Source organism: Pteropus medius, unplaced genomic scaffold (assembly GCF_902729225.1).
Source record: "Pteropus medius unplaced genomic scaffold, Ma_sr-lr_union100, whole genome shotgun sequence".
NCBI classification, from domain to species: Eukaryota; Metazoa; Chordata; class Mammalia; order Chiroptera; family Pteropodidae; genus Pteropus; species Pteropus medius.
The window spans coordinates 24539-95844 of record NW_024343125.1 but is presented as its reverse complement, the minus strand read 5'-3'; the positions used below and the strand labels follow the sequence as shown (position 1 = coordinate 95844).

General features: G+C 39.3%; 3 protein-coding genes, 1 long non-coding RNA gene and 2 pseudogenes across 7 annotated transcripts; 3 read left to right on the top strand and 3 right to left on the bottom strand.

Annotated features, from left to right (window-relative positions):
- Nucleotides 1-2965: 2965 nt before the first annotated feature.
- On the top strand, nucleotides 2966-4534 carry LOC120606062 (uncharacterized). Its single transcript, XR_005653820.1, has 3 exons — nucleotides 2966-3426; nucleotides 3878-3975; nucleotides 4210-4534. It is a non-coding gene; the product is annotated as an uncharacterized LOC120606062 (long non-coding RNA).
- A 1233-nt stretch (nucleotides 4535-5767) lies between these two features.
- On the top strand, nucleotides 5768-5886 carry LOC120606072 (uncharacterized; annotated as a pseudogene).
- A 20296-nt stretch (nucleotides 5887-26182) lies between these two features.
- Nucleotides 26183-26302, bottom strand: LOC120606076 (uncharacterized; annotated as a pseudogene).
- Nucleotides 26303-26859: 557 nt separating this feature from the next.
- LOC120606070 (uncharacterized) lies at nucleotides 26860-33136 on the bottom strand. Of its 3 annotated transcripts, XR_005653822.1 has the most exons (3): nucleotides 31800-33136; nucleotides 27199-27372; nucleotides 26860-27023 (listed from the first exon to the last, which is right to left on the bottom strand). XR_005653822.1 is itself a non-coding variant. In XM_039867192.1 (2 exons), the coding sequence occupies exons 1-2, from the start codon at nucleotides 32769-32771 to the stop codon at nucleotides 28948-28950; spliced, it is 1080 nt and encodes a 359-aa protein (XP_039723126.1). In that variant the 5' UTR covers nucleotides 32772-33136; the 3' UTR covers nucleotides 28336-28947. The 3 variants fall into 3 exon arrangements, 2 of the variants coding, with proteins under 2 accessions (XP_039723126.1, XP_039723127.1); XM_039867192.1 differs by lacking the exons at nucleotides 26860-27023; nucleotides 27199-27372 and adding an exon at nucleotides 28336-29055; XM_039867193.1 differs by lacking the exons at nucleotides 26860-27023; nucleotides 27199-27372 and adding an exon at nucleotides 30509-30548.
- Nucleotides 33137-33891: 755 nt separating this feature from the next.
- ZNF317 (zinc finger protein 317) lies at nucleotides 33892-50894 on the top strand. 2 transcript variants are annotated; one of them, XM_039867191.1, is made up of 8 exons: nucleotides 33892-34091; nucleotides 36051-36265; nucleotides 41275-41395; nucleotides 41975-42114; nucleotides 42583-42709; nucleotides 43093-43188; nucleotides 43670-43752; nucleotides 44235-50894. In XM_039867191.1, the coding sequence occupies exons 3-8, from the start codon at nucleotides 41365-41367 to the stop codon at nucleotides 45552-45554; spliced, it is 1797 nt and encodes a 598-aa protein (XP_039723125.1). In that variant the 5' UTR covers nucleotides 33892-34091; nucleotides 36051-36265; nucleotides 41275-41364; the 3' UTR covers nucleotides 45555-50894. The 2 variants fall into 2 exon arrangements, with proteins under 2 accessions (XP_039723125.1, XP_039723124.1); XM_039867190.1 differs by lacking the exon at nucleotides 36051-36265.
- A 7880-nt stretch (nucleotides 50895-58774) lies between these two features.
- On the bottom strand, nucleotides 58775-59713 carry LOC120606068 (olfactory receptor 7D4-like). Its single transcript, XM_039867189.1, has one exon. It carries the CDS (start codon nucleotides 59711-59713, stop codon nucleotides 58775-58777), a length of 939 nt encoding a protein of 312 aa, XP_039723123.1.
- Between the last annotated feature and the right edge of the window lie 11593 nt (nucleotides 59714-71306).

The window sequence follows — 71306 nt, the reverse complement described above, 5'->3', positions numbered from 1 at the left end:
TTAAATTCTGCTGTCTTGTGTTATACTACCTGTCATTTATCAACTAACTTAACTCTGAGCTCAGTTTGATATCTACAGAATGGGTAGAGTGATATTAAACACTTAATAGTGATATTGGGAATATATCCCATATATTGGGCTATATGACATAATTTAATATGTGTGTGTTAAGCACTAGTAAAATTTAATAATTATCAGGTGTTAAAATCAATTCTATCTCAATAAAGCTAGAGGAAAAATGATAATTATCAGGTGCCCAACCGATGTGTTAGTAAACTTGTAATGACTACTCATTTGCTTCAACATTAATATATTGATTAAATCATTTATCATTTTGAGGCAGAATAGTTAGCTTAGGATTCCCCCTTTCCTCCAGGATGTGTTTTTGCAATTTTCTCTCAGTCCCTTACTCAGTCCTCTCTCTGTTTTGATTTTAAGCATGAGACTCCAGCAGGAGAAACAAGCCAGGCCAAGAGACAAGATAGATGGCTTTGGGTCACTTCCTCCCCTTCTGGTGGCATGTGAAAAAAGCCAAGACCATCATTCAGACAGCTTGGGGCAGACTGTCTCTCTGAGCTGCCTGCGCTTTTCTCTTAAGTGTGTACTTCTGCTTTAATAAACTTATGCTTCTCAGCTTGCTGTTTGTTGTTACCAGAGAGTGGGGATCCTCTCCCGGCGCGTTGTCCAGGTTCTTGATGTCTCAAACAAAGAATTGAGCAAGACACCGAAATACAGCAGAAAAGAAAAGCTTTATTAGAAGGGAAAGTCCACTTCCAGACGTGGAAGTGAGCTCGAGCAAGAGAAGAGTGGCTCAAAAGGCCTGGTAACAAACCCTTCGGGGTTTTTATTCCTTTCTGCTGTGGGTGGTTACTTTTCTTAGAGGGGTGGGCTTCCTTAATTGACAACTAAGATCGACAGGACTCAGTGATTCATCGTTTTGCTTTCTGCTCATGTTTGTTCCCAGAATTCAATCTGTTATAGTGATATTAATGAACTTCTGGGCATATGCATCATATTATAATGATGGTATAATGAGGCTCAAGTGAGTTGAAGGTCCTTGGAGTCTTCATTGCACAGGTGAGAGTGACTGGCTTAAACTGGTACCTAATTTTCTGCCTACTGGTTTCTTTGTGAGTTAAAAAAAATGCCTTCTGGCTTGCTTAATTGTGGGCGGATTAGGGCGGACCCCTTCTAGGATGGGATGACTCCAGTGTCTTTGCAGGCAGACCTGGAACCCCTTAACTTTCCTGCCTCTTTTCTAAGAATCATAAACCTCCTTATTATTAGTATGGATGTTGAGGGACAGGAGGTCTCTTTTTTTGTATCTGCTTCCTGCTGAGAATGGCCGTAGTCCCTGCCTACAGGGGTTTCACGGAGCTTTTTCCCTTTTTACCTCAGTCAGGGTGGGGTCTTGGGTTTCCTGCTGAAGTGCCACTTCAGTCCCTAGTCAAGAAAGAGAAGATACAAACTTATTATTTAAACCATATATCTATTAATTTCTATTATTGATTTGCCTATTAAGTGAGTAAAGGAAAATAGGCTTGGTTAATATATTTCTTAACGAGTGAAAAAGACCTTTGGCCTAAAGTTCCCTCCCTCCTCAGACTCTGAGGGCCCTGTCTGACTTAACATCATTTCTGCTAACAATGGGCTGATGATCCTTATCAATAGCCAGAGGCTATGAGTCGCCAGGGCAATTATCAGGATTTGAGGGAGAGAGCCTTTTTCCAAAGAAAGGAGGGAAGAAAACTTAACTAGATTTACTAAAAAGATTAACTCTGCAAGAGATGTCCCATTTCATTTCCTGCTAAAAGATTAAGAATTTCGCAAGTGATGTCCTGTCTCACAGGAACCATCTCAAGGTGACCCTGGGCAATAAAAACCTTTCAGACCTTGGTTGGCATCGTGGGGACTGGGGCATAACCAATGTGCATACTGAAGGAAGGGCACTAGAAAGTGAGTGTAAACGAGTAAAAAAGCCCTGGGAAGCTGGAGAGAGGTGGACCCCCTAAGCCCTCTCCCCTCACTGCAAGCCTCTCAAATGAGAGAGCTGCTTCCTCTGGGGAGGCCTAAGCACTTGCTGACTCCAGTCCCAGAGAAATCCATCACAATCATGAAAGCAGACCTTCAGGTCACCCTCGACAGGGCAGGAGGAAAAGTAAATTTTTACTGGCTACTGAAGCTGCCTACTCTGTCCTGATGTTGTGACCGGAATAACCAGACTCAACCTGAGTGCTTTGATTATAGAGGCAGTTTATTAGCCGGCGGCTGTCCTTCCAAAGGAGCAGCCCCGAAATTCCAAGATACAAGGTTTTTAAGCCCTAAATCCTATTCCTCATTCTGTCTTAAACACAAAGGTCCATCTTTCTCCTATTCACTACCTGTCAACCCACTGGTCAGGTGTGCAAGCGGGGAGTACAGAAACAGAAAGCTTGTTGTTAGAATGTTATGTTCCTATGGGTGATTGCCTATGTTCCCATGGGCAATAGCCAGTGTTCCCATGGGCGATGGCCAAACAGTAATTTTCAGCTTATATAAAATTGATTATTTTTCATGCCACGCAAGCAAGCAGGGTTACACAGGCTAAAACTGGCAGTTAGTGTATGAGCTCATTGTTACAAGTTTCATGATTAACAGAATGCGGTTAGGGGTTCCAGAAACTAGGCCTAAGGTATAGACTTCCTTTGTCCAGTTTCGGGTTTTAATTATCCTTTAACCCTTTCACATTTCAGCAGGCTATCACACTGACTCATCCCATTGAGTCCTCTTTCATTTTCCAGATCAAGCAAATGTATAGAGACTTACAGATTCAATATCATCTACATATGGCCAGAAGGCCATAAGCCTCTGGGACGGTAAAGGGCCAACTATACTCTAAAGAGGATCCTGGCCTGGCCAAATTATGCCAGGAGACCTCTGAGACCCAGCTCTGGCTTCTCTTATAGCTCCCCTAAGGCACAGAGGAGCTCCTAAATCGACTTAAAATTAAGTCCTTTTGATATGCTATGTGAGAGGCCCTTCCTATCTTCCAACATATATTTTGACTCGGAGGTCCAGGATCAACTAAAATATATTATCAATCTGGGACAACTCCAGAAATAGGAGAACCTGATCCTTCCCTTCGCAATACCTCTGAGCATCTCGCAACCATGCCTCCTGGTGATTGGGTTCTCCTTAAAACCTGGAAAAAAGGCTCTAGGGAAGGCCAATTAACCCAAAATGGAAAGGACCATATCAGGTTCTCCTTTCTACACCCATAGCAATAAAACTACAGAGTCTATAGTCTTGGGTTCATTTATCAAGAATAAAACCCTTCTCCCATAAGCTGTTACAGGAACACTAAGAAGACAACTATACCTGTGAACCTCTAGAGGACCTAAGACTGCTCTTCAAAAAGCAGAAGCAGAGGGACCCTCTGCAGGATAAGTGAATAACTGACCAAAGGGCTGTCAAAAAGTCCTGTTCCTTCTATTCCTGCTTGGGTTTCTTTTGGGCCCTTATACTTCGTTTTACCTGTGCCCTGCTCCCAAGCACTCCTCTCAGGAACTACCTAAATTTCCGTCAGACTCTGAACTCCAGCCTATCTCCTCCATAATATCTACCACATTTGGCTGCTGCTACCTGGTCAGTTTTAACCTCTTTTCTGGACTGTGTTCATGACCAAGTAACTCTATCACTATGATCTTAATCCTCTTAATTCTAATCTATACTCAGCCCTCCAAGGAGAATGGGAATCCATGCTTTCTTAAGCTTTTCTAATGTCATAGAAAAAGAAAATGGTCTAAGTGCTGGATCTGTTACCTGCTCCCCCAACCTCACCCCCTTGGCCTATGTTTTACTCCATTATTAATTTTCTTGTTAAATTTGTCTCTTCCAGATTACAACAGTTCCACATAAAGATGCTGCAGGGATTTAAGCCAATTCCGTCAATGGAGACTGTCCTGGAGGGAAATCTGGAGCCTTTAGATCAGGCAGGTAGAGATTTTTGGTCCCAGGGTAGGTAGGGACAATGTCCCGTTTCAGCCTGAAGTGGCTACAGAAGCCTGACCTCCAGTCCCTCAATACCCCGTATCATTATGGTCCAAAAATCTTTCAGGGGAGATTAATGAGGCAGGAAAGTTAGCACAAGGGAGACCTGCCAAATCCAGGATATGGCTCTGGAACGTCTCCATTGTCCTTACTCAATTCTCTCCCTGTTTTGATTTCAAGCGTGAGACTCCAGCAGGAGAAACAAACCAAGGCCGGGAAACAAGATAGGTGGCCTTGGCCACCTCCTCCTCTCCAGGTGGCATGGGAAATAAACCAAGACCAGAAGGCAAGCTGGATAGCTTAGTACACGCCCACCCCCAAGAAAACAAAAGCCCATGATTCAGACAGCTCAAGGAAGACTCTCCCTCTGAGCTGCCTACACTTTTAAGTGTGTACTTTTGCTTTAATAAACTTGTGTTTTCCAGCTTGCTGTTTGTCATGTCCTTTAATTCTTTCTCACAGCCTAAGACAAACATGTTCACCAGAGCTCCAGGGTTGAAACCAGAGGACAAACTGATGCACAACAGGGCAGATTTCCCTGAGTGGCAGGGAGACCAAGCCCTGACTGAGAGGAGAAGAGGGTCCTTTGGCGGAGAGTGAAGAAAGAATTCAACACACACACACCAAAGTTAGAGTTAAAAGGAAAGTTTATTAGAAGAGATAACACTCCACAGACAGAGTGTGGTGTCCTCTCAGAGACAGAGAGTGAGAGGGACCAAGAGACTCTTGGAAGAATGAGTAGAACCCAGTGTTCAGAGGGAATTCAGTTTATATATCATTCTTTAGTTCCTGTGAGTTACTGTTTAAAAGACTTTGTCAACCCGTTTCCTTTGATACGGACATACAGTGAGGAAGGGGAAGAGTATGTAGAGTGAAAAGGTAAGAATATGTAGAGTGAAAGGCCTGCTGGCAGTTCCCAGCCTTTAATCTATAGGTTCCCCATGGTTTTAGCCACAGGGAATGTCTCCGTTGGTTCCTGTTTCTCCTTCACAGGTGTGGGGAATGGGTTGTTAGCAGTCCCAGCAGAAATCTTCCTTTGTTCTGAAGGTGTCCTCCTGGCCTGGCTGCAGAGCTGATCAGCACATTGCAGTCTCTGAATGTGGCTTGATTAACATTTTATTTCTCTTGCCTCCTCCCTACATTAAAACGAATCTGTAGGCTTGTGCTGCCTGCCCCACTCAGTCAAAAATTGACTCAGGAGTTGGACTAAATAGAATAAGCATTTATTGGAGAATTGCAATTCCTGGAGATACAGGTGAGCTAGCTAGTGCTTGAAGGCCTGGCTCCCTGAGTAGCTTGGAAGCACAGATTAGATAGGGAAATATCAGTTGTTGTGGAAACAAAGGGAGTTGGTGTTCTAGGTATTGCTGAGTGAACCATTAAAAGGGGATGAGGTAATTGATCGTTCTGGAATCAGCCATGGTATCATCCAGTCTGGTCCCATGACCTGGTGGTTCCCTGGCTGGTAGGGTTGTAGTTTTGCCTCAATGGGCCTTGGAGCTGAAACACATCTAAAGCAAGATGTCATCCCTAGTCTAAAGTCCAGTAGAGACCTACTGTCCTCATGATTATAGATAGACCTGAGGCTTGGTTAATCTTATGTCCTATGGCTTAATGATTGAAGGAGCAGGAGTCCAGAGGAATAGGGTGGGGAAAAGGCATGTGAGTCACAATGCCATTATCTGGGCAAAAGCAGCTTGAATCAGAGAAAAAAAATATATATATTAAATAAATTAAGGCCTATGGCCATGCTACCCTGAACAAGCCTGATCCCATCTGATCTGGGAAGTTAAGCAGGGTCAGTCCTGGTTAGTACTTGGATGGGAGACCACCTAGGAAGACCAGGTGCTGTAGGCATAAAAAAATTAAAAAAAAGGGATTGCGAGCTGACAAGTTTCTTGTAATCTGTGAGGTCAACCAAGGATTGCCTCGCCTAAAAAAATAAAATAAAATTAAGTTTGTGTGCAGTTACAAGCTATAGGGTAAGAAGAGGTGAGGCTGGGAACACACGAGGCCCATAATATGGGAGTCCTTGTAATGTAGGGAGGAGGCAAGAGAATTAAAATATTAATCAAACCAAAATCAGACTGCAATGTGCTTATCAGCCCTGTAGCCAGGCCAGGAGGACACCTTCAGAACAAAGGAAGATTTCTGCTGGATTACCAACAACCCATTCCCACACCTGTGGAGGAGAAACAGGAACCAAGAGTCATTCCCTGTGGCTAAAACCATGGGGAACCTATAGATTAAAGGCTGGGAACTGCCAGCAGGCCTTTCTCTCTACATATTCTTACCTTTTCAGGCTGCTACATATCCTTCCCCTTCCCCACTATATGTCCATATCAAAGGAAACGGGTTGACAAAGTCTTTTAAACAGTAACTCACAGGAACTAAAGAATGATATATAAACTGAATTCCCCCGAAGGCTCGGTCCTTCCTCTCCACTATCTTTCCAAACGTCTCTTGGTCACTCTCACTTTCTGCTTCTGAGAGGAGACCACACTCTGCAGAGTGTCACCCCTTTTCTAATAAACTTTCCTTTTGACTCTAACTTTGGTGTGTGTGTTGAATTCTTTCTAAACTCTCTGCCAAAGGACCCTCTTCTCTCGGCACAGACCTTAGTCTTCCTTCCCCGCCCCCTCGCCCCCTGGAGAAATTTGCTTTGTCTTGCATCACTGTATCAGGTCCTTCTTCAGGGTCAGCGTTCTTTTTTGGAGTCCCTCACTGCCGAGCTCCCTGGCATCAATTCCACCTCCCCTTTGAGTCATCTTCATCTTTCTCTTAATTTTGTTCTCATTTCTGCTGGAATCTCTACAGAGAAATATATTTGAAGAAAGTCAATTGGGATTTTTAATTTAATCTATGAGTTACACAGAAGTGCATTTTTTTATTTTTCAATTAGAGTTGAGAGTCAATATTATTTTATATTGGTTTCAGGTGTACAGCAGCATAGTGGTTAGACATTTATCTAATTTATGAAGTGATTCCCCCTGATTAGTCTAGTGCTCACCTAGCACATATACAATTATTACAATATATGTTGTATTTCACATCTCTGTGACTATTCTGTAACTGCCAATTTGTACTTCTTAATCTCTTTGTTGTTTTCACCCTTCCATCTGGCAAGTATCAGGTTTGTTCCCTGAATCTATGAGTCTGTTCTTCTTTTGTTTATTTTGTTCCTTAGATTCCACATAGAAGTGAAATCTTATGGTATTCGTCTTTCTCTGTCCGACTTATTTCACTTAGCATAATACCCTCTAGGTCCATCTATGTTGTTGCAAATGGTAAGATTTCATTTTTTTTTTTGATGGCTGAGTAATATTCCATTGTATATATGAACCATATCTTGACTATTGTAAATAGTGCTGCAGTGAATATAGGGTTTCATGTATCTTTTCAAATTAGCGTTTTGGCTTTCTTTGGATAAATACCCAGAAGTGGACTTGCTGGGTCATACTGTAGTTCTATTTTTAATTTTTTGAGGAAACTCCGAACTGTTTTCCATAACGACTTTACCAATTTTCAATCCCACCAAGAGTGCATGAGGGTTCCCTCTTCTCCACATTCTCAGCAACACTCGTTTTTTTTTTTAATTTATTGATGATAGCCATCCTGACAAGTGTGAGGTGATATCTCACTGTGGTTTTAATTTGCATTTCTCTGATGACTAGTGACGTTGAGCATCTTTTCATTTGTCTATTGGCCTTTTGTATGTCCTCTTTGGAGAAATGCCTATTCAGTTCCTTTGCCCATTTATTAATTGAATTGTTTGGGTTTTTTTGGTGTTGAGTTTTATGTGTTCTTTATAAAATTTTGATATTATTAAACTTGTATCAGATGTATCATTGGCAAATATAGAAGTGCATCTCTTAATGTCCAAATATATGGAGGATTTCTTTTTCTTTTTTCTTTTTTTGATTGAGGATGGAGGATTTCTTTTCATGCTTTTGTTATTGGTTTCTAGTATAGTTGTGTTGGGACCATAGAACATACTCTGTATGATTTTAATTCTTTGAAATTTATTGTGACATGCCTTATGCAGCACTTGAGGTCAAACTTAGTCTGTGCTGAAAAATAAATATGTATTCTGATAAATGTGTAATTTTATAAATTGAGTGCATTTCTATGTATGTTCAATAGATCAAGTTTATAAACCATGTTTAAATCTTATTTATTTTGATTAATGTTTTTTGTCTCTTTGCTATATCAATTACAAAATGACATAGTTAAAATCACCCAGAGTGAGACTGAATTTGTCTATTTCTACTTATAATTCAATCAGTGGACCATTGAGTAGAAATTCAGGATTCTTATGTCTTCCTGGTATCTTGAATCTTTTACGGTTATGAAGTTACCTTTGTTATCTCTGGGTGTGTTTTGCAATTAAAATCTACCTTGATAGTAATGCACTGTAGTTACACAAGCCTTTTCTGGGCCTTCCAGGTGATGGGAAACCTGGCTTCAGTCCATTCAGTCATTTGGTTGCTTCTAGTTCTTTATTCCTAAGAGACATTCCTCTGGGGTGCCAGTCCAAAGAGGGGAGTCCCTAACTCTCACCCTTCACAACTGAGCCTGCAGACATCTAAAGCTTATTTTGGTCTCTTAGCTGCCTCTTCTAGACCATCTCAAGGAAAAAAAAAACCAGCCCTAGTGTTTGGCTCTCCTCTCTGGACCCCAATGTCTCCTAGTCTCCATGTAGTGATTTTTTTTCCTTAGCATTCCCAGTATTTTCCCCCAGCTTTATTGAAGCATAACTGACATATAACACAGTGTAAGTTTAAGATACACAGCAAGTTGATTTGACATGCGTATTGGAAAATGATTACCACCATAGCATTACCTAACACCTCCACACATCGCATAATTACCAATTTTTTGTGTGTGGTAACATTACTGAACTCAAGGGATTTGTTTTGCCTGCACGCATCAAAGCCAAAAGAGACACAGGCATTTGCAGCGAAGTCAGTAGAGGTTTATTTAAGGAAATGGCACCAAGCCCAGAGACGCAGGTGAGCTAGCCCTCAAAGACCTGGCTCCTCATGGCCTCTAGGGGATAGGTTGTATAAGGGAAAACTCATTAGCTAAGGAGTTGGGGTCATGAGTTCTACTGGTTGGTCAGGGCTAGGGGAGGAGGCAGTTGATCATTGCATCAAATCCTGTTGTCAGTCATGGCATCATTCCGTCTGGTTTCAAGGGGATGCTGGTAGGGTCTTCTACCTACATAGATGTGGTGCTGCAAGATGTTATCTTTAGTTTGATCAAAACTCTGCTTCTGTGGTCAACAGACCAGAGCCTTTGTTCCTAAGACTCTTTGGGACTGACCTAAGGGCTTAATGATTAAGGGAGTGGTGGTGCAGTATGCAAAAGGATAAGGGGAAAAAAAAAAACAAGTGAGCCCGGAGGCCAGTTTGAAACAGAGAAGAGAAAAAATCATTTTAAATAAGTGTAGATTTGTGTGGGTACAGTAACAACACTTAAGATCTACTCTCAACAACTTCTAAGTACACAATACAATATTGTTAACTATAGTCACCATGCTGTACATCAGATCGTCAGAAGTTATTCATCTTCTAACTGGAAGTTTGTACCTTTGACCAACATCTCCCCATTTCCCCCACCCCTAGCCCCTGGCAACCAGCATTCTTCCTCTCTGTTTCTACGGGTTTTTGGCTTTTTTAGATTTCGCTGCAGTGATTTCTCACTAGCATTTAGGTCTTTGGTGCTTTAAGATACATTTCTTTAATGTACATTACATGCAGACTTTTTGTTTTCTTCAGCTGAAGGGTTGGTCATAATTTCCCAACCTACAATTACTGGCAGTAGAAGTTCTGAATACAGATTGCTAAATCAATGCTTTCTTAGGTTTAAAGCTATTTCTGTATCAACTAAGCCAGCTTCAAAGAGGGAACAGTCTTTTTAAGCAGAAGTACCTATTTCCTGAGGTGTGTTTTGGGTGATCTCTGACAGTGGGGTGGGGAGAATGCTGGCATGAATGTGGGGCTGGTTTTTGTCTCAGTGGCACAGTCTAAGATATTTGGTCTTTGTCCTGACACAGAACTCCTAAAACTCTTGAAATCTCCTGAGTAATAAGCATTTTTGGTATGTTAATGAGATAACTCTTGGTTAAGTGGCTGGTTGCCAGAAGGAACATGCTGTAATCAGCATGTTGAAACTTTCAGCCCAAACCTCGACCTCCTAGGAGGGGCCAGTGACCCATGATCAAATAAATTGTGCTTGCAAAAGGAAGCCTCTATAAAAACCTAAAATAATGGGGTGCAGAGAGCTTCTGGGGTGGTGAACAAGAATGCGTCTATATGCCTAGAGGGCAGTGCACCCCAAACTCCATGGGACAGAAGCTCCTGTGTTCAGAACCCTTCTGAACACTGCTCTGTGTATTTCTTCATCTGGTCGAATCCCTTAATATTCTTTGTAATAAAGCAATAATCTAGTAAGTAACCTGTTTTCCTGAGTTTGATGAGCTGCTCTAGCAAATTAATCCAACCAAGGAGGGGGTCAAGGGAAGCTCTAATTTATAGCTGATCAGTCAGAAGCATAGGTGACAACCCCGACTTGCTTTGGCATCTGAGATGGGAGTGCGGGGCAGCCTTGTGGGATTGAGCCCATAACCTGTGGGACTGAGCCCATAACCTGTGGGGTCTGATGCTATCTCTGGATAGGTGGTGTCAGAACTGAGTTGAATTGTAGGACACCCAGCTGGTGTCCAGAGAATCTGATCATTGTTTAGTGTGGGGGAAATCCCCCTCCACACACACACATTAGCAGCCAGGAGTGTCAGAAGCTAAGTATTGAGTATAGTGTGAGACTAAAGGAGACACGCAGGTGAAGTGAGTTTTTCTTTAGTCCCACATAACCTGAAATATTTACTATATAGCCTATTATGGAAGAATTTTGCTTTCCACCCTATTCTGGTTCTCAGCTAACATCTGTGGCTGTTCCTTCCCTGAGTTTTTATAACTAAAATTTGACAAACTTTATATAAAAATTCTATAAGCTGAGCAGCAGTATTTCAAATAATAGGTTACAAACAAATGAATAATGATCAATTATACCAAGAGAACATCAAGATACATTTAAAAATCCTTTGAGCCTGCTTGTTTTCTGCACCTAAGAAGAAATTTAGATTTTTAGACATTTTGTCCAGCCTCTAAAGCCTTGCTAATTTCTCAAAGGAAAGGCAGGCAGCAATTTTACCATCCCTTACCTCCCCACCTCAGCACTGTTCACATTTGGAGCAAGTTAACTCGTGGGAAACTGTCCTTTACATTTGAGATGTTTGGCTGCATTCCCAGATTCCACCACTGGATGTTGACAGCACCCCACCAAAACCCAACTGTGACACCAAAAATTATCTTCCAGCACTGCCAAATGTTCCCCATTGAGAGCCAAGTGCTCAAAAAATAATAATAAAATAAAAATTTTAATTGAAGATGGATGAAGAGTCTTAGGCATTCATACACATGATTCAAATATGAATACATAAAGCAAGGTAACAATATTAAACTTGACCCGTGCTGCTGGAAAACTGTGTTCCGGAAATGACTTTACTACAAAGAGCCCTCCTTCCCCATATGACGTAGATAAGACTCATTGATGACCCACTTGTTTACCTGTCTCATTCTTTTGTTTCATAAATGAGTAAGTGAACTGTTTGTTCCTTTCCCAGACACAGAAATAAACATTTCTTATTAAGCTAACAGACTCCCCTGGTTACAGTAAAAATCCAAAATGTACAATCCCTCCACCTATAACTTGGCCATAAATAAAAATTTGCCCAATTTTTTATCCATCCCTATAACTTGCCCAATTTTTATTCATCCCTATAAAAGTCTAAAGCAAAATGACCCTGCACTCTGACCTTCAGATGTGGGCTGTTTTTCCTATCACAATTGCCTGAATAAAATAAAATCAATCGTCTTACTTGCTCAGTTTTTGTTCCTTGCCTTTGACTAAATAAATAAATAGCATACAGATGAAGTGAAAGAGTGAGTAAGCTCAGCTGAAAAAAAAACACAAACTTCCAGTTCAAAGATGAACAACTTTGGGGATGCAATGTACAGCATGGTGATTATAGCTAACAATACTGTGTCTTGTATTTGAATGTTGCTGAGAGGGACCTGAATATTCTCACCAGGAACAAATAAATGGTAACGTGACAGGGTGGAGGTGGTACCTAATACTATCATGGTGTCAAAGAAAAACATTCAAAATGGCATCACTTGTACTAAAGCTGGTGACACCAAATCTAGATTTAATACTGGATCTAAACACCACTGAGGTCACCTGTCACATAGGCCCTCTCTACCCCTCCATAGAAAGAGCAGACAATTTGCATGCTAAAAACTTTTGCCATTCTCCTACCCCTAAAAAAGTCCTGGTCTAAAAATAATATTTGTTGTTGTTGTTAATAGCTCCCTTGCCCTACGATTCTTACAAGAACTTTCCATTTTGTTCAACCCCTTAGAACATCTTTCTAGTTCTTAGATGGGATGCTGCCTGATTCATGAATCACTTAGTAAAGCCAATTAGATCTTCAAATTTACTCAGTCGAATTTTGTTTTTTAATAGCTATTATTCTGAGAAGTCAGAGCAATTGTTCTCTTTTATTGGAAGTAAGATTCACAGCTTTTAATTTCTCCCTTTTTCTGTGTCTCTCTCTAAGGATGTCTTAAGAATCAAGAGACTACAAATGTTATAATCACTATTGTTGTCACAGCAATAAAGTGGGTGCCACGCCACTTAATTTTCCAATGCTTTTACCTGCACTTCATCCAATACTACTACCATTGATGATAACTTGAGTAATTATATGCCACTATCTGCATGTGTATCCATGCCCCATTTCCCCCTCACAAAGAGCTTTTCAAATTATCATCAACCCAATCCTAGACTTCTATTTTGAGAGTTTCTGATACCAATCCTGGTACCCTTTACTATATCTATCAAGTCTCAATAAGATTCAGATGACACACTGAAATTAGAATAACTTGAGAAGAGTTTTAATAAGGCAATATTTACAATATTCACAAAGGGGATTGAATTTAGGAAAATCATAAGGAGTAGTGCAGTAACTTATGGCTCTTAAGGGAAAATTGCATTACAGGAGGAGAAACCATGGTCTGAGACATGCAGCTATCCCTTATTGACCTGCAGGGAGGGAGACAAGAGAATAGATACCCAAATCTCACTCTCCTTCATTCTGGTCTCTTGCTAGTTCTCCCCTATTGGCCCAACTCAACAGGAAGCCAGAAGGCAAAGAAATCTCTTGAAGTAGATGAAAAAAAAAATCAGCATTCTTGGGCAACAGGGAAGGGTAGAATATGGGCTAGAGTAGCAAATGGAGAATCTCCAACATCAGTGAAAAGCCACTGGAGGGATTCAAGCAGAGGACTGATGTAATTCAATTTAGGCTTCAAAAGGATCACTCTGGTAGTTGAGTTCACTGTAGATAAGGGCAAGAGGAGGGAGACCAGAGAGAAGGTATTAAACAATCCAGTGTAAGGTTGAAGGAGGCTTGGGCTAGGGAGGTAACAGTGTAGATGGTGAGAAATGGGCTGATTCGGGATATATTTTTAAAGTAGATCATCACTATTTGCTGAAGTATGGGGTATGAGAGAAAAAGAAGGCAAGAATGACTCCTTTTAAATTTGAACTGATAATAATCACCATTTTCTGAGATGAAGAAACTGTAGGGCTGAGGGGTAGGGAGAGAACTCAATTTTTTACTGAACTATAATATACGTTCAGAAGAGGACACATATAACTTGAGGTTTCACAGACCAATGTTATCGCATGTTATCACACCTATGTTATCAGCATCCATCCAGATCAAGAAGTAGAATTCTATCAGCACCCAGGAAGCCTTCTCAGTTTCCCTTGTGATCAACATTTTCCTGCCCCTGGGTAATGACCATCCTGATATATAATAGTACAGATTATTTTGCCTGTTTTATACTTTGTGTATCAACAAAATCATACTCTGTGTTTTCATTTGTGCCTGTTTTTTTTTTACTTAACTTATGTTTCTGATATTCACCCAGAATGTTACATATAGTGGCAGTTTGCTCATTCTCAGTGTGTGACTATGCTACAATTCATTTATTCATTCTTTTGGTAATGGGCACTTGGATAGTTTCTGTATTTTGGCTATTAATAATAGTGCTTCTGTGAAGATATTTGCACCTATCTTTTGTTGAGGATTCTGCCAGTTTTTCAATGTGACTGTAACAAATTACTCTCCCAGCAGCAACCTGTAAGTTATGCTTCCTCCATATCCTCACTAACACTTAGCATTTTCAGTCTTTTTTTAATACAACCATTCTGTTGGGTGAATAGTTGTATCTCATTGTGGTTTAAATGAGCACTTAATTAGTATTTCCTCCAATAAAGTTGAGAACCTTTTCATATGTTTATTGGTCATTTATATATCATGCTTTGTGATGTGTCCATATTTTCTTTTTTTTTGCTCATTTTTAAATTCAGTTGTATTTTTCTTATCGATTTGTAAAAATTCTTTACGTATTTTGAATATGAATTATTTTTTAGATATATGTGTTTGTCTTCTACTTCACGGGTTCTTTTTTCACTATCAATAATGTCTTTTTAAAAAATTTTATGTTATTATTAGTTTCAAGTATACAGTACGTTGGTTAGACATTTATACAGTTTATACAACGATCCCCCTAATTGCTCTTTCTCTCATCTGGCTCTCCACCTAGCCATTACATTAATCCTAACTGCATTTACTATGCCTTGCTCCCCATCCCCATGACCATCTATCAACTACTGATTTATACTTCTTTAACTTCACCCTTTTCTTCCAGCCCCCCAACCGCCCTCCCCCCCGGCCATCTCAATAATGTCTTTTTAATAATGAATATTGAAATGTTCTTAATTTTAATATATTCCAGTTTATCAAAGCTTGCTTTTGCCTAATATTGAAGAAATCTCTGCCTACTCCAAAGCCATAAAGTCATAGTTTTGTCTATAATTTTTACATTTCATATTTAGTTCTGCAATTATTCTGGAATTATTTCTGTATATAGTATGAGATTGGGATAGATTTTAACTTTTTCCCCGTGAATATGCGATGGACTCAGCTTTATGAAGACCTTTTTTTCCCACCCCATTGCAATCGTTATGACACTAGGTGGCGCCACATGCATTAGTCTGTTCTCTTGCATCAGTCACCATTCTACTTTTACAAGAAGAGGAGTTGAATTCTATTTATATTAAAGTACAAAAAAACAGATAAAACTATGATGTGTGTGCGCGGGGGAATCTTTCCTTCTATCCTTCTAGGTTCTTGGCTGGAGTTCTATAACAAAACACAGATTAACAAGAGAAAAGCATACAAATTCAAGTTTTGCATGACTCTGGAGCTTTCCTAAGGAAATGAAGACACAAAGAAGTGAGTGGTTAAACCTGATCATTTTTATGCTAGGTTTGAGAGGAAGAGTGGAAAGTCATGGGAAAGTGTGATAGCATGAAATTATATAAGCTAAGGGTGGTAAACTAAGGGAAATCTAGCATTCCTGTTCATTTGATTCCTTTCTGCGTCCCTCCATCTTCGGAGGTGAGGACGCTCTTTTCCTCTGGGTATAGAGGAATCACACCTATTACATGACGGTCTTATGTCCTGCTTCAGAAGAAGGTCAGAGAGTCCTTCCTGAACCTGCCACTTCTCAAATTCTTTCAGCTTAAAATATCCAATATGCCAAGGTGCCTTGTTTTATTTAGGAGAACTGTGTTCTGAACTCTGTCAGATATTTTATTTTATTATTTTATTTTATTTTTATTTTTATTTTTTAGGCGAGGCAACCCTTGGTTGACCTCACAGATTTCAAGGAACTTGTCAATTTACAATACATTATTTTTTAATTTTTTATACACCTACACCTGGTCTTCCTAGGTGGTCTCCCTTCCAAGTACTAACCAGGCCCGAACCTGCTTAGCTTCCGAGATCAGAAGGTATCGGGCTTGTTCAGGGTAGCGTGGTTGTAGACTCTGTCAGCTGTTTTAATAAGCCATAATAGGGTTTCTCTTGGAGGGTGAGAGTTTGTAGTGACCAGGAGGACCATGAAAGGGGCTTCTGGATTACAGATAATTTTCTTTTCTAAAAACCTGGGTAGCAATGGCATGGGCCTGTTAACTTAAAAATAAAAAGCCAAAATGAGAGGCAACAAAGTGTTTATTTAAGAATACAGAATTGCAATCTCGGGACATAGATTCTGGCAGAAACCCAAATGGTGTTCCAATTTCAGGATGAAAGTAAAAAGTTTCTATGAGCAAAAGGAAGGGAGGGTATGGGACAAGATGGCATAGATGGTAGAGGTTTTGTACTTCTCCTCTTGAAACCACACCAGAGTTGTGATGGAAACACGTAGTATACAGCAAGCAGAGTCATCTGGGGTCTGGATGAACAGAAGCCCTACAACTAGGGAGAGAAATAAGAAATCACCCTGCAATGATAGGAAGTAGGAAGGGAAAGAAATGCAAGGTTGCCCGGTCCCATGGCTGAGCGAGACGGAAGCTACAGCAGCTTTAGCTGGCAAGTGTAGACATCTTTTTTTTTTTTTCCTGGCTTTATTGGAATATAATAGATAATTAGTTGCTCATATTTACAGTGTACAATTCAACGAATTTTTTTCAATTATAGTTGGCATACAATAATATATTTATTTCAGTGGTACAGCATAGTGATTAGAGATCTATATAACTCATGAAGTGGTCACCCCACTAAATCAAGTACTCCTCTTCCCCCTTCTATATTTTATACAACATTATTTACTATTTTCCAGACTTTTGCAGAGATGGACCCACTAATTATGAGCACCAGCACTGGGTCAGTTGCTAGGGAGGTGCCAGGGGCTTACACAGGGACACTGAGTTGATGGAATGAGGGCCAAGGTGAGGCTTTCTCCCAAGGAGAAGTGCTGGCAGTATCCATTGTTCCTCTGTTGAGTCCTCCCTTCTCCCAATGTGCAGACACAGTGCCGCCATAGCTGAGACAATTGGATAACAGAGGTCACTCCGCCCAGAGGAGTTCCTGAAATTCCTCTCCTCCCAACTTGTGGCCCTACCTAAGCCACATCCAGTGGTGCCCTCAGCATGCCCTGTGGCCCTAGCTGAGCAGCTCCAAGCCCTGCACTGGTGGCACCTGGCCTCTGTTTCTGGTGTGGTCTCTTGAAAAAACTATAAGCACAGCTGAATCCAAACAGGTGGCCCCAGAGAGGCACAGGCTGGGGCTAGATTCAACCTGCAGTGGACCCCTCGGGCCTGTGCTATTGGACACCTACTACACAAAGCCACACTAATAAGACCAAGAGAGTTAGGAGCTTTGCTTAGTACATAGAAACAGACACAAAAAGGCAGCCAAAAAGGGAGACAAAGAAGTATGTCCTATATGAGAGAACAGAACAGAGCTCCAGGAAAAATGGAGTCAAGTAATCTACCAGATGCAGAGTTCAAAACACTGGTTATAAAGATGCTCAATGAACTTAGGGGAAGAGTAGATGAACTCAGTGAGAATTTTAACAAAGAGATAAAAAAAGACCCTAAAAGTGGAATGGAAATTATAAAAGAGAACCAGTCAGAAATGAAGAATACGCTATCTGAGATGAAGAGTATATTAGAGGGAATCAACAGAGTGGATGAAGTGGAAGATCAAATCACTGCTATATAGGATGAGGTATCGAAGGATACATAATCAGAACAGCAACAAGAAAAAAGAATCCAAAGTAATGAAGATAATTTAAAGAGCCTATGAGACAACATAAACATAACAACATTCACATTATAGGGGTAACAGAAGGAGAAGAGAGAGAACAAGACGTTGCAAAACTTTTTGAAAAAATGATGGGAAACTTCCCTAACCTCTAAAGGAAATAGACATACAACTCCAGGAACCTCAGAGAGTCCCAAACGAGATGAACCCAAAGAGGCCCACACCATGACACATTATACTTAAAATGCCAAAGGTGAAATACAAAAAGAGTCTCTTAAAAGCAGCAAGAGAAAAGCAGTTAGTTACCTACAATGGAGCACCCATAAGACTGTCAGCTGAATTCTCCAAAGAAACTTTACAGGACAGAAGAGTTTGGCACAAAATATCCAAAGTGATCTACAACCAAGATTTCTTTATCTAGCAAAGCTATCATTTAGAGAAAGAGCTTCCCAAACAAGAATAAACTAAAGGAATTCATCAACACCAAACCAGTATTACAGGAAATGTTGGAGAGACTTCTTTAAGAAAAAGAAAAAATATGTATCAAAAATATGAATAAAGAATGGCAATAACGACATATCTATCAACAAGTACATCAAATGAAAAAGAATCAAGTGCTCTAACCAAAAGATAGAGTGGCTGAATAGAAAAGAAAACAAGAGCCTTACATATGCTGTCTACAAGAGACTCACTTCAGATTAAAAAACACACAGAGACTAAAAGGAAGAAGATAGAAAAAGATATTGCATGATTGACCTAGACGGTATTGTGCTGAATGGAGTACTTCAGAAAGACAAATGCTACATGATTTCACATACATGTGGACTCTAAAGAGCAAAATAAACAATGACAACAACAAAACAGAAAGAAACACGTAGATACAGCGAATATTTTGAGGGCTATTAGATGAGAGGGGTTTTGGGGGGTGTTGTGAAAAAGGGCAAAGGGATTAAGAAGTACAAATGGATAGTTACAAAATAGTCATGGAGATATAAAGTATAAAATAAGGAATATAGTCAATAATATTATAATAGATACGTAAGGGGGAAGAGAGGTACTAGATTTAGTGGGATGATAAGTTTGCGAGTTATATAGATCTCTAATTACTATGCCATACAACTGAAATTAATATATTGCATGCCAACTATAATTGAAAAAACTCATTGAATTGTACACTGTAAACATGAGCAAATAATTGTCTATTTTAATAAAGCTGTAAAAAAAGACAAAAAAAGGAAGGGAAGTAATTACATGAATAGAAGAGGGGAATTTCCACTGGTGCTAGCTAGCTAAGTTCCTCTTCCGCTTCACATGGCTGGTTACTAATTCTGAAGTATGTCTGTAATCATCAGTCATCATGGGCAGGAGGTCTGCTTTCCTGTTAGCTTTACAAACAGTTGTTTGGGAGACAGTGTTGCTCTGGCCCTGTCCAGAGGTTGTTTTGCCCAGTTCAAACATTCCAAAGGTTCACAGAGAAAGACATGCAGGTCAGTTCCTCCAGAATGGCTGCTCTGGCTCCATTTCAAGTTGGCTCTGCTTACGTCAACTTTCCACAGGCATGTGCCCTTTTTATGATTTGTTCACAGGTGTGTTCACTTTAAAAATTTGTGAACTTTATGTTTTTTATAATTAAGCAAATAATTTTTTAAAAAAATAAATGAAAGTCTACTTTATTCTTTCCAGCTTCTCTAGGCAGTATGATTGACAGACTAAAAGCCATTTACAAGGTTGGAGGGGGTGGATATTCATTAGTATTAGCTCTTTAATATTTTATCTCCCTATGTTTATATAGAAATAGGACGTGCATGCAGTTTTTCCAACTTTCCAGGATGTTGTTTACCTTAATAATACTTTCCATTGTTTGGGGAGTAGTGCAGAATTTTCCTACTCTTAATTTTGAAGATTTTAATGAGTGATGTTTTCCCGCCTTCATTCATTCCACCAGTTAATCTTTCTTGTGAGCTTACTGGGATTCAGCATTGATACGACAAGCTCTGATTTTGACCCAGCATTGTTTACTAATTTTAGCTACCCAGTTTTCCCAGTTCTTGCCTGAATCCTAATGAATCTTTTTCTTTTTCTTCTCCTCTGTCCAGGCTCCAAACCATGAAGATCCTATGCCTTACCTCTTCTGGAGTCTCCCTGGCCTAAACCCCAGGTATTTCCATATGCTCAGCTCCCTACAGTGAGCTTGTTCTTTCCCTTTCTTGTCCCTGTTGGGCCATAATCAGAGTTACTTGTGTTTCCCATTTGAGTCTTTCAACAACTTTAGGAGGTGGCTCAATTGTACAGATGGGTCCCAGACCTGGATAGTCCCAGGCCTGGGACTGGCTGTGATCATTGCTTCTGGCTAGAAATAGGACCCAGGATTTAGAATGTTATATTAGTGTAGTAGGGCACCTGCACCTAAAATATGTAAACATAATTCAGCTTATTGTATCACGTATGTGTGGCTGAATGCCACTTTTGTACTCTGATATGTGTGGAGCCCATGTGGTCCCCTGGGGAGCAGAAGGGGAGCACAAGACAGGGAGCAGAAGAACAGCAGAGGCAGAAGTGCATTCCCCGCAACAGAACTGCGTTCCCCACAATAAAGTTGGTGCCTGCCGTTTCATTCTCATGTTGGCCCCTTGTGTATTCTTCCAACTGGGCATCTCACACCGAACCTTCCCTTCTCGATCAGCTCAGTGCTGACAGTACAGAAGGAGAAACAAGTTATAGGCAATTTACTCAAGATGCCCATCTTAGTGGAGTTAGAATTAAAACTTGATAGGAGGAGGACTTCTCTTGGCACTCCCCGAGTGTTCACCTCACTCAGATAAATGTCCTCACCTGGAAGATGTCCCTAACTTTCTGGCTCAGGCATTGTAAAGGAGGACCACAAAATCCTAATCCCAACTTTTCTGAGTCTCTCCATGACCCCTCTTGACACAGGAGCAAGGAAAACATTTCTTGCCAAGTGAGCAGGTTCTGGGTCACCAGTTGAGGTAGAACTAAACATTCCCTGATGGATCAATGGGACAAAAAGAAGGTTTGAGGGTGTTGCCAAGGTTTACACAGGGAAAGATGGAGTTGCTATTATTTGAGTTTGAGAAGGGGGAGTCAGGAGTTTGATCTGTGGCATTTAAAAGTATCTATTGTGTCACTCTGAGCACTAGTGATGAGTCGGCTGCATGCAGATGGCACCAGGGACTTACAGGGAGACATTGTCAGAGTGACGGCCGAGGCGAGACCCACTCTGTATAGAAGTGCCTGCAGTATCCATTGTTTCCTGTTGAGCCCTGCCCCCTCTCAGTGTGCCGGACACAGCACTGCCATAGCCGTGACGTCATCAAACTGGATAACAGAGGTCTCTCTGCCCAGAGGATTCCTTGAAATCCTGCCTCACCCAACCCACAGCCCCACCCAAGCCATATCCAGGTATAGCCTTAATGAGTCAGGAGCTCCTTGATGAGCAGCGCCTAGACTCACACTGGAGACAGCTGGCCTCGGTTTCTGGCGTGGCCTTTTGAGGCAACTATAAGCACAGCATCTGTGGATTGCTTGCTGAATCTTAACGGGTGGCCCTGGAGGGGCAGAATTTGGCCTGGGGCTAAATTTGGCCTGCAGCTGAGCCCCTCTCAGGACTGTGCCACTGGACACCTACTACACAAATCCACACTAATAAGACTGGGAGACTTAGGAGCTTTGCTGAATACAGAGAAACAGCACAGAAAGGCAGCCAAAATGAGAAAACAAAGAAGCAGAAACCATATGAGAGAAGAGAACAGAGATCCAGATATAATGGAGTCAAGTAACCTAACAGATGCAGAGTTCAAAACACTGGTTATAAAGATGCTCAATGAACTTTTTGGGAAGTGTAGATAAATTCAGTGAGAACTTCAACACAGAGATAAAAAACTTAAAAATGGAAATGGAAATTATAAAAGGAAACCAGTCTGAAATGAAGAACACATTATCTGAGAAATATATTAAATGGAATAAACAAAGTGAATAAAGAAAAGGATCAAATGCCCTATCTAGAGGATGGGAAAGCCAAGGACACTCAATCAGAATGGCAAGAGATAAGTTGCCAAGATTATAAAAATAATTTAAGGAGCACATGGGACACTATTAAGGGTCCAAATATCCGTCTGATTGGTGTAACGGGAGAAAATCAAGATGTTGAACAGTCATTTGAAGAAATGATGATGGAAAACTTCCCTAATGTGGTGAAGGAAATGGACATAAAACCCCAGGAAGCTCAGAGAATTCCAAAAATCTGGGATCCAAAGAGGCGCACGCCACGATACATCATAATTAAAATGCCAAAGGTTAAATACAAAGAAAGAACATTAAAAAGCAGCAAGAGAAAAAACAGATAGTTGCTTATAAGGGAACACCCATAAGACTGGCAGCTGATTTCTCAAAACAAACTTTGCAGGACAGAAGGGCTTGGCACAACATATTCGAAAGGGTGAAGACCCAGGATCTACAACCAAGAATAATTTATCCAGCAAAGCTATCATTTAGAGGTGAAGGACAGATAAAGAGCTTCCCAGACAAAAATAAGCTAAAGGAATTTATCACTACCCGGCCAGTATTACAGGCAATGTTGGAGGGACTTCTTTAAAAAGAAAAAATACAAAAGACTCAGATTAAAAGACACACAGAGACTAAAAGGAAGGGGATGGAAAAAGATATTGCTTTGATGGACCTAGATGGTATTTAAGTCAGAGAGAAAGATAAACACTACGTGATTTCACTTATATGCGGAATCTAAGAAATAAAAAAGAACAAACTAATCAAAAACAGACTAACCAATATAGTGGACAATTTGATGACAGACAGAGGGGTGTGGGGGTTGGAGGGCTGGGAGAATGGGGTGAGGGGTTAAAGAAGTACAAATTATTAGCTGCTGGATGGTCATGGGGGTGGGGAGCATGGCATAGGGAATACAGTTAGCATTAATATGTTGGTGAGGTGGAGGGTCAAGGGAAGGAGGGAGCAATTAGGGAGATCATTTTATGAACTATTTAAATGTCTAACCAATGTACTATATACTTGAAATTAATTAAAATAAATAAATTTAAAAAAAATAAAAAATAAATAAAAGTATTTATTGTGGACCAAAAAAGGGGGTCCTTTGGAGAGTAACCTCACAGGGTAATCAGATCATAAATTCCTGACTAGGCAGGTCATGGTTGGTAGCTACACCCAAGGCCTATAACTTCTTTTGTAAGAGGTTTTAAGCCAGCCCTGTCTATCTTGTGAATCTAGGTTAACATACCTTTGAAATACCAGAAGGAATACCCATTGAAACAAGAATTAATGCTCAAGAAGGCACATAATCTTGTTAACTATCCTGTGATCCAATCCCTGCTTTGCTTCTCCAATCTTCTGTATATCCTCTCCTTAATTTCAAATGCATAAAAGGAGCTGCAAAACTGTTATTCTCTAGAGCATTTGAGATCTTGCTCCCTGGCACATGTCATCGGTTTGCCTCAAAAAAACTCTTATACAAATTTTCTACAGGTTTTGGATGTTTCTTATGGTGACAGTATAAAACAGCGGTCCCCAACCTTTTTTTTGCACCAGGCACTGGTTTCATGGAAGACAATTTTTTCATGGACCAGGGGCAAGAGGTTGTTTTGGAGTGATTCAGGCACATTACATTTATTGTGCACTTTATTTCTATTCTTATTACATTGTAATATATAATTAAATAATTGTGCAACTCACCTTAATGCAGAATCAGTGGGAGCCCTTAGCTTGTTTTCCTGCAACTAGATGGTCCCATCTCAGGGTGATGGAAGACAGTGACACTCGAAGTGCATTGCTTATGTCCAGTCTACTCCGAAATCTCATTTTGGTTGCTGTCACTGCAGAAAATCCTGCTTCACAAAGACAGGGTGTTGGAAAAGGAAGCAAGCTTTTTAGTGCTTTTGTAGCAATTTTAGGATATTCCGCCTTGACTTTAATCCAGAATGTATGGAGATTCAAAGTTGTCTCAAACATACTTTTAAGGCCACTGTCATTTGCGATCTCAAGCAGTTTATCCTCTTCCAGCACGGACAAAATCGATTCATCTGTCTTATTCACAAATGGGTCACGGATCCATTCCTTCCCAGTTCAGGGGGCTTTTGTGGTTGGGAAGTAATGCTCAAACTTTTCTGAAAGCTCAGACAGGTGATCATGCACCAGCTGGGAGAAAGAACGCCCTGGCTCAGTCTCTTTCAAAAATCTCTGCTAATGTTTGAAACATGTCAAAAATCCCTATGGTCACTTGTCGCCCCCATAACTTCAGTTTGGCTTTGAATGCAGCCACTTTATCTGCTGACTTGAACACAGTTCTTATTCTCCCCTGAAGTGACAGATTGAGTTGGTTAAATGTGTCACACAAGTAAGCAAGTTTTGTGACCCATTCTGTGTCACTGAAATGTGCTGGCAGTGGTGATTCTTTTTCTAAAAGAAATCTCTGGAGCGGCTCTCATAACTCAAAAACTCTGGCCAGTGACCTTTAGAAAGAGAAGACGTGTGTTCTCTGCGTTCATCTCCTCACAGAGCTGCATGGACGGGTGTGAGTTAAAGGCATGTACTTTAATGTGGCTGATAATTTTAACTGCATCTTGCAAAATGTTAAGTTCAGGTGACATTTTTCGGCCAGCCAGCATTTGTCTGTGAATGACACAGTGCTTAGACTCACATTCAGAAGTGACCTCTTTGACCCAAGTAGTGAAGCCAGAAAGTCAGTCATGACAGCCACTTTATCTTTGCATATACTGACACAAAATGACCAATTCACTTTTCCTGATATGTAATCATTCAAAACCTTGAATAGTTCTGCAGCTGTGGTGTTGGTTGGCAACAAAATGCACATAACATTTCCTCATGCACATCCTTATGAAAAATATATTGTACAAAAACAAGCATTGTTACCTTTCTGCCAACGCTGGTAGACTCATCAATCTGGATTGCGTACCACAGTGACTCATTAAGCCTCTAACAATTGCGCCTCAATATCTCTGCTATTTTATCAATTCCTCTAGTGATGGTGCTAGCTGAAAGAGGAACATGAGCCACCTTTTGAATTGCAGCCTCTCCTAAAAGTTTATGACAAATGTCCTTAGCAGCAGGCAGGATCAACTCTTCACTCGTAGTAAAAAGCTTCTTTAGCAATGCGGTTAGCCGCTAAGATTGATGCTCTCAGTGCAGACACATTTGATAAAATGGTGGTCTTCAATAATTGCTTCTGTTCTTCGTATTCACATTATTTTCTTTTGAAAAACTTCAAAGGCTTGTCTTTTAATGCAGGGTGCTTGGTCTCGATGTGGCGAAGCCGTGTTGAACATTTCATGGCTTTGTTGGATAGCTGGTCTCCACATGCTATGGCTTGGAGAATATGAATTACCTATTGCAATGAACCTGTAATTTAAGTAGGACTCTTGGTATTTTATTTATTTAGTTTCAAAAGCTGCTAGTCTTTTTCTCTCTTTCTCTTTCTTTCTTTCTTTCTTTCTTTCTTTCTTTCTTTCTTTCTTTCTTTCTTTCTTTCTTTCTTTCTTTCTTTCTTTCTTTCTTTTCTTTTCTTTCCTTCCTTCCTCTTCCTTCCTTTTTTTTTTCCTTCCTTCCTTCCTTCCTTCCTTCCTTCATTTTTTTTTCCTTCCTTCATTCTTCCTTCTTCCTTCATTATTTTCCTTCCTTCATTCCTTCCTTCCTTCTTCTGTTTTCATTCCTTCCTTCCTTCCTTCCTTCTTCTTCCTTCCTTCTTTCTCTCTTTTCCTTCCTCCCCTCTCCTCCTTTTCTCTTTTCTCTTTCCAACAACAACTTTTTTAAAAGCTATAGTCTTTGACGCCGCCTTTCTTCTTCTTCTTATTTTTTTTAAAGCTGGGTATTTTCTTTTAAATGCAGCTTTCTTTTTGTTGGCAGACTTAGAGTCTTCTGCTATCTCATCATTGGGTCTTTCCCCGCTTTCAAAGAAGCTCTCCAGGGATATTTGTCTTTTACTTATTTTTACTAGGGTTAGCTTGTGAGCTTACCAAAACTGTGACTGAAACAAGTGCACAGTGTGAGAAAGAGGCGTGGACCAAAGTGGTAAGTAAAAAAAATGGGTGGGCCAAATGCAGACTAAAATAAGTGTCAGATCTTGGCTTAAAGCCTGCCACCAGGTGCAGCTGTACAATTAAAGTACAACTCATTTGCCACTATAAAGCCTGCCACCAGTGCAGCTTAATTGTCACTTGCCACTCACTGATAAGGTTTTGATATGAGTCTTCAAGCAATTGATTTATCATCATCTCTGTGCAGGCAAACCTCTATGCTAACTTTTTTTTTTTTTTTTTTTTTTTTTTTTAGGCAAAACCCTCGATTGACCTCACAGATTGCAAGAACCTTGCCAGCTTACAATCTCTCATTTTTTATTTTTTATGCCTACAGCACCCAGTCTTCCTGGGTGGTCTCCCATCCAAGAACTAACCAGGCCTGACCCTGCTTTAGCTTCCCAGATCAGAGGGGATCGGGCTTGTTCAGAGTAGCATGGCCGTAGTCTCTATGCTAATGTTAACTGGTATTTGTACACGCTCCTCACTGCTAGCATCACCACCTCAACTCCACCTCAGATCATCAGGCATTAGATTTTCATAAAAAACTCACAACCTAGATCCCTTGCATGTGTAGTCCACAGTAGGGTTTGGGCTCCTACAAGAGTCTAATGCCTGATTATCTGAGGTGGAGCCGAGGCAGTGATGCTAGTGCTGGGGAGCAGCTGCAAATACAGATGAAGTTTCTCTTGCTTGCCCACCACTCACCTCTTGCTGTGTGGCCCAGTTCCTAACAAGCCATGGACTGGTACCGGTCCAAGGCCCAGAGATTGAGGACTCCTGCTATAAAATATTCAAGTGGAGAGAGAATTCCATCTGGAATTCAGGGTAGAGGTGTGGGGTTGTGGATGGACATTTGAGTCTTGAGTGTATTGTCGACATAAGAAATGCTCAAACTTGTAGAGAATTTTAATGAGTTCATTTAAGCCAAACTGATGACAATGGCCAGGAAGCAAAATCTCAATAGATTGAGAAAATGCTTTGGAGAATGGCAGCTTTGCAACATATTTTATATATTAGAATCAAAAGAGGGGATATGAGGGTTACATTAAGAAAGGAGGCACCTGAAAATTGCAAAGGAAAGGGCTTGCAGAAATGACCAACTCAGTAGGTTGTAGATTAACCACATCTTATGGATCTTTAAATGGCATCCTGTAAACTTGTCACACCTAAAGGAGAAACAATCTGTAAATAGATAAGACTGATGGTCCAGAAATTCCTTCCCCGACTCGAAACTCCCCCTCCCATCCTGAGTCAGGAGGTGCATGTAGACCCTCAGACAAAGGAATTACATGCCCCTTGCATGGAACACTACCAGGGTATATAAACTGTAAGAAAGCTAACCAAAACGAGCTTGTGTCTTTTGCCTCACGGGCTCCGCCAGCCTAATAAACTCTTCTTCCACTAACAAAGTTGTCTGAGAGTCCAGATTCCTCCAACGGGTGTCACTTCTGGCAACAACATGAAATCCAATGATGGTAGATTAAGGTGGCAGGAGAAAGCAAAGTGGGGAAATCTCTAGGATTAGATAAAAAGTAAAATGGAGAGACATATTTCTTTTACATTGGTGGGTACAGGATAGTTAATAATTAACATTTATAGCGCATAGAGATGGTATGCAGGAAACAAGATAATCACGAGCTGTTCTGTGGTCTTGTGCTCTGGTGCAGTGGGCTGTGCCCTGAGCGGTCCAGAAAGAAGGAGATGACTCTAACATTCCAAGGGTATGTTATCTTATATGCACAAAGACAATAGACAGGCTCACTTAAGGTAAAGATTGACCTTTGTCAAAGAAGCCATAGGCCTAGGGTGTGACTACCCACCATGACCCACTTTTAGGAATTTTTATGTTCAAACCATCCTATGTGGGTAATTTCAGTCTCTGAGTTTATAGGCCCACCATGCTGGCCTCTGCTGACCTTGTCAGATTTAGTCTGTGTCCCCTTTTTTATCCACAGTATAAAAGCACTTAAAGCTTTGCGTTCACTGCTACTGTTGTGGCCTGTATAGAATAGACCAAACCAAGTATGCTCTTAAAGGCTGTTTATTAGCCGGCGGCTGTCCTGTACAAAGGAGCAGCCCCGAAATGCCAAGATACAAGGTTTTTAAGCCCTAAATCCCATTCCTCATTCATCTTAAACACAAAGGTCCATCTTTCTCCTATTCACTACCTGTCAACCCACTGGTCAGGTGTGCAAGCGGGCAGTACAGAAGCAGAAAGCTTGTTGTTAGAATGTTATGTTCCTATGGGTGATTGCCTATGTTCCCATGGGCAATAGCCAGTGTTCCCATGGGCGATGGCCAAACAGTAATTTTCAGCTTATATACAATTGATTATTTTTTATGCCACGCAAGCAAGCAGGGTTACACAGGCTAAAATTGGCAGTTAGCATACGAGCTCATTGTTACAAGTTTCATGATTAACAGAATGTAGTTAGGGGTTCCAGAAACTAGGACTAAGGTATAGACTTCTTTTGTCTAGTTTCAGGTTTTAATTATCCTTTAACCCTTTCACATTTCAGCAGGCTATCACATTCCCCACTGGTTTTAAGGCATATATCAAATCTTTGATTTCCTATAAACTGGGGGCAACTGAGGTACCCCTGTTATTTGAGTAGATAATACCATTAATTTAACAGCCTGGACTCTCTGTTTAATATAATTTATAAGGCAATTCACTATACATGGTCTAAACAGCAGTCCTAGAAAAGCCAATATCAAAAGTCCAGCAATAGATGACAATAATGTCGTTAACCAAGGGGCTGCATTAAATAAACCTTCATACCATGACTGACCTTGTAGTAGTTTTTAGTTCCATTTAAGCAATGTGGGTTGATGAGGATTGGCAGCTACACAAGCTGCAAGTAAAAATATTAAATCCGTGAAAGTCTTAATTTGAGGGGATCTCCAGTGGGCGTTGCTTTCTATCTCTGGTCAGTATCCGGAGGCTGGGCTGCTTTGAGTTGGGTGTGATGGATCCAATGGCGTCGTCCAGGGACCTTAACCGCTGTTGGTGTGGTCAAGACGACAGGAACCAAGCCTTCCCATCGAGGCTCAAGAGCAGCAGGTTGCACTTTCTTTATCCAGACCCAGTCACCCAGTCACATAAGAGTGGGACTGGGAGGAGAAGTTCTTATCTTCTCTGGTGGCCGACACCAGATGATTCACATCTCTTCGGGCTAATTGTAAAGCCTGCAAAGACTTAAGCAAGGACAGATTATGTACTTCTATTTCTTTTCTACTTCCTAGTTTGGGCAGTAAAGGGGGTGGATGCCCAAACATAATTTCATAAGGCGTTATTCCTTTTACATAGAGGGTACATCTAGCGCGGAGAAGTGAAAAGGGAAGGAGGCTTACCCAATTTTCGCCAGTTTCTAATTTATACTTAGTCAATGTTTCTTTTAAAGTCCTATTTATCCTCTCTACCTGGCCTGAACTCTGTGGTCTATAAGCACAATGCAATTTCCATTCTATTCCTAGTAATTTTGCCATAATTAGACTAGTTACAGCGATAAACGCTGGGCCATTGTTGGACCCCAATGTTATGGGCAGGCCAAATCTTGGAACTATCTCTGATACTAATTTCTTAGCTACTACTTGTGCAGTTTCATGCTTAGTGGGATAGGCCTCAGTCCATCCAGAGTATGTGTCAATAAAAACTAATAGGTACTTAAATCTAAAAGTTCCAGGCGTAACTTCTGTAAAATCAAGCTCCCAGTGCTCTCCAGGTCTCTTTCCCCTGAGTCTCACTCCTTGTTCCGTGGAGGTCCTTCCTTGGTTTACTTGTGCACATACTGCACACCTATTAGCCACGTCCTTGGCTAAACTTTTCAGTCCTGGAACATAATAATCCCTTTTCAATAGTTCAATTAACTTGGTTCCTCCTAGATGGGTGGACTGGTGTGTTAAGTCCACTAAGGTCCTTCCCAAAGCCTGAGGAAGGAGCAGTCTTCCATTAGGGAGCATTCTCTATTCTTGTTTTCCCTTTTCTTCCCAGTCTTTCACTTAATTCCAAGTCGAACGGGGTATACTCAGGCCTTTCTTCAAAGGCCGGGGGAAGCTTTAAAGGCAAGATGTCTACGGGCCCCACTGGTTTTCTGGCAGCATCCTTTGCTATCTGATCTGCAAAGGAATTTCCTTGTGCCACCTCAGTCTCTGCATTTTGGTGTCTAGGACAATGAATTATGGCTACTTTGGTAGCCAAATTTTAGTGTCCAGGACAATGAATTATGGCTATTTTGATAGCCAAATGGCTTCTAACAGGGCTAAGATCTCTTCCCTATTTTTAATTTCTTTGCCTCCTGATGTTAAAAGTCCTCTTTCCTTATATAAAGCTCCATGTACGTGGGCAGTAGCAAAGGCATATCTACTGTCAGTATAGATGTTCACAGTCTTATTCTTTCCCCACCGTAAAGCTTGTGTTAAGGCTATAAGTTCAGCCCTCTGTGCCGATGTCCCATGGCTTAGGGCCTGTGCCCATATCACATCCCTGACTGTTACTACGGCTGCCCCGGCATACCTTACTCCGTTGGATACAAAACTGCTTCTATCGGTAAATAATACCGCATCCGGATTAGGCCACGGCTCATCCTTCAAGTCTGGTCGTAGTCCAGTTACCTGCTCAAGGTGCTGAACACAGTCATGCAATGGAGCCTGCGGGTCATCATCCGGGAGCAGCGTGGCGGGGTTCAGGGCTGCAGTTTTCAAAAACTGGGTCTCAGTCACAAATAGTTGGAACGGCTTTTCTAAGTCTGGCAGAGCCAAAGCGGGGGCTGAGGTCAAGGTTTGCTTCAAGGCTTCAAAGGCCTGTTGTTGTTCCGTGCCCCAGCTCAGTCTGTCTTCCTTTCCCCCTGTGCTAGTGTACAGGGGTTTAGCTAGATCAGCAAATCCAGGAATCCAGAGACGGCAATAACCTATCGCCCCTAGAAACTCTCGCATCTGCCTCTTAGTCTGTGGGGTAGGGATGCCAAGTATTGCCTGGATCCTGCTGGGTGAGAGCTTTCAGGTCCCTCTTTCTAAGTTATATCCCAGGTACGTGGCCTGCGAAGTGCAAAGCTGGGCCTTTTTGGCAAACACCGATACCCTTTCCTTTGGAGTTCTTGCAACAAATCCTTTGTCGCCTGTTGGCATTCTTCCTTTGTCTCAGCAGCTAGCAGTAAATCATCCACATACTACAAGAGCGTGACCTTCGGATGTTGTTGTCTATACTCAATCAAGTCTTTTCCTAATGCCTCATCAAACAATGTGGGGGAATTTTTAAATTCTTGTGGCAACCTAGTCCATGTTAGTTGTCCTGAAAACATTCCATCTGGATCTTCCCATTCAAAATGGACCAGCAGTTTCTGTTAAAACTGAGTAAGTTGCACCAGTATCAACTAAAAAGTTCACAGGTTTGCCCCCTACTTGCAAAGTTACCTTGGGCTCTCTGGGGCTCATTAGATAAGAGCCCTGACATCCCTATTCATCTTCTAAAAGAATGAGGGGCCTTTTTTCTTCTTTTTCCTTAGAATTCTTCCCTTTTTCAGAGCACTCATTTTTCCAATGGCCTTTCTCCTTGCAAATAGCACATTGGTCTCTTCCTAGCCTGGGTTTTCTATTTTGGCCTTCTTCGTTGCTGGGTCCCCTTCTATTGTTAGGGATTTTTTTCCCCAAGGAGGTCGGTTTCCTTGTTGTCCCACAAACATGACCTTCTGCACATACTCCCTATTGTTAAATACCTTCTGTGCTATCTCTAGTAGCTTGGATAAATTCTCACCCTCAAATCCTTCTAATTTTTGTAATTTCTTTTTAATATCTGGGGCTGACTGACTAACAAAAGCCAAATTAATTGCCCATCTATTGACTGGATCTTCAGGATCTATAGGAGTATATAAGCGATAAGACTCCAGTAACCTTTCTAAAAAGGCAGATGGTGATTCACCTTTCCCCTGTAACACCTCACTTACCTTAGACAAATTTATTGGGTGATGGGCAGCCGCTCTTAGGCCCTGCAACAACAACTGGCGATACCGTTGGAGAGCCTCTTTATCTTGAGTGGTGTTGGGGTCCCAGTCGGGACGAGTACTGGAGAACACAAGTTGCATCCGAACAGGATCCGTTGTGGACTGACCTGTGGGTTCTAATACATGCTTTCTCCCTTCTTCTAAAGTTCTGCCTTTTTCCTCTGTAGTGAACAAAACCTGTAACGACTGTTGACAATCATCCCAGGTAGGCTGATGAGTAAAGAAAATGGTCTCAAGTAGAGAAGTTAACCCTTGTAGTTTTTCAGAAAATGGGTGGGGGGGTGTCTGCAATTTCCAATTATACAAATCACTAGTAGTAAAAGGAACATACAACATCATAGGGGTGGTGTCTCCAGGTGGCATGACCTCTTTCAAGGGTGCCAACACGGGCACCAGTGATGTCGTGGAATCAGGGGGAGGCTGGTATTGCAACCCAGTACGGGTATGTGGGGGACTACTTAATTCTCCATGCGCTCCGAACCCCGAAACGTTGGGGCGCGGGTACGGAGGGGGTATGGCCAGTTCAGGTGGATCTTCTGGTGGAGCCAGCAATACTGGAGGCTTCTGGGGTGGGCTGGTTGGAACTGCCGCCATTATTGATGATACAGTACTTTGGCATGTTTTCAAATACTTAGGGGCATCTGACATGATATCAATCCATACATCAAGGTAAGGAGCTTGATCCGGGTGGCCTGGATTCCCATAAACTATACCTCTGACCCTGAAAGCCATTTGCAAGTCAAACGAACCTTCACTGGGCCACCCGACTCCAAGGGTGGGCCAGTCCAATTGACAAAATCTCTGTAAATCAAAAGGAGTTACCGAAGCCCCATATCCTTGTGCCCTTTTCCTAAAATCTTTAAAGTGATTAAGTAAACATTGGAGTGGTGTCAGTTTCCCAGGTGTTTGCCCCATTATTACACAAAACAGAGCAGAAGCAAACACAGACAATCAATCAGACAAACAGACAAATGAATAAGCACACTTAACACTAAACCTAGGTGGGGGTCTGTCGTCACAGCCCCCACTGGACCAGTGATCCTGTGTCGCGTCCGACTCACTAGGTCCCCTGGGCCCCCTTCTGATACAGCCTTAGAGCATACAGGTGGTTCCCCCTTTTGCCACTGCCGAGAGGAGGGGGGATCCTGGCCCGGGCTGGGTGAAATCCCCAGAGGCCTTCCCAAGCACACGGGGATCCCCACCCCCATCACAGCAGCGACCACACAACCAACAGATCTCCTTACCTGAAGGTGTGGATCTCGCTGGGGCCTCCAAAATGTTGTGGCCTGTATAGAATAGACCAAACCAAGTATGCTCTTAAAGGCTGTTTATTAGCCGGTGGCTGTCCTGTACAAAGGAGCAGCCCAGAAATGGCAAGATACAAGGTTTTTAAGCCCTAAATCCCATTCCTCATTCTGTCTTAAACATAAAGGTCCATCTTTCTCCTATTCACTACCTGTCAACCCACTGGTCAGGTGTGCAAGCGGGGAGTACAGAAGCAGAAAGCTTGTTAGAATGTTATGTTCCTATGGGTGATTGCCTATGTTCCCATGGACAATAGCCAGTGTTCCCATGGACGATGGCCAAACAGTAATTTTCAGCTTATATACAATTGATTATTTTTCATGCCACGCAAGCAAGCAGGGTTACACAGGCTAAAATTGGCAGTTAGCGTATGAGCTCATTGTTACAGGTTTCATGATTAACAGACTGTAGTTAGGGGTTCCAGAAACTAGGCCTAAGGTATAGATTTCCTTTGTCCAGTTTCAGGTTTTAATTATCCTTTAACCCTTTCACATTTCAGCAGGCTATCACACTACTACAGAGAAAATGATTATAAGATGAAAAGAAGCCTGAGCCCTGAGAACTGAGTCCCAAGCACTCAAACAATCAGAAGTCGGGGAAATGATTATCTGAAACCACCAGGGCACTGCCACCATATCCATTTAAGCTTGAGAACTACATATCCCAGAATCCTTTAGGCACTATGTTTCCGGGTTAGAGCTTTCAAGGAAGTCCCACGAGATTTAGAAGGCGGAAGTGAGGCGGAAGCCATTACTCTGGGGAATGCGATCACTACTCTACTTACGGGGGGCCGTGGAGTACTCTGCTGCGGTTTCCTCTAAGATGTTGGGGTCCCTCTCTTTTCCTGTGGCACACTGGGCCTCAGTATGAGCTCGTCCTTTCAGTGCAGTTTTCGTGACCTCCGCTCCTACGGATTTCACCGTTAATAGGGTAAGCTCCGCTTTCCTCATTTAACCCTTTACCCTCAGCCTTCCTGAGGACCCGATAGGTCGACGAGGCGGGGAAAATTGGAGGGGCGGGGGTGGGTACCTGCGACTGGGAAGCCAGACAGCCAGGGCGAGGCGTTTGTTTTAGGCTCTGTGATCAGCGATATGAAACGCTGATGAAGGGCGACCGAGATTTAGGACTACTATATTTAGCGGCAAGGGGCGGGCGCTGGTGATCTGGTCAAAAAAACTGACAGCTGGGGGTGGAGACGGAAAAGCCTGGCCCAAATGAGTTTGGTGCATTATGAGGGCTCAGGATATTGGAGACCCCGAGGATAAACTTCTTTTCTTTTTGCTTTTCTGGTCAGTTTCCTTTTTTCCACAGTTTTGTCTACTATTAACACAGGCATACTGATTTTCTTTTTGGTAGTATTTCTCTTGACTGCCTTTTGTACTTAAACTTTTGGGTGCACTTGTCTGTTTTTATTTTAATAACTTGTAGTTGACTCTCATGTAAATAACTAGATTAAAAATTCACTTCAACATTGTTATTTAACATCAGAGTTTGTCCATTAATAGTTATTGTGATTACTAATATTTTGCATTGATTTTTACCATCCCGTTTGTTGCTTTCTGTTTAGCCTTTTCCTATAGGACCATGTGCAAAAAAAGGTAGGAAAACACACACTTAAAAAAAACAGCATTAGAGCAAATCCACAAACCAGGCCAAGAGAAGATTACGAAATCTTAGAAACCTGTGTGATCCTTAAGTGCATTCTCCTCTTCTCCCAAGATTTTCTTTATGCGTTTTACTGCTTATATGTTTTCCCCAAAATGTATTTCCTAATTTTGGTAATAATTTGTGAATAGACTCACACTCTTAAGTATTTTCAGGTGCATCTTTTTTTTTTCCCATATTGATGCAACTACATATTTTAATGATTTCTAAATATCTTGTAGATGAAGTTTGTACCCTACATTCTTTTTTCAGATACCTTACGGCTTAAATTGTACAGTCAGTTTACTAAGTTTCGTATACTGGGGTTTTGTTTTCAGGTTGTGTTCAATAATAAGTTTGAGAATGTTGGCATTATTAGGTCATTGAATTTTTTAAACAAATTATAAATATTTATTTGCATCTTCTATAATGCCTTTTAATAAAGTTTTATGGGTACCAACAAAAGGAATTTAAGAATTTTTTTTGTTGTTAGATTTATTCCTGGGAACTTTTTGTTCTTGCTTTGAAATTACATTCTTTTCCAATAGCTTTGTATATTGAATTTGGGTTCTACAAGCTTGCTAAATTATATATCTCATAATTTTCGTGTAGTGTTTTGGATGTTCTTCACCGACAATTTTATCTGTATAGAATGAATAAGTAAATATTTATAGTTTTTGCTTATTACACATTTTTAAATTATTACTTTATGCTGGGCTGGCTGGGGATTTCCAGTAGCACTGAATGGAGTTCGGATAGAAGGCAGTCCTGTTTTCTTTTTGATCTTAAGGGAAATTAATTTTAATGCTTGCTGGGAACTTTTTTTTTTTTTTTAAGATAGTGTTTATTAGGTCAAGGAAGCTCTCTTCCTAGTTTAAGAGTTTTTCTCTTTTCTCATGAACAGCTGTGAGGTTTCTACAAGTGATTTTTTTCCCAGTATCTACTTTTGATATCTGTTTGTTGATGTATTTCAAACATCTTAAATAATGTATGGCCTGCGATAGGTGCCATTACTGTTTGTGCATGGAAAAAATGAGTCAATAATATGCTCTTGTTACTTGTCTGATAGTGTGGTGAATTACATCAATGGAATTTTCTAATTTTTTATGAAATTAGCATTGGTAAATACCTTTCTTGGAAAGGATGCTTATTAATTGTATCATTTTGGCTTCTATTTGCTAATGTTTGGTGATTTAGACCTATGTTTGACTGAAATTGGCTTGTAATTTTCCTTTTCTGTTTCAGGTTTTTACCAGCTTCAAAAAATGGGTTGGGGTGTTGTTTCCTCTTTTTTCTAAACTCTGGAGAATTTTGCATAAGAGTAGAATGACTTGTTCCATAAAGGGAGCTGTACCAGGAAAAACCATTAAGGTCTGGAGTTTACTTTGTGGGAATTTTTAAAGCTGTTGTTTCAGTTCCCTTAAAGGTCATAGGGCATCCAAGTTTTCCATTTCATTATGGTAAGTAAAATATTTTTAGAAATTTATTCATACCATCTAAGGTTTAAATTGTATAGTCAAAGTTGTTAATAATGTGCTCTTATTTTAATGCTTGCTACATCTGTAATGTTACCTGTTTTTTTCACTTCTATATTTATGTGCTTCTTTTTTAAAAAAAAATCCAGCCAGGATTTGGTCAGTTTTGTTTTTCTCAAAGAACTTTTGGCTTGATCAAACCACATTATAATATGTATGTTTTCTGTTTCATTATTTTCTGTTATCATTTCTTTACTTTTACTTTTTTTTTAAATTTATTTTAATTACTTTCAAGAAAACAGTACATTGGTTAGACATATATATAGTTTGTAAAATAATCCCCCCAATTGCTTCCTCCCTCCCCTGACCCTCCACCTAAACAACGTATTAATGCTAACTGCATTCCTTATGTTGTGCTGTCCATCTCCGTGACCATTCATCAGCTCTTCAGTTGTACTACTTTAATCCTTCACCCCATTCTCCCAGCACCCCAACCCTCCCTCCTCTCTGTCCATCACCAAATTGTCCACTATATTTGTGAGTCTGTTTTTGATTAGTTTGTTTTTATTCCTTAGATTCCACATATAAATAAAATCATATAGTGTTTATCTTAAATACCATCTAGGTCCATCAAAGCAATATGTTTTTCCATCCTCTTCCTTTTAGTCTCTGTGTGTCTTTTAATCTGAGTCTTCTGCATTTTTTCTTTTTAAAGAAGTCCCTCCAACATTTCCCATAATACTGGCTGGGTGGTGATAAATTCCTTTAGCTTATTTTTGTGTGGGAAGCTCTTTATCTGTTCTTCAACTCTAAATGATAGCTTTGCTGGATAAATTATTCTTGGTTGTAGATCCTGGGTCTTCACCCTTTCGAATATGTTGTGCCAAGCCCTTCTGTCCTGCAAAGTTTGTTTTGAGAAATCAGCTGCCAGTCTTATGGGTGTTCCCTTATAAGTAACTATCTGTTTTTTCTCTTGCTGCTTTTTAATGTTCTTTCTTTGTATTTAACCTTTGGCATTTTAATTATGATGTATCGTGGCGTGGGCCTCTTTGGATCCCAGATTTTTGGAATTCTCTGAGCTTCCTGGGGTTTTATGTCCATTTCCTTCACCGCATTAGGGAAATTGTTCTTCAAACAGCTGTTCAACATCTTGATTTTCATCTGTTACGCCAATCAGATGGATATTTGGACCCTTAAAAGTGTCCCATATGCTCCTTAAATTATTTTTATAATCTTGGCGTCTTATCTCTTGCCATTCTGATTGAGTGTCCTTGGCTTTCCCATCCTCTAGACAGGGCATTTGATCCTTTTCTTTATTCATTTTGTTTATTCCATTTTACATACTTCTCAGATAATGTGTTCTTCATTTCAGACTGGTTTCCTTTTATAATTTCCATTTCCATTTTTAAGTTTTTTATCTCTGTGTTGAAGTTCTCACTGAATTTATCTACACTTCCCAAAAAGTTCATTGAGCATTTTTATAACCAGTGTTTTGAACTCTGCATCTGTTAGGTTACTTGACTCCATTATATCTGGATCTCTGTTCTCTTCTCTCATATGGTTTCTGCTTCTTTGTTTTCTCATTTTGGCTGCCTTTCCGTGCTGTTTCGCTGTACTCAGCAAAGCTCCTAAGTCTCCCAGTCTTATTAGTGTGGATTTGTGTAGTAGGTGTCCAGTGGCACAGTCCTGAGAAGAGCTCATCTGCAGGCCAAATTTAGCCCCAGCCTCTGCCCCTCCAGGGCCACCCGTTAAGATTCAGCAAGCAATCCACAGATGCTGTGCTTATAGTTGCCTCAAAAGGCCACACCAGAAACTGAGGCCAGCTGTCTCCAGTGTGAGTCTAGGTGTTGCTCAGCAAGAGGCACCTGACTAAGCAAGGATGCACCTGGATGTAGCTTGGGTGNTCCATAGTTGTAGGGCTTCTGTTCATCTATACCCCCTAGGCGACTGTACTTGCTGTTTGCTCCGTGTTTCCATCTCAACTTTGATGTGGTCGCAAGAGAGGATGAACAAAGCTTCTATCATGTACGCCATTTTGCCCAGTCTCCGAGCTTTGTATTTTTAATTTATTTTCTTTTTTGTATTTTTGAGGCTCTGTTATACATACAGGTATATTTAGGTTTTTCTTGAATTATGGTTTTCATTATGTAATACCTCAGTTTTCTCTCTGAGCCTTTTTGCCTTAATGTATTCTATCTAGTGTTAATATATTTAAACAAGCTTTTTCAAAATGTGCGTTGTATATTTTTTAATTTCCATTCTTGTTATGTCCTTATGTTTTAGATATGTCTTGTAAACAGCATATAACTGGATTATTTTTAATCCATTTTGAGAATACTTCAGTTGAAGCATTTAGTCCATTAACATGTGTTAATATATTTGATTGTTGAATTTGTTCTTTTTCAATTTCTTTTTTCTTTAGCTTCCCTTGATTTAAGTATTTTTTTATTCTACTTTTTTTTTCCTGAATATTATGAATTTATTTTCGTATTTACTCTGAAGAAATTAGTCTTAAGAGGGCAGACATCTCCTTGTTTGTAATAGGAGAGAAGATTATAGATTAGTTGTGGGGGGAATTTTTGTATAATCAGAGACCAGAAAGTAAGAAAGATTCCTTTAAACTTTTTAAAATAAAATATAATTTACAAGAAAATACACAGATCTTAGGTAATCAGTTTGATAATTTTTTGACAGTTGGTACATTGTATAACCACTATCAAAAAGAAAATTAGAAAATTTCAGTTGCCCTAGAAAGTTCCCTCTCACTTTTCTCAGTCTATCCCCATCTCATGCTCCTTCTTTGAAGCAACTACTTTTTTACTTCTATCGACTTATATAAACAGATTTTTCTATTGACCTAAATACATTTTGCCTATTCGTGAATGTCTTGTAATTGATATGATAGAGCTTTTTTTTATTTTTATCTAGCTTCTGTGGGTCAACATTACAGAGACATAGCCATGTTATGTCTCTTAGTTTCTTTTTATTGTTGAGTATTATTCTATTGTAAATACCACAGGTCGTTTATCCGTTTTCTTGTTGATGGATATTTAGATTGCGTACATTTTTTTGGCTATTATGAATTCAATTGCTGTGAACATTTTTGTGTGAGTCTTGGACATGTTTTGAAGGTTTTCCTTTGGGTAAATATCTAAGCGTGGGATTGCTCAGTCAAATGATAGGTGTACTATTTAAGAAACTGGCACATTGGTTTCCAAAGTGGTTGAACCATTTCTGATTCCCACCATCAGTATATAGGAGTTGGAGGTATGCCACATCCTTGCCAACATTTAATGTTGACGGTCTTTTTATTTTGGCCGCCCTAGAGGGTTGAAATGTTATTATTTCTAATTTACATTTATCTAATGATTAATGATGTTAAATACCTTTAGCCATGCTTATTATATTGGTCATTAAATATTTTTTTAATTAAATTTTTGAAGTATCTAAGTCTGACCTTTTTTGTTGAGTTGGTACCTTTTTTATTATTGTTTTGTAGGAGTGCTTTAATCTGAATATGAATTCTTTGTCAGGTGTATGTACCTCAAATATTTTTCCCCAATCTGTGGCTTGTTTTTTTTTTTTGGTTTTTGTTTTTAAATTGAGGTATAATTGACAAAACATATCAATGTCAGGTATACAGTATAATAATTGGACATTTTTATGTGTTGCAAAATGATCACAATAAGTTCAGTTAACACCCCTCATCACATATAGTTACAAAAAATTTTTTTCTTATCGTGAGAACTCTCAAGATCCACTCTCCTAACTACTTTCAAATAGGCTATACAATATTATTAACTATAGTCACCATGCTATACATTACATCCTCATGACTTTCTTGTTTTATAACTGGAAATTTGGACCTTTTGACTTATTTACCCATTTTACCTACTCCCACCTCAGGCAACCACCAATCTGTTTTCTATATTCATGACCTTTTTGTTTTGTTTCATATTGTCTTTTTTAGGTTTCTACATATAAGTGAGAACATATGATACTTCTCTTTTTCTGATTTATTTCACTTGGTATAATGCTCTCAAAGACTGTCAATGTCGGAAATAAGATTTTTTTTTTTATGACCATGTGTATATACCGCATTTTCTTTATCCACTTATTTGCTGATGGGCATTTAGATTGTTTCTATGTCTTGACTATTATAAATAATGCTGTAATCAACGTGGAGGTGGAGATATCTCTTTGAATTAGTGTTATCTTTTTTAGATAAATACCCAGAAGTGGAATTGCTGGATCATAAGATAGTTCTAGTTTTTAATTTTGTGCAGACTGGTCTTCCCAAATATTTTCAGGGAGGAGGTAGATGGTTGGAATTATCCAGGGCTGGTCTTTTGCTCGTTCTGGGTTATAATAGGCAGAGGGTTAAAGGAGTTTGGAAAAGTTAATTGTAGAAGTGATGGATCATGCTGAGTCTCAGCTGGATAGGTGGGGCAGTGAGAAGGGAAATTTGCTATTAGGTAGCAAGATTGTAGGAGCATGGGTGGCCTAGAATTGTCTCTAAAGTAAAAAGAGTTCATGTGAGAAAACTGTTGTGTAGAAGTTTTGTCGAGAAAGCATATTTCTAAATTATTGTCTGCGAGGTAAAATTGATTCTAGTAGTGACAAGGCCTGCGCATTGGCTGACAGGTGTATATGTTGGCTTGGAGTATGGGGCTAAACAGCGTTGGAGATTGGAACACATGTTGCTAGATGGACCATTCTAAACCATGCCAATCCTAGAAGTGGAAGAACAGAAGCCTGGGGCCCAAGTGTTTAATGAGTGAGGGAGTTTAACAGAATTGTACTTGGTAAATCCTACTTGAGGCAGGTCAGGGCTCTCCATCACACTGCCTGGATGTTTTGCCCAAATAAGGTAAAGACAGACCTTGCTGCTCAAAAGAGGAGATACTGGAAAGCAAGAGTCAGAATTGTCCTGTGAGCAGGAGAGATAGAAAGTCTTTGACTTCTCCTAGTAGTCTTTTTATCATTCACTGCAGATGCCTGGTCAGAATCCCATGAGAGCAAGGGAGTAGCTTTCTGGTGCCAGTCCCCTGCTGTTAAGGCGAATTTATTATCACCTTCACGGGATGGCAGCTCTTGGTCTCTCTCCCACATGTGGTAAGTTCTTGGGGTAAAAAAATGCCCTCGGAAATTAAGCTTAAATGGCCCCTGCCACTTGACGGAGGTCAAGCGTGTGCAAGGCCAGAGGGAGGGCTGCCAGGGGAGGATGCATGAACTGTAAAGCAGTGGGAGCAAAGCCTTGGGAGGCCCTCCAGTTGACTGTGTCTGATTCAGGGTCTTTGTGAGTTTGGGTGAGGGAGGAAGTGTGTGCAGTTGGTGTGACAGGAAGGACACAAGTATGGATAACCCTGTGCTATCCCATTTTTTTATTTTGATAAATCTGAATAAAGTAAAAGCTCTTTATTTCTTAGAGCTTTAACTTTTCACTCAAAATTGAGACTGTATACCACTTTTTTTATGAGTATGTTGGTCCACCTCTCTTTCCTGTCCTTGAGTAGAGCTGGTCTGCTCTGGTTTGCTGCAAAACGTAGGTGTGTGTATGAGTGTGTGTGTGTGTGTGTGTGTGTGTGTGTGTGTGTTGATTGGGAATGTGTACTGCACACTGATAGGTAGTGTGGATGGTTTCCTGGTTTGTGTCAGGTAGGCTTTAATTCTCATGGATTTTGTTTTCTCTAGCTATATCCACCCAGGACCCTGCCCATATCCAGGAGTCAGAAATTACTCTTTCTTCAAAAGATCATTTCTGTCACCAGGATGTGGACCTGCTTGCTTGTAAAGGCCTGGAGCCTCATATGCCAACTAATGTTGGTTCTCAGGTACACTAGGATCTTAGGGCCCGCAGAGGGTGGGAGAGGCACTTTCTAGAACACTCCCAATATCACATGTTAAAACTTTTAGATCTTCATCCAGACTAATCAGTGCCTGATCAGGACACAAGAGAAAGAGCCAAAGAATGTTATGAGGCTGTCCTGGTAATATGGTTTTTAGGGGAAATGACTTAAATGTCCCTCTCATAATATGGCTCAGAGTGCTCAAGCCAGGCTAGAAGTGGGGAGAGATTTTGGTTCCCTGTCAGAGTTGCATTTGAAGCAATGAGACAGAATGAGATCATCTCATAGGGAAGAGAAGACAACTGCTGGCTGACTTTTGGAGTAAATGTTGAGACACCAAAACCCTATATTGCAAATCCTTTGTTTTGAGTCTCTCATACCCAGTCTTCAGCCTCTGCTGTCTTTGAACACAAGCTGGTTTCTCACTGACTCCAGATGTGTGTGGTGTTGCAGGAATCAGTGACTTTCCAGGATGTTGCAGTGGACTTTACTGAGAAGGAGTGGCCCTTGCTGGATTCTTCTCAGAGAAAACTATACAAAGATGTGATGCTGGAGAACTATAGCAACCTCGCCTCAGTGGGTAATACTGGCATCATTTCTTCACTCCTGAATCTAATGTTTTTATTTTAAGTACTTGCCATGACCCAAGAACTGTGTGGGGATTTGGAACACAATTGTGAACAAGCCGACCTGGTACTTAGCCTCTTGGATTGACCTTAGAGGTTGTCAAGTGTCTGAGCTTGGGCATAGGTTTCTGAATTAAGAAATTCTTAATTTGAAGGGCAAAAACATATGGGTATTTGTGATTTTGCTTTTTATGAAAGCCTTTCACTGTGTCCCTTAGAAATTTGTCTCCATCATTTTGCTGCTCCTAAGTCAGTCTTGTCCATCTTCAGAACTCTGACTTCAGAACACGTGTCCTCTGCACGATCCTCCCTCAACATGTGTCTTTCCTGTGAGTAGGGTGTCAGGTGAGCAAACCCAGCCTCATCTCCCACTTGGAGCAAGAAGAGGAGCTGAGGACAGCGGAGAGGGAATGTCACCGAAGCACTTGTCCTGGTAAGCACCAGACAAACACAGGTGCTTCTGAGTATTGGCTCTGTCCAGTGACTAGGGTGGAGGGAGATCCATTAGGAAATATCACCCCAGGAAATTTGAAAATGCTCATTCTCTTTCACTCCTCCTCAGTTCTCTCAGAAATCTTTTGGTGTCACTAATTCTCCACCTTTAAATTTGACATGGCCATGTGGACTTTGCTTCACCCTTTCATATTCTGCATTCCTGATCATACTCTTTCTGTCATTATCAATGTTAGTCTTTGAAAAGTTACTTCTTAGTGATTTGATGTAAAAGTCTACCCCTGTCATTACCAAGTATCTCACAGGGCCAAAATTTTCAGTCATTATTACTGAAGTTGCATCCTTCCTTTTCATATCGCTTGCTTTCTTTAGGGTTTATATTTGCCAGTGATTTGTTTTTGTCACCATCATCCCACCATTTCCATTTTCCCGCAAGTTAATCTTTTTCTAATTTGTTTCAGATTGGGAGACGCCATCTAAAACCAAATGGTCCATTCTTATGGAAGATATTTTTGGGAAAGAAACATCTGGTGGTGTGACAATGGTAAGATTTCCTTGGGATAATTCCGCATCTTCAACATTAGGATAATACTTGGGCAGCTCAAGTTAGAAAAGCAGCTTAAGAACCAGGAAAATGGCAGTCCTCAAGAGACAATGGATATTACTAATTTGGGGAGGAAACCTTAAACCTCACCCCCAACTTTTCCACCTAGAGTTCTCATGACTAAATTTTTTCATAGCTATGTCTGAGGTAGTGAGTGTTGGGGCTCAGTTCAGATTTTAACAGTTAACAGTATATATATGAAAAGCTTTGTAAGAGTTATATACGTGGAGCCTTAGGGCATAGCATGAACCTGTTCTATTTGATAGAGCCCAGATGAGGTAAGAGCAATACTTTTGCACTTTAAATTATGACATCTTTAGTCATAGTGATGTGCTTCGATTTATGTTAGTTTATGTGCAATAATTCTTAGGAATGTAATGAATATAGAAAATGCTTTAATCAGCGCTCATCTCGATTAATAGGAAAGAATTCGTCTTGGAGAGAAATCTACTGAATATGCTCACCTGTTTGAAGTCTTCAACATTGGAGCTCATCTTACTCAGCAAATGGGAAGGCACACTGGCAAGAAGCCCTATCACCGTCGGGACTATGGCATGATTTGCAAGAATAGGTCACATCTAACCCAACACACGAGCATTTACAATGGGAGAAAAATGCATGAATGTCATCAGTGCCAAAAAGCTTTCACCACGAGTGCTTCCCTTACACGGCACAGAAGAATACATACTGGGGAGAAACCCTATGAATGCAATGCTTGTGGGAAAGCTTTCAACGATCCCTCAGCCCTTAGGAGTCATGCAAGAACTCACCTCACAGAGAAGCCCTTTGACTGCAGTCAGTGTGGAAATGCATTCCGAACCCTCTCCGCCCTGAAAATACACATGAGAGTTCACACTGGGGAAAGACCTTACAAGTGTGATGAATGTGGGAAGGCATATGGCAGGAGCTGCCATCTCATTGCACACAAAAGAACACACACTGGAGAGAGACCCTATGAATGTCACGACTGTGGGAAAGCTTTCCAGCATCCCTCACATCTCAAAGAGCATGTCAGGAATCATACTGGTGAAAAACCCTATGAATGCACACAGTGTGGAAAAGCCTTTCGATGGAAATCTAACTTTAATTTGCACAAGAAGAACCACATGGTAGAGAAAACATATGAATGTAAAGAATGTGGGAAGTCCTTTGGTGATCTCTTGTCACGGAGAAAACACATGCGAATTCATGTTGTAAAGAAACCTGTTGAATGTAGGCAGTGTGGGAAAGCATTCAGAAACCAGTCCATCCTTAAGACACACATGAATTCTCACACTGGAGAGAAACCATATGGATGTGATCTATGTGGGAAAGCCTTCAGTGCAAGCTCAAATCTAACTGCACACAGGAAAATACACACTCAAGAGAGACGCTATGAATGTGCCGCCTGTGGGAAAGTCTTCGGTGATTATTTATCCCGGAGGAGGCACATGAGCGTTCATCTTGTAAAGAAGCGTGTTGAATGTAGACAGTGTGGGAAAGCCTTCAGAAACCAGTCAACACTTAAGACGCACATGAGGAGTCACACAGGAGAGAAGCCGTACGAGTGTGATCACTGTGGGAAAGCCTTCAGCATAGGCTCAAACCTTAATGTGCACAGGAGAATACACACTGGTGAGAAGCCTTATGAATGCCTGGCCTGTGGGAAAGCCTTCAGTGATCATTCATCTCTTCGGAGTCATGTGAAAACTCACCGAGGAGAGAAACTCTTGGTGTCATCAGTGTGGAAAAGGCTCCAATGACAGTCTTCTTTAATAACATGAGACCTCAGACTAAAACGTAACCTCATAAGCGTAAGGAAGACAGGAAAGCCTTTATGAACCCATCTTAGCACAAAAGAGTACATGTAACTTGGGAGAAATGCAGTGTATGTAATAATTGTGGAAAGACTCGAATTTTCTTCTCATCACTTCAGAGATTTGTGAGAACTCACACTGGGGGGAGAACACAAATATCTGTGGCATGGAGAAGCTGTCAGTCTACATTTAACTCTTAACAAACATGAGAACTTAGGGAGAGAAACCCCAGCCTGGCATTTAATGTAGAAATGACTTCAGCACTACCTTGCGCCTTCTGGACACATGAGTAAGCACACTAGAGAGAATCTGCAAATTTAATGACTAGGCAAAACTTTCTTGGTTTCACTATATTCTTCATGTGAAAAATAACAAAAGAAAAACATCTATAAAGTAAAAAACATGGAAAAGTCAGTAACAGGTCAGCAAATAGCAGGCAACTGTCTGACTTCGTATAGCTAAGAATATCTTATATTTTTAAGGTAGAAAATTGTGACAGAGACCATACGTGACCCACAAAGTCTTCAATACTTGCTGTCTAGCTCTAGACAGAAAAAAGTTTGCTAACACCTGTTTGCACAGCAATGTTTCTCAAGAGGGAGTTTTGCTTTCCAGGTGACATTTGGCAGTATCTGGGGACATTTGGTTGGTAAAACTAGGAGAGGTGCTCCTGGCATGTAATTGGAAGACATCAAGGATGATCTTAAATATCCTACGTACGATGCATAGGAGCCCCCCAGAACAAAGACTTATGTGTCCTCAAATAATGAGAGGTTGAGAAAGATTAACTTACGACAGTACTTCAATTTTTTTGAAACTTGAGTACCCACTCTAAGAGAATTTTCTGTGTAAAACTTCAAAAATATAGTCTATGTAATTCAGGAAATGTGTGATAACCCCCACTGCAGACAGTCCCTGTATAGAGATGATTTCAGCCACAGACCCCCTCACTTGTGCTTATGAGAATTCATTCGTACCCCCAGTGGAATTTTCTAGAGAATATGAAAATTGCATTCGTTAGTCTTTCATAATAAAACAGACCCTCATTAATTTTTAGTCTTTGTTTTTGAGATTTAAATTACCCTGACACTGCATCACAAAAGGTTTGTATGTATTATTTTTATTATTTCATTCTTGATAGTGTGTTAATTTCCTTTTGGATGACTTGCTCGATCAATGGATTCTGCAGAATCTTATGTACTGTGTAACATGGTTGTTGCGAGTATCTGATTCAAATGCATTGTGATCAGAGCATGATGTCTTTAGTAGGTAGATCTTTTGGAATGTTCTCAGCTTCTTGTCTGGTCAAGAGTGGCATATACTTCTAGTTGCTTTCCTGGTATTTCATCTTTCATATCAAGAAAACCCAAGTTTTGTCACATTAGTAAGGTGTGCTATTTTTAAAATCTCTTACAAGTTTTCTTGGAATTAGTACAGTCCATATCCTGCAGTCTGGCCATTGACAAACAAGCGTATGTTATTGGATGGGTTGTGAGAAGGCTCTTGAAAAGAGGGTCATTCTTACATGGATTCTTCTTCATGTTTTTGTTGTTTTTTGCTCTTCCCTCTACTTCTCGCCTTGCAAGGAGATCCAGTACCTAGTGTTAAAAGATTCATCTTGTGCCCATGGGGATGCAAACCACAGGCTAAGGAGAATCCTGCAGAAAACTCACAAATGATTGTGGCCTACCCAGTGGCTTCTTTGAGCATCTACACTAGCCCTGGATTTTTTTATTTCCAAACTTCTGTTACATGAAAAAAATAAAACTAATTGGTTTAAGCTGCTATTTCTTTTTTTTTCCTATTTAACATTTTTTTTTTTTTTTATTAGTGGGAGGGTTCTGCTGCACCCAGCTGGATGCTTTCTATAACCCATTCACCTGGTCATTAGTGAGATTTTATAACTGCTACAGGTCTGGGTATAATCTGCTTATGCTTTTAATTGTTAGATATGGATCTCCAAATTCCTTTTTTATTTTTTTAATTAAACATTGGGTGACATTGGTTAGTAAAATTATATAGATTTAAAGTGTACAGTTCAATAATACATCATCCATATATTGTATTGTGTTCACCACCCAAAGTCAAAATCTTCCCTTACAATATATTTGACCCCTCTCCAGGAGTCCGGCCTTTAAACCAAGTTTTTAAATTTGTATTTCAAGTCTTTGATGTATTTAAACATTTATCTTCCTGACTTTTTGTATTGAACTGTATTCTCCCTAGATTCCTAAGAAGCAGGAGCCATCCGTTTCTTCCTTTTGCATATGAGAATCTGAAGCAAGGAAATATAGGTGACTTGTCTGAATCAACTTGTTAGAAGTAGTAGTGCTTGTATTTGAACCCTAGTCTCTGGCTCCAGAGTCCATATTTCTTTCATGTCAGATCTTGTTTATGTCCCAAGTCTTGAGTGAATTAAGATATTTGCCTTTGTGGTGCTTACATTCTACTTCGGGTCAAGGCACCTGATAAATGGGTTTGTATCTCAGATGGTGCTCAGTGCACTGGAGGGAAAATTAAACGTGGTGATGATGAGAAGTAATGTAGAATTTAGTGGAGCTATGGGGTAGATAGGGAAATCTTTTCATTTAAGGGACATTTGGGCAGAGATGCAAATGAACTGCAAGGGTGGGCTGTATTGTAATGTGGGAAGAGTGCCCTTGGCAGTTCAAAGTCCATGAAAAAGGATCATCCTTGAGATAGCCACATGCTTGAGACAAAGGGACCAGTGTCACTGGAGTGGGTCAAGCTTGCCAGTTGCAGAAGATAATGAGGTCAGAGCCAGATCAGAGTCCTGATCATGGGGACATTTTGTAGGTTAACTGGAAGGATTGGCCATTCACTCTCAGTGTGTTGAGAAGTCCATGGAGGATTTTAAACAAGAGTAGTGACAACTATCCAATTTCTGTTTTTAAAGGATTACAGTGATTTCTGGGTTTATAGGCTAAATACAGGGACAAGGTAACAAACTGGAAGGCCACTGCCTTCAAGTTAGGTACAATGGTGGTCAAATTAGTAGTAGTGGAGGTTTGAGAGTCACATTGACAACTATAGCCATAGTTTCTTTTTCACTTCCAGATACTGATTCTTTGTATTATTATCTCACAGCTTATTAACCTTTTCTACTGCTGATGTACAGTTACTGGACTGTTTCCATTTTTCCCAGTCATGAGCAATGCTGCTTTAAGAAAATTTTACAGACCTTCTAGAATATCGATGAGTTACTCCAGGAGTGTGAAATGGCTGAGTTGTAAGGTTTGAGCATGTTCTATTTATGAGTATAATGCCGAAGTCATTTCTGCAATGTTTGTATAATACTTTGTGTATGTGTGATAACATTCAAAACAGGTACTGAAATGCAGAAGGGTTTAATTCATGTAAATTATCACACAAACACATCCATGTAATCAGGCAAGAAGAAGTATTACCAGCTGGTATCCCTTCTTGCCTCATCCAAATGACAAACCCTTCCCTACGCTCCACAGGTGACCAATATTGTGACTGACATGTGTTGGGTATTTTGTTTTACTTACAAATAGAACCGTATAACATATGTTCTTTTGTGTTTCTGAGTTTTCCCTAATTTTTTGTGAAATTGATTTATGTTGTTTTGAGTAACTCTAACTAGCACATTTTCTTATATTCCATTATTTGAATATCTTGCAATTTGTTTAAGCAATTTGCATTGATGGACATTCAACTCTCCAGCTTGGGGCTGTTGTAATAATGCTGCTATGAGCATATTTTAGTATTTCTGACAGTGCACAAGTACATGTACTTCTCTTAGGTGTATACCCTGGACTGAAATTTCTGGGTCATATGGGATACATATGTTTATTTTTCATAGATGATGCCAGTTTTCCAAGTGATTGTGCAAATTTGTTTACTAAGAAGCTATTTTATTGATTTGGATAAGATACTAAAGTTGCCTGCCTCTTTCTTACTGCTTTATGTATTCCACCTGTGAGCCCTATGGTTGGATATATTTTGTAAATATTTTGTCCACTCTGTAGCTTGTCTCTTCAGTGTTTTAATTGGTATTTTTTTATTTTTTATTTTTTTTTATAAAATGAGATCTTAATTTTAACGTCATCTAATCTTTATGGGCGGTATGCATCTGTTCCTGAGTAAGAAATATTTGCCTGCCTTGAAGGCAAGATACTCTACATTTTTTCAAGTTTTGTTTAGCATACATATATCTACAGTCCACTTGGAATTGATTTTTTGTGTATTATATGAGGTAGGATTAAGTTTTATTTTTCCACATTGACCCATCATTCATTTAAAAAGTACTTTACTCCAGAGATCTGGGATGTCACCTTTATCACATACTGAATTCTATGTGTATTTGGCCTAATTCTGAACCTTATTCTGTTGGTCTGTTTATCTATTCATACACCATACCACAATTTTTTAAATTATAAGAGACTTTATAATAAGTTTTAATGTATGTTCCCCCTCATGGTTTTTCTTTTTTAGTGTTTCCCCTGGGTATTCTTGCTTTTTTTTTTTTTTATATGCACTTTTTTATTATTTTGTCCAGTGCCATAAAAATTAGCTTGTTGGTATTTTTATTGTCATTACCTTGAATTTATAAGTCAACTTGGGGAGAACTAATATCTCTATAATGTTACATCTTCTTATCCAAGAAAAGGGATGTCTTTTCCATTTGTTTAAGTCTACTTTAGTGTTTGTTAGGAATGTTTAAATTTATCCTTATAACAAGTTTTTGTTGTTTTTCCTAAGTATTTGATCCTTCATTGTAAGTGAAATTTTCTCTACCATTATGTCTTCTCTTCACAATTTATGTATGCAAAAGCTAGTAATTTCATTTCTTAATTTTATAACTTGCTACTTCGCTGAATTCTTTTATTTTTTGAGGTTTATTATTGCATTTCGTGGGTTTTCCAGGCATACTGCCCTACTATCTTCAAATTGAGATAGCTTTACTTGTTTACCAATTCTTATGCCTCTAATTGTTTTTGCTTGTCTGTTTGCATTGTCTAGTACAGTGATAAACAGTAGCAGAGAAAGTGGGCATTCTTGCCTTGTTTTAGGGGTAATGCCCCTAATTTTTTTCCCATTAATTCAGATGGTGTCTTTTAGAGCTAAAGTATATATTTATTTTATCATATTGAGAAGGGTTTCTATATTCTTGAATGTTTTACCAGGAATAGGTGTTGAATTTTGTCAAAGTCTTTCTGAGTATCTGTGAAGAGGATCATGATTTCTTTCCTCTGATTTATTAATATATCATATGATATTAATAAATTTCTCAATATTCAACAAATTTTGCATTCCTAGAATAAATGTCACTTGGTCGTGGTGTATTATTTTCCCCCCAGCCTTATCGTATTGAAATATAATAGTTGCTCATATTTACATTGTACAATTCAATGAGTTTCTTTTTTCAATTATAGTCGGCATAACAATAATATATTAGTTTCACTTGTACAGCATAGTGATTAGAGCTTAAGCGATCACTCCACTAAATCTAGTACCTCTCTTCCCCCTTACATATTTATTACAACACTGTTGACTATTTTTCTTATGCTACAATCCATGACTATTTTGTAATTGTCCATTTGTATTAATCCTTTTGCCTTTTTTCATTGTCCTTCCAACCCTCCTCCTGTCTAGTAGCCTTCAAAATATTCTCTGTGTCTATGACTTTGTTTCTGTTTTTGTTATTGCTTATTTTGTTCTTTAGATTCCACATGTACATGAAATCACGTGGTATTTGTCTTTCTCTATTTGACTTACTCCATTTAGCACAATACCCTCTAGGTCCATCAAAGCAATATCTTTTTCCATCCTCTTCTTTTTAGTTTGTGTGCGTCTTTTTATCTGAAGTGCGTCTCTTGTAGGCAGCATATATAGGAGTCTTGTTTCCTTATCCATTCAGCCACCCTGTCCTTTGGTTGGAGCACTGAATTCTTTTCCATTTGAGATAGTTGTTGATAGATATGTAGTTATTACTATTTTTTATTCGTGATTTTGATATATGATTTTTCTTAAGTCTCTCCAACATTTTCTTTAATAGTGGCTTGGTTGAATACCTTTAGCTTATTTTTGTCTGGGAAGCTCTTTATCTGTTCTTCAGTTCTAAATGATAGCTTTGCTAGATAAAATATTCTTGGTTGTAGATCCTGTGTTTTCATCACATTGGATATTTTGTGCCAAGACCTGTCCTGCAAATGTTTCTTTTGAGAAATCAGGTCCCAGTCTTATGGGAGCTCTCTTATAGGTAGCTAATTGCTTTTCTCTTGCTACTTTTAAGATTCTCTCTTTGTATTTAACCTTTGGCATTTTAATTATGATATGTCTAGGTGTGGGCCTCTTTGGGTTCCTTTTTCTTGGGACTCTCTGAGCTTTCTGGGGCTATATCTGTTACCTTCACCAGGTTAGGGAAGTTTTCCTTCATTTTTTTTTTCAAATAGCTTTTCCATTTCTTGTTCTCCCTCTCCTCCTTCAGGTACCCCTATTACATGAAGGTATTACACTTAATTTTGTCCCAAAGACTCCTTAAGTTATTATAGTCTTGTCTTCTTTTTTCTTGCTGTTCTGATTGGGTGACCTTGGCTTCCCCATCCTTTCTATTGTTGGTTCAATCCTCTTCTTCATCCACACTATTAATTCCTTCTAACATACTCTTCATCTCAGCTAATGTGTTCTTAATTTCTGGCTGGTTCCTTTTTATAATTTCCACTTCCATTTTTATGTTTTTTATCTCTTTGTTAAAGTTCTCACTGAATTCATTTATTCTCCTATGTTCATTGAGCATCTTTATAACTAGTGTTTTGAATTCTCCATCTGTCAGATTGCTTGACTCCATTATTCCTGGATCTCTGTTCTGTTCTCCCATATGGTTTCTGTTTCTTTGTCTTCCCATTTTGGCTGCCTTTCTGTGTCTGTTTCTATGTACTATGCAAAGCTCCAGTCCTTATTAGCATGGCTTTGTGTAGTAGGTGTCCGTTGGCACAGTTCTGAGAGAGGTTCAGCAGCAGGCCAGTTTTAGCCCCAGCCTGTGTCCTTGTGGGGTCACCTGTTAAGATTGAGCAAGCAATCCACAGATACTGTGCTTATAGCTGCCTCACAAGGCCACACCAGAAACTGAGGTCAGCTGTCACCAGTGTGTGAGTCATGGCACTGCTCAGCAGGTGGCACAGGAGACCACAACTGGATGTGGCTTGGGTAGGGCCATGAGTTAGGGGAGGGAGAGTTTCAGGGAATCCTCTGGGCAAGAGCGACCTCTGTGACCCAGTTTGATGAGGTCAAGGCTATGGCAGCACTGTGTTTGCACATGGAGAAGGGAGGGCTCAATAGAGAAACAATGGATACCACCAGCATTTCTGCCCAGGAGGAAGCCTCTCCTCTGGCCCTCGTTCCAACAACTCAGTGTGCCCCTGTAAGTCCCTGGTGCCCCCTGAGCAGCTAACCTGGCATTGATGCTCAGAGCAAGTGAGTCCATCATTGCAAAAGTCTGCTTGTGGGCATGGTCCCTTTAAGAGACATCTGCTGCTGCCACAGCCTCCATCTCACTCAGCTGCTCGGGCCCCAGCAGCCTCATGTCCTCGCCCTTGTCCTACCTCCTCCCGTTGCAGGGTAATTTCTTATTTCTTTCCCTAGTTTTAGGGCTTGTTCATCTAGACTCCAGGCGACCTCATTTGCTGTTAGCTCCGTGTTTCCATCACAACTTTGACGTGGTCGCAAGAGCAGATGAACAGAGCCTCTATCGTGTACGCCATTTTGACTTCTTGATCATGGTGTATTATTTGCTTAATGAGGTTTTGGATTCTGTTTCTAGTATTTTGCATTGGTATTCATGAATGATAATTGATCTGTAGTTTTCTTTGTACTGTCTTTATGTGGTTTGGGTGGTAGTATTATACTTGCTTCAGAAAAGGAATTAGAAACATTTCCTTCATTTTCAGTGCTTTGGAATAATGTATACAGTATTAGTATTCTAGTTTTGGAAGATTTGATAGAGCTCCCTGTGAAACCATCTGGAGTCAAGTGCTTTTTTTGTGGGATATTTCTTTAGGAATTTTATTTCTTTTATGATACTGTTCTGTTTTACGCTTTCAACTTAAATGGCATCAATGTTGGTAATCTCTATAGTCCTAGGAAGTTTGACATTATGTATTGGTAAAAGGAACAGCAATAGATAAGCCTTTAGTGTGTTTCGTTTCTGTAGCTAGAAGTTTATGAGTTGCTGTAGTTATTGTGTCAGAGGCTAAGGCTTCCTCTAGTGTCCTTATTTTTGTCTCCCTGTTTTCTTTGGGTTCTTCTAGAGACTCCTTAAATAAGGGGCTAAGATTAGCAATTCTTTTCACTGTAGTTCTATTATATGTGAGCCCTAGAAAATTCTCACCTTGCAGTTTAAGTAACATGAGTTTCTAAAGACAAGTTTCAGCCTTAGACTCTTGACAATAGTTTTGACTTAATATTTGTCATAATTTTTTTTTTTTTAAATAGCTTCTCCACCTTACACAAGAAGGTGGAAGATTTGAATACTCTACATAGGTTAACTACAGTCTTCTACACAACATGGTAAGGTAGTCATTCACCCACAGAAGATAGGTAGAGAGAGTCAGCTTATCAGCTTAGACGCTGGGACCCTTTGTCAGAATGTTTACTTGCTTCACTTGTCTGCTGTGCCTTTCATGCCTGTATCAGCTAATGAAACAGTTGGGCTGATGGTGATGACAGGAGAGGCACATGGTTACAGGACTTGAGTCTTCCATTTGCCTTCTTGAAATCTCTGCGCCTTTCCTTTCCACTTGCAGTGCTTCTGTGCAAGTCTTTGTGTGAGTGATAGGGGCACTTGAACATCCTTGAGTGAAGGTGCCGAATGCACCTCAGGCCTCGTTCAGTTTTCTGAGACTCATTAGCAAAGAAACAGCAATCACTGACTTGCCCAGATTTGGAAAATATGTGTACCGTAGAGGCCAGGCCTAAGGGGAGGAGAGAACTTTCTCTCAGCATTGAGTAAAATGGGGCTATTCTTTAATTAGAAGCTTTGGGAATCCAGTGCCATTACCCCCTTTATCACTTCAGTAAGAAGGAAACAATTCCCACCTCTTCCTAAGTGTCCCAGAGCTCTTGAATCTCATTGCACTTCTCTGCCAGCTCTTGGGACAGAGATAAGACCTTACACAGTCTCCCTAGAGGAAACTTCTAATTAACTCTTACCCAGTCTTATTGTCTTACTGTCGCTTTCAATTATTGAGGTCTCAGCAGGAACAGCTCTATCTAGTGTAATGTTTGGGTAAGTCCAATTAACTCATGATTTTTTCCTCTAGGGAACCACTAGTATCAGTTAAGTGCCTTACACTGAATTTGGCTTTGGGAAGAAAAACAATAAGACATGGTACTGTCCTTAATGGAGTAAAGGTCAAGGAGGAGAGAGAGAGAGAGATAAACAATAAGATAGCTAATTTAGCCAGTTAATCCATTCAGGAAGTCCCAAGGAGAGGATGTTGAACGTAGAGCAATCAAGCAAAGCTATATGGAAGAGGTGATGCAAGCTAAGTGTAGAAGGCTTATTTTTCATGATCAGATCTGAATAAGCATGCCAATCCTAAGAGCAAAGTCATGGAAAAAATAATTCATATTCTCTGGTATGCAAAAGGACAATCTTTGAAGTAGAAGGTAAAGCTGGAGACCTAACATGGGACAGATTATGTAATACACACGCACACATAGACACATAGACATTAGCACTTTACATACCAGTCTCAATTTAAATGTTAATTGAAGTTGACAGAAATTCATTGACATCTGATGAGATCTGCAATTTAGAAAGGTAACTTGTGCCCCTTAGAATGGAATGGAGGGGTCCTGTTTACATTTGCTACAAAATAAACTACACAAAACACAGTTTAAAACAACCACAATTTAGTTTATTATTTTGTTGGTTGACAATTTGGGCTGTGCCTAGCTGGGCTTACTTGTGTCTTCAGTCAGCTTCCAATTTGGCTTGCTCTTCTCTCGGGTGACATCATCCAATGGTCTAGGTGGGGACTGCATATATGCTGCGAGAAGGTTCCAGAAGAGCCCAAGCTCCACTATGCAAGTGCTTTTCAAGTCCTTGGTGGTTTTGTGTTTGTCTGCACCCCACTGCCCAGTGTAATCACATGGGTGAGTCTGAAGTGGAAGGGTACTTAGACTTTCACAGAAGGGATGTGGATACAGGAAAGGGAAGAAACAGTAGTTATTTTTATAGTCCCCACAGGATCAGTTTTTGTATTGCAAGCATCCAGATGAGAGGGAATAGCTTTATATAGACAAAATTGATATAATACAACTATATTCTTAAAATATACAATGTGATAAATTTTGTGTACACTTGCGAAGCTATCACTACAATCAAGGTGGTGAACTAAAATTTGTTTATCTGTTTATTTAACAAATGACATTGCTGCTTCTATTCCAGACCTAAAGCCTCCTCCATGCAGGAACTCTTTTGACTAGAGGCCAGTATCTTCGGTTCTGGGCCTTAGGAAAACCAGGGTCTTCCCCTCACTTCATTTTTTCTACATTTTCCTTTCCTCAATTCTTCCGGGTCATGTTAAATTAGTGGTTCTCAGCCAGGATTTATTTGTGCCCCCATTTTGTGCCAAAAAAGAGGTAGACTTAATTGGCAGGATGCTGTACTCCAGAAAGCTCTGTCTAGCTTTCTGCTCATTCAGGAGTGATTATGCCCCTTAGGGACATTTAGCGATGTCTGGAGATATTTTTTAATGTTAATGACTGGGGCATGAGGGTGAGAGAAACTACAGGCATATAGTGTATAAGGCCATGGATGCTGCTAAATGTCCTGCAGTGCATTGGACAACCCCTACCACAAAAGATTATCTGGCCCCAAATGTTAACAGTACCCAGGATGAACAACCATGTGGTAGACTATTAATTTTCTATACCAGGGACTAATTGAAAGATAGAGGACAATCAGATAGTGTTCCAGGCTTATTAGGATGGTCCTGTTCTCTTGGTTTCATCCAATCATCCCAGGTCACCAGGATTAGGGTTCCATTGAATGGTTATAAAGATCAGAGAGGAGAGAAAAATAAACAATAAATAAGATAGCTGATATGGCCATTCAGGAAGTCTCAAGGAGAGGATGTCGAACTTGAAGAATTCAAGGAAAAGCATATAGAAGAGGTAATACAAGCTAAATGCAGAAGGCTTATTTATAGTGTTCAGGATCAGATCCGAATAAACATGCCAATCCCAAATGTAAAGGCACAGAAAAAATAATTCACATTCTCTGACATATAAGACTTTATTACACTGAATAAAGTAACTTTTTTTCAGGAACAATTATTTTGTATTTCACTCTCAGACATCTGCTGGAGAAGCATGCAGGTGGGCAGAGATTTCTAGGGTACAGCATCCTGCCAATAGATCTACCTCTTTTGGGAACAAGATTGGGGCTGTGTTCATAAATACGATACCCACTACTTTTTGCAAACCTCTATATTAGACACAGACTAATTTTCTACAATCACCCCAACAACTATTTATAAATCAAGAATCTGAGACTGCTTATAAACAGTCAATATCCTAATGGTAAAGTGAGGATTCAGATATTGGAATTTACCTAGTCTGAATCCAATGATCACCAAGAGGATTCAACAGTCCTCAAGACAACCCAAGACAGGTTTTTAAAGTTTAATTTTTGCTCCATTCAAGAGAATCTCTACATTGAGCTGAACCATTGTAAAGGTTGCTTTGTTCTTCAGTTCCCTGCTGTAGGGAGTCCTAGGTGGGGCTATTTTCTGGTCCAATCCTTAGTGTCTAGGTTCAGAAAAGTCCTCTCCTGGACTCTGCAGATCTGGCTAGCATGTGGCGCCCTAGGGGCCGTTAAGAGGGCTGAGGGTTGCACAGGCCCCCTCTCCTATGTGGCTTTCTTGGTGCTCTGAGTCAGTTTTGGGGATGTATTCAGCCCCACTTAACTCATAGCCTGATCAACCCTCTAGCCGGTTTTTCCAACTCTGTTCTGCTGATAATGGAGCCCTGCACTGCCACCTCCCACACCTCTCCATGGCAATGCAAGCTTTTGGAGTTAATAGAGTTAAAGGGACAGAAGAGTCCCTGGGTGGCTATTCATAATTTCTTTGCACTTTCATGTGGTTAACATAGACCCTGATGGCCCTCAAAGATCTTGTGATGACTAACAATTATTCAGTGCTTACGCCAGACACTGTTCTGGCCTCTCTTATGTGTAACATTTAATCCCCACCAGAACTCTTCAGGAAATGTACTATCATCCTTATTGTTATAGATGAGGATATGGAGCTACAGAGAAGTAACTTGGGCAAGATTGTACCATTAGTGAATGATGAAGAGATATTTGAACCTAGAGACCTTTTAGCCACTGTGCCCTGTTGCCCCTCAAAATGTAAGTGCTATGAAAATTGGAATGAGTAGGAGGATAGTGGCCAGGGTGGGCCTATTTGAAGAGCTGACAGTTTTGATTTGAAAGCTAACTTGTGAGAAGGAACCAGGCATGTGAAGATTTGGCAAAGCATGAACCAGGCAAGAAAAACTGAGTAGATTGCTTTGAACTTTTATTTCAGATCTGGCTCATATGGATCCACAAAGATCAGAATTTTCTTTCCCTTAAAGAAGATACTACAAAGAAGTTTCTTATTAAAGTCTTCAGTATAGGTCAGTGGCCACCACCAAAACAAGATACAGTAAATAAAATTTTAGGGAGCCAAGGAGGTCAATATAGACAGTCTAGATAACAGTTCCCAGACAGACTAGGGGAAACATTCCAGCAGGCATGGTGCTATGTTCTAGCTAGGACATAGCAGAGGGTTAAAGATGAGCCAATAATGTGTAAAAATTTGTTGTCACCCTTGTCCTCTCTCCTCCCCTGCTGCATTCCTGACTTGCTTTCTCCTTCCTTGATGCTTGCAAGAGTCTGTATCCTTGAAATAGTTTATTTTCATGAGAAATTTAATTATTGGTTGGTCATACTTTTTCCTCGGTAGGTGGTGAGACTCGGTGTGCTGCTTCAAGTTTGTCTTTGGTTCAGGAATGTCTCCTAGTGTATCATGAATAGCATTTTTTCTCTATGTCTTCAGATTACATATTCAGGAACACTAATTATCAGCACTTCCAATCTCTATTGTCTGTCCTCAACTTCTGTGATCTCACCGAGAGTAAGCTCCTCTGATGAAAAGTCTCCTCAGAGCGTCCTTCATGTCCCTGTTCCTCAGACTGTAGATGAAGGGGTTCAACATGGGAGCAACCACTGCATACATCACTGAGGCCATTGAACCCTTTCTGGAGGGGTGGGCTATTCCAGAAGTGAGGTAGACTCCAAGGCCAGCACCATAGAACAATGAGACGACTGAGAGGTGAGACCCACAGGTGGAAAATACTTTATACTTCCCCCCAGAAGATGAAATGCTCATTATGGAGGAGAAAATTCTAGAATAAGAGAAAATAATCCCAGTCAAGGGAATAATACCCAGCAGGCTAGTTACAAAATATTGCAGGATGTCATTGGCAAGAGTGTCAGAGCAGGCAAGCTTGAGGATCTGAGCAAGTTCACAGAAGAAGTGGGGGATTTCTATCACTTTGCAGAAGGACACTCTCAAAACCATCAAACTTTGCAACAAAGAATATGTCAGGCAGATTAACCAAGACAGCAGAAGCAGTAGACCACAAAGGCGAGGGTTTATGATGACTGTGTAGTGCAAGGGGTGACAGATGGCCACATACCTGTCATAAGCCATCACTGTCAGGAGCAAGTTATCTAGCCCAGCAAAAACCATAAAGAAATACATCTGAGTAAGGCAGCCTTTATATGTGATGTCTTTGTTCTGTGTTTGGATGTCCACTAGCATCTTTGGGATGGTGGTGGAGGTGAAACAGATGTCAGTGAAGGACAAGTTGGAGAGGAAGAAATACATGGGAGTATGGAGGTGGGAGTCAGAGATGATAGCCAGGATGATGAGCAGGTTTCCTATAACACAGGCTAGGTACATGTAGAGGAACAGCCCAAAGAGGAAGGGCTGCTGGTCCATATCTTCTGAAAGCCCTAGAAGGATGAATTTTGTAATAGCTGTTTGGTTCCTTGCTTCCATATAAATTTATGGAAATTGCCTGGAAAGAGACAAGAATAATGTTAAAACAGTGGAAAAACAGGAATGTGCCATACATTTCAAACTCATTCACTCACAAAATCTTATGTTTTAACTAAGAGTTTTTTTTTTTTTTTTTTTAGTTGAGGACAATCTCTTTAATAGTTTCTTTCCTTCCTGCTTTTACCACTACTCTCTGTAAGACCTCTTTAAAATGAATGCCCCACACCATTCAGGGGTCTTCTTTGCATTGTTCCTGACTTCTGGCTTGTCCACTCTGCTGTATAATTCCATGGAAGGACAGTCAGTCTCATGAAAATCTCCTTTCTGCTTTGTAACTCTGGTTTCTGGGAAATGTAGAGAAGAGCTAGATCACTGAGAGTTGCAGAATTTAATGATGTTTTTAGTTTGTCCTCATGCCATTTGCCAATATCTTGAAATAGACCAATCTCTGTCTCAAATTTGACTCAGAGATTATTGGGAAAAGATTTTATAGATAATTCCTTCATTACTATAGTAACTTCTCCATTACTGTCCTAATATATCCCTTTATCATCATCATAATGATCAATGTACTTTAAGGTTCCTCAATCCCAAAGACCGAATCAGACACCGCCCCCCCCATACATTCTAATTGTGTCCTGCATGTTTGTGTTGTAGTTATTTCAATTTCTTCAGGTTGGGAGAATTATGCCTTTTCTATTTCTTTTTCATTTTATATCCCAAGCAGCACAGTACCTGGTACAGTACCTGGTGTTCTATGATTATGTATTTAAAGACTGAAAGATTAGAAGAAATTTTCAGGGAATAGTAGAGGCAATTGCCTATTATAAAACCCTTTAACCAAGAACAAAGGCACCATTTATCATGGATTTTCAATTGAACATAAAGAGAAAGAGAGCCTTCTACATTTTATTTCACTCCATTAAAAAAAAAGTCTTAGTTTCTGTTTGAATTTTAGGTCTCTGCCACAGGAGAGAATTTATAAACTCAGAGGCAGTTGTCTTCAATTTTATGCACATAAAAGAAAAATTCTTTCCTTTGAATTGAAATGTGTCTTTATAACTCACATGGTCTTAGTTTCTCTCTCTGAGGTTCATTTCTCTTTGCCATGATAATCTTTAAATATTTGTAGACATCTAGAAGACTCTTTCTGTCTCCTCATCTTTTATTTATTCCACAATTATTTGACTGCCTACTGTATGCCAGGGACTGGGTTAGGACTAAGTACAGACAGGTAAGAGGCATGGACTCTGCCTTCCTGTAACTTTGAGTACCATGGAAATATTGCTGCTTTTGGTTCCTGGGTAGTAATTATCCTGATTAAGACACTTATGATCCACTTGAGGAGAGTGATTAGAAATATTACCTAATCAAAGTTAAGGAATATTAACTTAGCTGGAAACCAAGAAAGTTTGTAAAAGAAGATTAATAATGAGGACAGGCAACTTCTAAAATTGTGATAGACATAAATTGAAGAGATCAGTGGAACAAATTGGACAGTCAAGAAACAGACACTACCCAATATGAGAATTTAGTTCACAATATAGATATATCACAAACCAACCCATAAAAGGTAAATGATGTAATAAGTGATGTTTAAAAAACTAGATAACTTTTTAAATACCTCAAAATAGCTAAATAACTAATGGAAAGAGAATGATTGGCAAAATTGAAAACAGAACAACTATTAGAAATGAATATAGATAATATATTTATGTGACTTCTTGAAGTGTGAAAACTTTTTAAGCAGAAGAACATTGAAAGAAATCACAAAGGAAGAGATCAGTAGTTTAAAGTATATACAACAAATCATTTGTTGATCAATAACACCAAATGACATTAAAAGGCAAATTAAAATCTGAGGGAGAGAGAATTTTTATAAAAACATAAAAGTGCAGTAACTTAATAAATTAGAAAACTTAAAATAATAAGAAAAAACAAATAGAAAAAAACAGAGGCTAAATACAAGTAGATAAAAACATGAAGAAGTGTTCAAATTTCATACAAATCAATGAAACCTAAAACAAGAATTAGATGCCGTTTTTAGCTTTTTTAGAGCAGTTTTAAGTTTACAGAAAAAGTGAGCAGGAAGTACAGTACAGAACTCCCATATACTACCACTCCTAACCCTCCCCTCAGTTTTGCCTCTTATTAATATCCTGTGTTGGTGCGATACATTTGTTAAGATTGATGAACTGATATTGATCCTTTTATTAACCAAAGTTCATAATTTTTATTAGGGTTATCTCTGCGTTCTACAATTTTATGGGTTTTACCAAATGCATAATATCACTTACCCATCACTACAGTATTATACAAACTGCCCTAAAAATCCTTTGTGTTCCACCTATTCATCCTTCCCCTCTCCAACCACTGTCAGCCACTGATCTTACTGTCACTATAATTTTGCCTTTTTGAGAATGCAATATGGTAGGAATCATGCAACCTTTTCAGACTTGGTTCTTTCACTTAGCAATATATATTTAAGATTCCTCCATGACTTTCTGTGGCTTGATAGCTCATTTCTTTTAATTGCTAAATAAGATTTATTGGCTGAATATACCACAGTTTTTTTTTTTATCCATTCACCTATTAAAGAACATCTTGGCTGCTTCTAATTTTTTAAGCATTCAAATTTTATGAATAAAATTTGCGTGCAGGTGTTTATATGAACATAAGTTTGCAATTCACTTGGGTCAACACTAAGAGTGGAGCTGCTAGGTCACATGGTAAGTACATTTTTCTTTAAAGAAATGGCAAAAAAAAAGAAAACCCACCAAATTTAATGTGAATATAAAATGTTGGTAATAATGAGTGAATTTGACATGGCAGTATATGAGAAAAACTTTTTTGGCTCAGATATTCTGGAGATCAAGTTAGTAAGTATCAAGAAACTTCCAAATGTGAATACACACTGGGAGACCTCTACTTTCTAGAAAAATAGGTTATCAGATTGGGAAAAAAAATTATGTATGAGACTATTGATAATATTATTGCTTATGGTACTTTAGAATGCACTTTAGATCATTACTGTTAGAAGATGCTGTTTAGAGTATTGCTGTTGGAGTAAAGTGTTTATAGTAGTGGAAGTTCCTAAACAACCCAATAGAATGGTTGAAAACCACTAACATGATAAAGTGTCCATGTTGTAATGTTAAGTGTAAAGAACAGAACAGAAAGCTGTTTATATAGAACAATAGCAATTTGGAGATGAACTGTGACTGGAAGGAAATTTACCAGAAATTTAACACCAAAAAAAAATCCAATTAAAAAGTGGGCAGAAGACCTGACTAGACATTTCTCCAAAGAGAACATACAGATGGCCAATAAACATATGAAAAGATGCTTGAGGTCACTAATCATCTGAGAAATACAAATTAAAACCACAATGAGATGTCACCTCACACCTGTCAGAATGGCTATCATCAATACATCAAAGAACAACAAGTGTTGGTGAGAATGTGGAGAAAAGGGAACCCTCATACACTGTTGGTGGGATTGCAAATTGGTACGGCCACTCTGGAAAACAGTCTGAAGTTTCCTCAAAAATTAAAACTGGATATACCTTTTAACCCAGCAAATGCACTTCCGAGTATTTATCCAAAGAAAACCAAAACAATAATATGTAATGATCTATGCAACTCTATGTTCATGTCAACACAATTTACAATAGCTACGATATGGAAGCAACCTTAATGTCCAACAACAGATGATTGGATAAAGAAGTTATGGTTCATATATACAATGGAATATTACTCGGGCATTAAAAAAATGAACTCCTATCACTTGCAATGACATGGATGGACCTAGAGGTTATTATGCTGAGTGAAATAAGACAGAGAAAGATAAATACCATGTGATTTCACTTATATGCAGAATCTAAGGAACAAAAAGAACAAACTAATCAAAAACAGGCTCACAAATATAGAGGACAATCTGGTGATGGCCAGAGGAGAGGGGGTTTGGGAGCTGGGAGAATGGGGTAAAATGTTAAAGAAATACAAATTAGTAGTTGATAGATGGTTACAGAGATGGGGAGCACAGCAGAGGGAATGCAGTTAGCATTAATATAATGGCTAGGTGGAGAGCCAGAGGAGAGAAAGAACAATTAGGAGGATAATTTTATAAACTATATAAATGTCTAACCAATGTACTGTATACTTCAAACTAATAATAAAATAAAAATTTAAAGAACAACCGTGAGATACCACCTCATGCCTGTCAGAATTGCTATCATAAACAAACAAACAAACAAACAAACAAATAAATAGAGTAAGTAAGTGTTGGTGAGGCTGTAGGCAAAAAAAGAACCCTTGTGCACTGTTGGTGGGATTGGCAATTAAATTGGCGCAACCACTGTGAAAAATAGTATGGAGGTTCCTTTAAAAAATTAAAAATAGAGAAGTGACTTCAGAAACATGGGAGAATGAGAGACATCCCCAGATTACTACCCTTGAAACAACAATAAGCTGAACGCAAACTACAAACCAGCATATCTGAGTGTGGGATCTGCGCATAAGAGCTACCACAGGTCAGAGCCCTGAATGTTGGGTGGTGGATGGGAGAAACAAAGAAGCTGCCTCTCGCATCCTCCAGAGCTCCCTGCAGGAGGAGAGGGAGGAGAGAAGGTGCAGGAAATTCCCTGAACAGCCCTGCCTGGGATTGTTGTGAGCTCCCCGCACTTAGCAGACGGGCCCAGTCATCAGGGCAGAAGACAGAGAAGCAGGATGGGACCGCAGAAAAACAATAATTGATTGTTACTGACCTCAGTTGCAACACTGAGGCTGAGCCACAGCACCCAACCCTTAACCCAGAGGGCCCCCTCTCCCCATACACTCAAAGACCGATCACCGGACAGCCCCAGGGGAATCTGAGTAAATGCTGCTGAGACTGTCGCTGACACTGATAGGAACTGAAACTGAGGGCAGCAAGCGTGATTAAATATCTACAAGAAAAATTTTTAAAAAGGCATTTTAAAGCTTGATATAAGGCAGGTTTCCAAGAGGCTTAGACGCCACCTACTGGAAACCAAAAGAAAAGAGCCTTCTTTGCAACAGGCTAAAGAGAGGCCTTTATATAATAAATATTCTTTCTCAAAAAAAAAAGCAGAATACACGTCCATTAATTCCGAGGTAGAGAAATAGTCCATTAAACACCAAAAACAACCAAGGTGACGAGAAAGCTCAGAAAGAAAGAGAAAAATCTCCAGAAAATAAGCTTAAAGACACAGAAATATGTAACTTAAAGGACAGAAAATTCAAGATGCTACTTCTGAAAAAACTCAATGAGATCCAAAATAATTTATATCAATGATTCCAGGAACTGAGAAAACAACTAGGTCAGCAGAATGGGTTTTTTAGCAAGGAGATCGAAACCCTTAAAAAGAACCAAATAAAACTTCTGGAGAAGAAGAACACACTAAAAAAGATGAAGAATGAAATAGCAAGCTTGGGAAACAGAGTCGACCAAATGGAGGAAGAGACCAGTGATATCGAAGACAGAAATCTAGAAATTAATCAGTAGGAAGAAGACAGAAACAGAAGAATGAAAAAAAAAAAACTGAAAAAGAAATACAAAAACTAGCTGATACTATCAGGAAAAGAAATATAAGAAAAATGGGCATTCTTGAAGGGGAGGAAAAGGAGCAGGGATTAGAAAGCATTTTCAGAAATAGTAATGAGAATTTCCCAAATCTAAGGAATGAGCTGGAGGTTGGAATTCAAGAAATCAACAGAACATCCAATTATCTCAACCCAAAAGACCTTCTCCAAGAAACATAATATTTAAATTGTCAAAAATTAATGACAAAGAATTCTCAGGGCAGCCAGGGAAAAGAAGATGGTAACTTATAAAGGAAAACCCATTGGATTATCGTCAGACTTCTCAGCACAAACCTTACAAGCAAGAAAGGAGTGGAATCAAATATTCAAACTATTAAGTGAAAGGAACTACCAGCCAAGAATAATGTATCCAGCTAAGCTTTCGTTTGCATATGAAGGAGAAATAAAGACCTTTCTAGATGTACAAAAATTGAAGGAATATTCCACTACCAGGCCTGCATTACAGAAAATACTGAAAGGGGTCAGCTCACCTAAAACAAAATAATGAAAAAATACATAACTATAAATAAGGCGACTAGCAGACAGAAGCAGAGGAGTGCAACCCTCATTAAGAACACGGCATTATAAGCTTAAACAATAAGAGATTTGCTATTGCAAGATACCAATGAATGTTCAGCATACATAGGGACAAATTGAGACAACAATGACTGAAAAGGGGAGGATTCAAAGATCCAAATTCGCAAAGGGGAATGGAGATAAGCCACATGAAGAAGAAAATGGACTACTATATATATATAACTGTCCTCTACATATTTGTAATGGTAACCACACGCAAAAGATTCACAACCGAAGTATATAACATAAAACAAGAAGGATCAGAGTGAAAATCCAGAAAACCTTACCAAAACAAAAAAAATAAAAATAAGAAATCAGAAACACAAGGGCAAGAAAGCAATAGAAACATTAAGCTACCAGAAAGCAAAAGATAAAATGGCTATGGGACAACCTCATATTTCAATGTCATCATAAATGTAAATGGACTGAACTCACCAATAAAAAGACACAGAGTTGCAGATTGGATCAAAAAACAAAACCCAAGCATATGCTGCCTCCAGGAGACACACCTGAGTTCCAAATACAAATATAGACTCAAAGTGAAAGGGTGAAAAAACGATATTTCAAGCAAATGACATTCAGAAAAAAAACGGAAGTAGCAATACTAATATTGGAAGAAATAGACTTCAAAATAAAAAAGGTAAAGAAAGATACTGAGGGACACTTCATAATGATAAAGGGAATCAGACACCAGGAAGACATAACACATATTAACAACTATGTTACCAGTCAGGGAGCCCCGAAATATGTAAAGCAATTACTAACAGAACTAAAGGGAGAAACAGACCAAAACATTACTGTAGTAGGGGACCTAAATACCGCAATGTCAGATATGGACAGATGGTCCAAACAGAAAATCAGTAAGGAAATAACATCCTTAAATGACACATTAGACCCACTGGACATAATTGACATTTACAGAGCCTTTCATTCCCAAATAGCTGCTTATACATTCTTCTCTAGTGCACATGGAACATGCTCAAGGATTGACCATATACTGGGACACAGAGATAGCCTCAACAAATATAAGAGGGTTGAAATCATACCAACCATATTCTCTCATCCTAATGCTTTGAAACTAAAAATCAACTGCAAAAAGAAAGCAGGAAGAACCGCAAAAACATGGAGATTAAACAACGTACTACTGAGGAATAACTGGATCAGAGAGGAAAAAAAGAGAGAGACCAAGAGATACATAGAAACAAATGATAATGATAGTACAACATATCAAAACTTTTGGGACACAGCAAAAGCAGTCATAAGAGGAAAGTTCATATCATTGTAGGCCTACCTCCAAAAACAAGAATGAGCCCAAATAAACAACCTAATGCTTCATCTTAATAAACTAGAAAAGGAAGAACAAATGAAGCCTAAAGTCAGCAGAAGGAAAGAAACAATCGAAATTAGAGCAGAATTAAATGAAATTGAAAATGAAGAAACAACAGAAAAATGCAACACAGAGCTGGTTCATTCTGAAGGTTAATAAAATTGACAAACCCCTGGCTAGACTCACTAAAGAAAAAAGAGAAAGGACACAAATAAACAAAATCAGGGATGAAAGGGGACAAATTATGACAGACACTGCAGAAATAAAAAGGATCATACAAGAATACAGTGAAAAAGAATATAACACCAAATTTAATAACCTAGAAGAAATGGATAAGTACTTTGAAAGATACAACCTTCCTAGACTGAATCAAGAAGAACTGGACAATTTAATAGACTAATCAGCAGTATGGAAATTAAAACAATCATCAAAACCCTACCAAAAAGTAAAAGTCCAGAACCACATGGCTCCACCAGTGAATTCTACCAAATATTCAAAGATTTAAGACCTATTCTCCTCAAACTCTTTCAAAAAATTGAAGAGGAGGCAATACTTCCCAACTCATTTTATGAGGCCAATATTACCCTGATACCAAAACCTGGGAAGGATAATACAAAAAAATAAAACTACAGACCAATATCTCTCATGAACATAGATGCAAAAATCCTAAATAAGACACTAACAAACCAAATACAGCAAGATAGTAAAAAGATTATATACCACGATCAAGTGAGCTTCATCCCAGGAGCACAGGGGTGGTTCAACATATGCAAATTGATTAATGTGATACACCACATTAACAAATTAAAAAATAATTATCATATGATCATATCAATAGGTGCAGAAAAAGCTTTCAACAAGATACAGCATTCATTTATGATCAAAACACTTAACAGTATTGATATAGAAGGAAAGTACCTCAGCATAATAAAGGCCATGTATGACAAACCCTCTGCCAACATTATATTTAATGGTGAAAAACTAAAACCTTCCCTCTAAATCAGGAACAAGGCAAGGCTGTCCACTATCGCCACTGTTATTCAATGTAGCATTGGAGGTCCTAGAGAGACAGGAGAAGATATAAAAAGCATCCAAATAGAAAATGAAAAAGTCAAATTGTCACTATTTGCGGTTGACATGATTCTCTATATAGAAAACCCTAAAGACTCCACAAGAACACTACTAGAAACAATAAGCAAATACAGTAAAGTTTGTGGATACAAAATCAATGTTCAAAAATCCATAGCATTCCTATATGCTAATAAGGAAGTGTCAGAAAAAGAAGTGGAAAAAATAATTCCAAAGAAGAATAAAATACCTAGGAATAAATCTAATGAAACATGTGAAGGACCTATATAATGAAAACTATAAGATCTTATTAAAAGAAATCGAAGCAGATACAAAGAAATGGAAAGATATTCTGTATTCTTGGATTGGAAGAATCAGCATAGTTAAAATGACCATATTACCTAAAGCGGTATATAGATTTAATGCAATCCCCATCAAAATCCCATCGGTATTTTTTAAAGAAATAGAACAAAAAATTATCAGATTTGTGTGGAAGTACAAAAGACCCGAATTGCCAAAGCCATACTGAGAAAAAATAATGAGGCTAGAGGCATCACTCTGCCTGACTTCAAATTATACTATGAAGCAACAGTAATCAAAACAACATGGTATTGGCAGGAAACAGACACATGGACCCGTGGAACAGAAATGAGAGTCCAGAAGTAAACCTATGTTTATAAGGGCAAATAATTTTTCAACAAAAAAAAGAGAAAAATACCCAAAAACTTACAGTGGAGCAAAGAAATCTTCTTCAAAAAATGGTGCTGGGAAAACTGTAAAGCCACCTGTAAAAGAATAAAACTAGACTGTTGTCTATCATTACACACCAGAATTTACTCGAAATGAATTAAGGACCTGAATATAAGATCAGAAACAAAGTACATAGAAGAAAACATAGGAACTAAACTCAAAGACCTTGGCCTTAAAGAGGATTTTATGAATTTGACCTCAAAGGCAAGGGAAGTAAAAGCTGAAATAAATGAATGGGACTACAGCAAACTAAAAAGCTTCTGCACAGCAAAAGAAACCATCAACAAGATAAAGAGACACATCCTAATGCGAAAATATATTTGCAAGCAATGCCTCAGATAAGAGCCTAATATCCAAAATATACAAAGAACTCATACAACTCAATAATAACAAAAAAACAAAGAATTGAATCAAAAATGGACCGAGGACCTGAACAGACACTTTTTCCAAGAAGACATACAAATGCCCAACAAACATATGAAAAGATGCTCAACATCGCTAGCTATTAGAGAAATGCCTATCAAAACCCACAATGAGATATCATCTCACATCTATTAAAATAGCTCTTATCAACAGGACAAATAATAACAAATGTTGGAGAGGATGCAGAGAAAAAGGAACCCTCATATACTACTGGTGGGATTGCAAATTGGCACAGCCATTATGGAAAACAGTATGGAGTTTCCTCAAAAAACTAAATTGATCTACCATATGACCCAGCAATCTCTCTACTGGGTATTTACCCCAAATACATGAAAACTCATATCCGAAAACATATTTGCACACCAACGTTCATAGCAGCATTATTCACAGTGGCCAGGACATGGAAGCAACCGAAGTGTCCTATCATAGATGATTGAATAAGGAAGCTGTGGTACTTATATACAATGGAATATTACTCAGCCATTGGAAGAGATGAAATACTGCCATTTGCGACAACATGGATGGACATTAAGATAATCATGCTAAGTGAAATAAGCCAGACAGAAAAAGTCAAAATCCACATATCATTTATATGTGAGATATAAACCTAAAAGCAACAAACAAGACAAACAGAGACTCATGGATGTGGACATGGGTAGCAGGGAGAACATGGACTGAGGTGGATGAGGTAAAAGGGCCAAATATGTGGTGACAGAAATCAATATAATTATGAAAGGTGAACACGCAATGTGTGTGTGTATTTATATGCCTTACTGTTAAAATGTACACCTGAAATTTAATGGATTTCATTAATCAATGTCAGCATAAAAAATAATAAAATAAAAAAATTTAGAAAAGTAAAAAATAAATAAAAAGTTGAAAATAGAACTACCTTATGACCCAGAAATTCCACTTCTGGGGATTTATCTGAAGAAACTAATTTATCCAGAACACTACTTTGAAAAGATATGTGCATCTCTTTGTTCACTGCAGCATTATTTACAATAGCCAAGATGTGGAATCAAACTCTAAGTAACCATCAATAGATAATTGGATAAAGAAGATGTGGTACATATATAGAATGGAATATCGCTCAGCCATAAAAAAGAGTGAAATCTTGCCATTTGCAACAACATGGATGGAACTAGAGTATTATGCTAAAATAACTCAGAGGAAGACAAATACCATATGCTTTCACTTCCATGTGAAATCTAAAGAACAGAACAGAAACAGACTTGTAGAGAATGAACTGATGGTTGCCAGATGTGAGGGGGGTTGGAGTACAAATTGGTAGCTATAAGATAAGTCATGGGGACTTAAAGTATAGCAGAGGGAATATAGTTGGAATATAGAGGGAATATAACTATGTATGTGTAATAACTATGTGTAGTGGGTACTAGATATATTGAGGAGATCACTTTGTAAATTATGTAAATGTCTAACTGCTATGCTATATACCTCAAACTAATATAAAATAATCTTGAATGTCTGCTATAATTGATAAAAATTCTATAAAACCCCTTTAATAGTTAAATTTTAATAAAAGAAAAGCTAAAAAGAAAGAAAGAAATTTGCCAGAATGTTCATGTCGAGAGATGGGAGTATGGGTATCTATTTTCTGTCTTTTTCCTTTTTCTACATTTTCTTAATTTTCTGCAATGATTATATATTCTTTTATGATCAAAAAAATTGTTTATTGAGGAATCTATTTGTATCTTAGAACTGATTTCAAGATGGCCCCTCCATTCTTCCTATTCCCCTGGGGCAGGTCAGGTACAGAGTAATCCCTCAATAAAAGATAACTTATTATGGGCCATTACGCTAGTATTTGGAAGCTGAAAGAAAAGAG

Bases quoted from the DNA above. Each gene is read 5' to 3' on its own strand.
- LOC120606070 (XM_039867192.1), bottom strand. From the start codon at position 32,771: ATGGGGCAAACACCTGGGAAACTGACACCACTCCAATGTTTACTTAAT. The intron at 29,056-31,799 runs GTAAGTGAGGTG...TCCTTGCTTAAG, and splicing joins ACCCAATAAATTTGTCTAAG to TCTTTGCAGGCTTTACAATT.
- ZNF317 (XM_039867190.1), top strand. From the start codon at position 41,365: ATGGCAGCTCTTGGTCTCTCTCCCACATGTG. The intron at 42,115-42,582 runs GTACACTAGGAT...GTGGTGTTGCAG, and splicing joins CAACTAATGTTGGTTCTCAG to GAATCAGTGACTTTCCAGGA. The intron at 43,189-43,669 runs GTAAGCACCAGA...AATTTGTTTCAG, and splicing joins TCACCGAAGCACTTGTCCTG to ATTGGGAGACGCCATCTAAA.
- LOC120606068 (XM_039867189.1), bottom strand. From the start codon at position 59,713: ATGGAAGCAAGGAACCAAACAGCTATTACAAAATTCATCCTTCTAGGG.